Source organism: Ammospiza nelsoni, chromosome 4 (assembly GCF_027579445.1).
Source record: "Ammospiza nelsoni isolate bAmmNel1 chromosome 4, bAmmNel1.pri, whole genome shotgun sequence".
NCBI classification, from domain to species: domain Eukaryota; kingdom Metazoa; phylum Chordata; class Aves; order Passeriformes; family Passerellidae; genus Ammospiza; species Ammospiza nelsoni.
This window is the reverse complement of record NC_080636.1, coordinates 23401160-23473248: the sequence shown is the minus strand read 5'-3', so window position 1 is coordinate 23473248 and position 72089 is coordinate 23401160. Positions and strand designations below refer to the sequence as shown.

General features: G+C 40.2%; 2 protein-coding genes across 2 annotated transcripts; both read right to left on the bottom strand.

Moving 5' to 3' along the window:
- Positions 1 to 11936: 11936 nt before the first annotated feature.
- On the bottom strand, positions 11937 to 26353 carry RHOH (ras homolog family member H). The gene is made up of 2 exons (XM_059470872.1): positions 26268 to 26353; positions 11937 to 13392 (listed from the first exon to the last, which is right to left on the bottom strand). The coding sequence occupies exon 2, from the start codon at positions 13171 to 13173 to the stop codon at positions 12598 to 12600; it is 576 nt and encodes a 191-aa protein (XP_059326855.1). The 5' UTR covers positions 13174 to 13392; positions 26268 to 26353; the 3' UTR covers positions 11937 to 12597.
- Positions 26354 to 35955: 9602 nt separating this feature from the next.
- On the bottom strand, positions 35956 to 71645 carry N4BP2 (NEDD4 binding protein 2). Its single transcript, XM_059470175.1, has 19 exons — positions 71569 to 71645; positions 67286 to 67400; positions 66824 to 66996; positions 63881 to 64220; positions 60842 to 62078; positions 59883 to 60007; positions 58633 to 58721; positions 57042 to 57118; positions 55533 to 55688; positions 51911 to 54225; positions 50430 to 50515; positions 49694 to 49736; positions 48473 to 48708; positions 46920 to 47038; positions 45464 to 45602; positions 45175 to 45360; positions 42747 to 42915; positions 40833 to 40956; positions 35956 to 40064 (listed from the first exon to the last, which is right to left on the bottom strand). The coding sequence occupies exons 4-19, from the start codon at positions 64095 to 64097 to the stop codon at positions 40019 to 40021; spliced, it is 5364 nt and encodes a 1787-aa protein (XP_059326158.1). The 5' UTR covers positions 64098 to 64220; positions 66824 to 66996; positions 67286 to 67400; positions 71569 to 71645; the 3' UTR covers positions 35956 to 40018.
- Positions 71646 to 72089: the final 444 nt, after the last annotated feature.

The following is a 72089-nucleotide window of genomic DNA, read 5'->3' as shown; positions in this document are numbered from 1 at the left end:
TTTCCCTAGGGATCAGACTAAGCACAAAAATAAGGTGATCACTCTACTCACCTTAATTCCTAGGAAAACAAAGCTGATGTGATTGCTTTCTGCTTGTTTTCTTTTCAATAACCTGTTCATTCATTGGCAAATTTCAATTAAATTCAGTGGAGAAGCAAAAACCTCAGAGATTCTCGGGTATTAAAAATGTCATGGAAATGTGAAAAAGCTGTCATCTGAGTTGGACTCATCCACTTTTGAGACACAGATCCCTGGGAAACACAGCTTCACCCATTCTGCTGTGACATGGAGGCACCACAGCAGCAGTAGCTGTGCCAGGGCTCACCAGACCCATGTCAGAAAAGGCAGGGAGGGTCCCAGAGCTGTGCTTGGTCTGTGGCACTGTCTGGAGACAAGGGTGGAATGAATCTCCCCACCTTCAGATGTCACAGTATGGACACCTAAGGCTGAGCAAGTTGTTTAGACTCCTTTTACAGTTGAGACTGAGCAACACATTTTTCTGGGGCATGGTTCACCTTACCAATGTCTGGAACAGACAGAGGGAATCACATGTCAGAAGCACCTATTTATGTCTGCTCTGCTTCTGGGTTTGCTTTCTGGGAGAGTGGGTGGGAGGCAGGGCAGACTCCTGCCCACGCTGCTGCACATCTGCAAGCGGCTGGCGCTGATGGAGCCCATGAGAACACTTCTGCAAGCAGAGGACAGAGCACAGCCCATGACCACACTGCCAGCAGCTGCTGATTGCTAACCCCACATTTCTTCAATTCTGCCAATGCTTCTTTCCTGACAATACCTCTGCAGTGTTACAGGGATGGACATGTGGGTCTGAAGCACCTTGAAATGCCACCTGTTGGGCCAGCAGCTCTGCTCTAAGCTGTGCTCAGAGTGACGCTGTGCCAAAAGCAAACCCTGCAAAAACCCATTGGTATGTACAGCTCATATTCCAGGGGACTCTGTGCCACCAGAAGCCACCTAACAACTGCAGGACTTCATAGGAGAATGCCAGTCCCCCAGCACGTGCTCTGAAGGCTTTCTGTGTCCCTTTATCTTAGGCACTAGGTGATTTTTACTCCTATCACTCAACTGGAAAATGAGACCTTTGCATGCTTGTCAGGTCTCAGCAACCCCATACCTCCATTTCCAGAAGTTTTGCATCTTACTTCTAAGACGAGGTTACTTCTAAGGTGAGGGTGTATCTTGGAAACCTTTCCTTTAGCAACACAAGGCTACCAAGCCTTGGGTTTCCCTACCAGATCTATAATGTTTGTATTAAATATGCAGGCTCCAAAGCAGACATATTAAATATGCAGACTCCAAGGAAAATATCAGCAATTTCACTGCCACAAACACAACTGCACCCTGACTGCTACCACTTGGTGTCACTGGCTGTCATAGTTCTTGTGCCATTCCACACTCCAGGGCATTCACAGATGTTGTTTTGTCCTCTCTCCACAGCCCCCTGACCCAGCACCACCACTGAAACAGCCATCTCACCTGCTTCTAAGCTCAGACTTCCTCCTGTGGGCACAGGTCCAAGCCCTGGCCCTGGGCAGAGCTGCACAGGCCAAGGGGAACCTTCCCCGTGCCAGTCCCCAGAGCCAAGGACACATGGAGCCAAGGACACATGCCCTGAGGCCTGGACAAGGTCTGGGAGAAGAGCAGGTGGGGAGGTGAACACAGGGCCATGCATGGGTGTCTCAGCCTGCTGCAGGGCAGGTACAAAAAAAAATTTGCTTTTTTAAGCGTGCATATTAAACTTTTCTTTAACTCTGCCTGAGAGTGCTGGGTTGGGGGTGGCCCTAGATGTCCTTCTGCACTCTCCTGCATGGCAGACTGACCTTACTGAAGAGTCCTTCAAATAGGCCACCAAATGCAGGTCATTCCTCATGTTGTCTTTTTTTTCCCAAGGAATTCCTAGTTGAGATATCACATTGGCTTTCTCTTAGTAGGAACATCAGAATAAATTGTTCAAATGAATTCTTGTGCTGCAAACCACATAATGAACAGTTTTGAAAATAGGAGTGCAGGGCTGACAAAAAGATCCCTTCAGCAACATGGTCTCTTCTCAGCTTTCTTCAGTTCTCAGCAACTTTTTTCACTTCTTACACCCTCAGCTATTTCCTTTTGCTACTCTCTAGCTCCTACCGTTCTGCTTACAGCAGCCCACCTCTCTCCTCTCTCTCCCCTTCCTAGCTTCTTTGAAGACCTTCTTGAGAGCAAACCACATCCTTACAGTCTTCTCATTGTTAGAGCCTCCAGCCCTGCTGTTGTTATGGTTCTTCATTACTTTTTGATAAAGTGGTCTCAGTACAGCTATGAACTTAAGTGCTTTCCAGATGTTCTCATCTGCAGGTGTGCAGACTATCCCAGTAAGCTTATTTTACATATGTTTGAACTATGTTCTCCTCAGCAATGCCATATACAACTCAAAATTGTAAAATTATTCCTTGCAATAAGTTCAAGCTGTCCATGAATTTGAAACTCAGTGCAGGTTTGTGGTCCAATAAAAACAGTTTGCTAAACAAACTGCTGCTTGGACACAGCAAGTATCAAACTGCTGGACACTTCAGTGAAAGAAAAAGGATTATTCCTGTTTGTGCCATTTACTCTGGGCTTAATTTTGTGGCCATTGATGCTAAATCTGTGAATTCTTGGATCATCCAGGGATTATTCAGACTTGAGCTCCCTAAAGCACAGGTACATGACTGAATTCTCATTACACCACCAGCAGCATTTGTTCTTTTCTACAAAGGGCATGGAGAAGTGATCACAAAATCCAGCTTGTGTCAGCTTTTGCAGACTGCATCATCTCTATCCTTTAGCTTGATGGTATTTTTCATTCTGTGACCCTCACCCTCTTTGCACAGTAGAAATGTCGGAGTTTATATTTGTCTTAAGAGAGTTGCCTTGCTGTGTCCAAGCTGCACCTCTGACAGAATTAATCGGTTTTGCAATTTGATCAATATTTGCTACATGAAGAGGGAGCTTTCTCAGTGATCTGGAGCACACTGGAGGCACAAGATGCAGGCCTGACTCTCAGTGATTCACCCAGGCATTCAGCCTGTGAAGGGAAAAGGTTTTTGCAAAGGTTGTACTGCACATATTGGAAGATCATCAGTGGAGGCCTCTGGACTGAAACAGATGGGAATCTCCTGTGCTAAACAGGCCAGACAGGGAGCAAGAAGAAAGCCATATTGCTCTTTTGACATCGTGTTGCCAACGGGTTCAAGGGTGGTGGTCACCATATCAGCAGAATGTGGCTCAATCCTCTACATCTTGTCCCAGACAACCATGAGTAATTGAATGCAGAGGAATTCACAAGGGAGTTTTGCTCTCCAAGCATTTAACGTGGTCAGTGAGGCCATGGTACTACAGGCTGGCTCCCCAGGCCACGCTCTGTTCCTCACAGAGAAGCAGAAAATAGGACTGACTGCATTGTCCAGCACAATGGGTGTTTTACACCTCCAGCTGGTGTGATGAGGCCCATGACAACTGGACTTGCACATCTCCTGCCTCTTAGTTGAGTACAAATACATCTGGCACCAGCCTTGTGCCCTGATCCTCCATCCACGGAGAAAAATGGAGTCCCTGCACTACCCTCCAAAAGTGACAATCCTATCTACCTAGCTGATGTTTTAAAGCTTGATGTTTTTTACCAGATCCCTTCATTTACATTGCCAGTGAATAAAAAGTACTGACAGAAAACCTTTTTTTTTTTTGTAGACTTGAGTCTGACCCTGCTAGTCTCTGATTCTGCCTCCTGTTTTCCCTCTGTCCTGCACAATATCTGTGAGGTCAAGGATGAGCAGATTTCTGTCCACCACAGTCACTGCCTGATCCAGCTGTGGCTCCTTCACTCACATCCTAGTGGGAGCACCAAATCATAAAATGCTTGCAGGGATGCAAAGTTCCTCACAGCTGCTTGCTGTCATGTAAAACTCTGCACACACTGGAGGCACACAATGAACTTGTCATTATTTTACTTAAATTCTTTTTTGTACCTCTTATTGTGATTGCTGTATTATTCTGGCAAGCTTTTCTTGAAAATTTTGGTGCTCCACCACACGTAGTGTCTTTCAGCCCAGTCCCAAAGCCCATTGCACCCTGTTAAATGCAGGTCTGAGTGGGACCTGTTACTGAGGTGAGCCCATCTCTCAGTGCCATATCAACAGAGGTACAAGCTGCCTGCCTCAGGGACCAGTGGCTTTAGCTCAGGCACCTCTGCCTGCGTGGGCTATAGGTGTCCCTCAAAGGGCTGTATCCCACACCCCTCCACCTCAGCCAAGCCAAGACAGGGAATGGGATGTGTCAGACTCAGTCTTGCTGTCAGACATGGTCCTGCCACAGCCCCTGGGATGTCCACAGGGCCTTGGGGACCCATTGCTGCCACCCTGGATATTGACACAGCTCCTGTCTTTTGTTTTGGTCATAGCTTGGGTTTCTCAGGCTGCTGCATATGGGAGACCTTTCCAGCAAAATGTCTGATTCCTCACCTCTTTCCCCTTGGGCTCCAGAGAAAGTGTGGTTCATTTCCCTGTAACCTGTGTCTGCCAGGGAACACCAGCACAGGCTCATGCTTCAGAATCTCACTGTCCATAGTTCCCACCAGAAAATCACAGCATCACCTCCACAGAGCACTAACAGGTTTGGGACCCCCTGGTCCATTCAAAGACTTTTATTTCCTTATTTTCTTATGCACCTGCAAGTCCTCAGAGGCCCTGTATAACTTTTTTCCACAGCCCAGGGATTTTTTCAGGGGTTACTTTAGCACTGCAGTTGCTTTCATACCTCAGCACTGTACAGAAATGAATGTAATTTCCATCCACATTCATGCTGACTTGGCCCATCTCCTGCTGCAGCTTTGTTCACTGCTCTTGTGAAGAGCACCTCTGAGCTGCCAGGCTTTTGCTTTCTCCTCTTCCCATGCCAGGCATCCTCTCTTGGTGCTTGCAGACTCCAATTTTATGATGTAAATACATGATTCACTGCTGCTTCTATATTTCACTCATCGTGCCTGGCACTCCCATAGCTTCTCATGTTTTTCATGATACACACAGCTCAGCAGACTGATTTTGAGAAGTTAAAGGCAGGTTTTTTTCACCCTGCCTTAGCTTTCAGTTTTCCCATTGTTTTGATTCTTCTATCATAGGCACCACACCAGATTACTACCCTGCACACATCTAAGATTCTATGCTTGGTGAATGCCCTGTTAATTCTGGATTTTTCAATAGCATCCCTGAGTGATTTGTCCCAGATCCCAATCAGGTCTTAGTCTTTTAACCCAGTTAACCAACACCTTCTGGCTTGGATCTTTCTTAAACTCACTTGTGTATTTGCTATTTGTATATTTGCTGTTTGTATAGCAAATGCTATACATATGCTATTTGTGCTCTTAGCTCAAAGCCATATCCCTCATGTATTTAATAAACAATGTAGTGGTATTCCTCCAGTCTCTTCTGCACAGTTTCCCAAAGACTCAACTCCACCAGCATTGGCTGTCACCTACTGCAGAGATCAGCTGCACCAGAACTAGCTATTCTTTGCAGGGTGTGGTTGGGAAGATGCATTTTTTTGCCAGGCAAGACTCATGGGTTTTCTTTCATCTGTAAACTAAAAGTTAAATTGTGACCTAATTGTGTAGTGGGAGCCAGAAGCACATGTCAGCTTTGAAAGAGGGAAATATGTCCGGTAAGGATGCCTCATTTTCTTTAAATGTCTCTGGATATTCATGGAAAAATTAAAGAGATATATCCCTGCACAATAGGGAGACAAAAACTTGAGAATGCTCTAAATCAAGGGCACTGCATTGGTTTTCTTGGCAGCCAGATGGAAAGTTGTGGAAGATGTGGAGCAGAGTGAGATGCTCCTCCCCTCTAGTTAATCTCCTCAAATTGTGTCTCGTACCTCATTGTGAGCCTGAGACTCTAAATTAGTACCCTTGACTGCTCCCTCTGCAGAAAATAAACCTTTACCATCACAAAGGGCTGTAAGAATGTTCATGATGCACACACTGAGAGCACTCCAGCCCAAACCCTAGTCATTACAGGGAATGTAAGAGCATGCTCCAAAAAGAGGGATAGGAATAACCATAGAGGGACATTCTCTCTACCTTCCCAGCATTCAGCACAACTCTCTCAGGAAGAATTTGATTTCTAAACATGTCATTGATGAACGAGATGTTAGCTCAACCCATACTGATGTTCTGTAAAATCAAAAAGGGAATTATGTTAATTACAAACTGTTAAAGTAGTAAAGCAATTAATTTTTGTTGTATCTTGTCTCTTCTCTTTCTGTCCCTTATGCTTACCCACTCCCTGTGGCTTCAGTGAGTTGAAATTCTGGAAAGTCCTAGTCCCAATATGTGTGCTACAGATCCATTCTGAGCAAACTCTGCAGGTCAAGCCTGTGAGAAGGAACAACTGACAGGCCTGACAAATGCAAAAGTACCCACAAGCAGCAAGATCTTTCATGACCAAATGAAAGTGCTTTAAAAAAGGTCACTGGCCTGTGCCCATCTCATGTGGAGGGCCACTAGTGCCATGGCTTGCCTGGTGTCACCCAGCTGCAGGAGTGGGGCCAGAGACATCCAGTGGGTCTGTGTAGTAGCATTTCATGCTTGCAGTTCATCTCCTGCCATCCACCAGACAGCCACGGGGAGCAGGCTCAGGCAAAATGAACTCATTTGGGTCAAGCTGATCCTAAACTGGTCAGTCATGCCACCAGTCAGTTTGGAGTTGTGTAGCTAAAAGTTAATTGTGCAGGCTTACACAGGTCTGGCCCAGAGCCTGGTTAAATTTTAAAGCTCCCCACCTGATCTGGTTGAGCTTGGGCCAAGCTCTGCACAATGGGGGAGGGACTGAACAGCAAAGATCACTGTCTAAGCCAATGCCCTAATTATGAGCCAAGGCTGCAGCTCTGGTTTAGTTGATCAATAATTCTATGATGGATCAGATACCAACACTAATTCCATATACAAGAGAATAATTTAAAATACCTGTATACACTTCAATGCCCAAGACACATAAGAAGTTCTAAATTAGTCTCTTGTGGAATCGTGTGACCTTTAACGCTTCCTCAGACACATGCTGTGTAGAACACTGCATCACTGGCCTTTAAGTGTCAGATCTGGTGTCACGGTGACAGATAAATGAAAGTGATAAGGCAATAGCCAGAAAGACACTTAACATTTCATATATTTTAAAAATGGAGCTTTCTAAGAAAGAGAAAAATCAGCAGTGCTTATGTATTAGAAGAGGTTTGGCATATAAGACACCTCTCTCTCCAGCTGCTTCTACTTAATTCATCGGCTAAGCTGAGAAGTATCAGCGTTGGATCTCTCCCCTTTCACCCTGAGAGTGGCTGTGCAGCTTTGGCCACCACTGCCCTGACTGTAGCTAGCAGACACAGCCACATCCTGAGCAGCTGACACTTGCAAGGGATCTTGCTTTTCAAAGCAAAGACATCTCTTTTGAAAGTCTCACCGTTCTGTGGTAACTGAACAGCAATAGAGCATTTTGGGAAGACAGCCAAGGGAGTGAAGGGAGACACCCAGGTCTTGGCATGAGAGTTGTCGCAGCTCAGCTTGTGTCCTCTGAGGCACAGTCCCACAGTCCAGAGCTGCTGGGTGCCAGTGGGAGCCAGTGCCCACTGGAGACTTCTCAGAAACACTGCAGATGCGGCGAGTGAGCGCCTCACACCAAGTGAAGACACCAATCGTCGTTTCCTTCCTCTTTTCCAGAGACAGAAACAACCACAGCACCACACTGAGCCCGTGCCCTGCTGCTCCGCCCTCTATGAATCATACCAGGCTGAGAGGAGCAACGACAGAAATGCCCCTGCCAGCCTTGCGTAGAGTGGTTGTGAAAGACCTGAGACAGACATGTCACTCATTCACTTCATAACCAGAAAGGCAGAAATAGCTATTCTTTTGCTTGCTAATAACTCACAGCTCATGCAAGGCTGGAGGCCAGCTTCCCACTCTCAGGAAGGGATGTGCCACAGGGTTTAATGCTTTGAGACATCAGTGCTTTGAGACATCTCAGTGCTTTGAGACATCCCCCCTCCTCCCACTTCCAAAATGCAGCAGCTGGAGTCCAGCTACCAGTACAACAGCGGCTGCAGAAGCCAGGCCTTGGCAGTGACTTGGATACTGACACTGATTTTAGAAATGGCACACAAAATAAATGCGTTACTGCAGGCCACCTGTAAGTGACAGAAGTCTGACTGAGGCAGGGCCAGCTCTGTTTGCAGAGTAGGGCAGTCACCTATGGTGCAGGTAAGAGGAGTCCTAAGGAGCATCTCCTCTGTCCTGCTGAATATACAGGGCAGCTTCATCATGATGCCCTTCTGCCTCCCAAGTGACAGGGACCCTGCTGACACACCGAGGCTGCAGTGTCACATCACAGTGAGCAAGAGGCCCAGGCCAGTGGAAAGGCCACCACAGCTGTAGGTAAACAGCTATATAATAAAAATGCCTAGATACACACAAAAGTTGTTTTCCCCCTGAATTTTGTTTTCAAATAACTGGCTGCTCAGAGCACAAGGTGAAGGGCACACAGGTCTGCCATGCAAGGTACATGCTGATAGCTGGTCAGCTCTTACCATTGTGAAGGAAATCTCTGAGAGCTAAAATACATTTCCTCATACTCAAGGACATAAATTCGTTGTTGTCATTTCAGAGCAAGGGAGTTTGGCTAATCCAGTTGTGGTCATATCTGGCTTGTTTAAGAAGCTGAACTGACTTGTAATTAAGTTAAGGTAGTTAACTTGCTCACAAAGGCAAGAGCAGACAAGCATTCTGATGTTCTGAAATGAAGCTTTTTATTCCTTTTATATTAACCTGAGCTGTGTGCAACCAAAGCACTAAGAGAAAGTGCTAAAAAGACATGGATTGCCCTATTTATTGGAAATTATTCTAATGGCTGCATTCACTCAAATGCTATAGTAGTACAGGAAAGGCTGAGATGTAAAGAGTGCTGATATTTCTTTTTCCTTCATGTCCGATCCCTCTGGTGATTTCTTTTATAATGGTGCCATATACAGAGTCCCTTAAACACATTTTCTTTATTAACACAAGTATCAGCTAGTTTGTGTTCACACACTTTAGTAAACATAGAGTTCCCACAAAAATTTGCAAACTGTTAATTGCAAATATCAGGCAAAACAGTATCAATTCTATCTACCAAGCTTGAATAATTTTCTCCATGAAAAATCAGGGGAGGGGGCAAAAGTGATGATTTGAAACATATTTTTACTGTTTACTGGTAGAAAATATTTGTATTGTGTGCTGCATATCAAGTAAGTTTAAAAGCCTGGGAATTCTGTATTCAAAATAATTATTTTTTAAATAAAACTGTTAACCTGTTTTAATAACAAGCAAAAAGAAGATTGGCAACTGAACAACAAATGGAAAGGGATCTGTTTGAGAAGACAGAAGGAGAATATTTGGGCAATGTCCCTTCTCTCAGCTGAAAGCTTGACCCAACCAAGGCAGGGCTGAACATTTTTTTCTGTTTTTCTGTTTTTCAAAGCAAAAGGAATTGAAAATCCACATGTGTCATTTTAATGTATTTTAAATACCAGAGCCAGATTTTAACCTCTAAACAGTACCCAGACCCTGTTACCCAAGTAAACACAAGCAAAACCACCCTCGAAGGGTTTCACAGGAGACCTCAGCAGTCCCTCGTTGTTCCCACCACAGAGAACAGGGCTGCACTTGTGCAAGCAGCAAACCCCAATATACCACTGGGCCAAATCTTCAGCTGAGTTCTGCTGTGTCCAGATTTCAACCTCTGTTTGGGGCTGCCACACTTTTTGAGTACATGGGTTCTATAGCTCTGGGAAAACTGCATTACAGGCACTAAAATATATGTGCCTCACAGTTTGCTCCCAGTGAAAAGTGCCTTTTGGCTTTGAGAGTCTGAAAATAACCAGGCTGTGAAAATTTGAACTGGTTTTTTTCACAGAGCATGAAACCAAAATCCCCATTACTTTATACTCTTTCCAAATTTATTTTAAAAATCAGCTGACTTTCAGTGGCCTCACACTTTGCACTGGGTCTAGAATGCACAGTCAAGAGTATATCAAGCCATCCCTACATTTCCTGTGTACCCTGTATTGTCAGTTCAGACATCTCAAAGAAGCCTATCCACCTGGCTTCACTGAATTGCAACAGACATCAATTTCTTAATTTTGTAACACACCATAACAAGTTTTGTGAAGCTAATACAGATGAGATTTTCAGTTACATCTTTGTCTGGTTTAGTCTTTGATAACAATTCTGTGGAGCCTTTTGGTGCCTGAATGTGGCACTTTGTGGTAGATACCACAACACAGCATTCTCACCTGGTGATTACTGCTCTTCAGCACAAAAAAACTGCACGAAGTGTTGTAAACAGACTTTAACCCACCGAGGAAAAAAAGAAGACAACTGAATAGAGCATTCTGGAAAAAATATGTCTTAAAAATAGTTGAAACCAGGTATTCAATCCATTATTGGAGTAGGGAACATAACAAAAATGTCCCCAGTTGTAACAGATTTGAAAATTCATAACACGACATTTTTCCTGCAATCTTTAATGTTCAAACCGTAACAATGGCTACTTTTAAATTAGAGTTACAAAACATAAGACTTCCAGTGGAGAGGTGTTGTAAGAGTCAACACGTAGAAGAATATTTCTCCCAAAAGCTAAAAGATTTTTAACTGAGGACCGCAAATACTTGGCAACTTGAGTATCTCTACACAAGTACAATGCCATTCAGATTCTTTTACAAATATGTCAGTTTTAGTGTTTCAGTAACAAATCAACACTTGAGAAGAAGAGAAGTAGGAAAGAGAAGAATTTAGGGAAGATGGGTGGTGACAGAAGTCGGTGTCTTGTGTGCTCAGATGCAGAAGTTTGTAAAGATTTAAGGCTGATATAAAAACCTCAGATAAGACCAGGATATTTTTATGATCAGAAGCCTCCCTCACAATCAGGTTGATGAGTGGTAAATATTCAACAGTCCAGAAGCTGGTGGGACAATCACAACTCTGGGTGTTCTGTGTCCCACTGGTAATCAAGGTGCCCACTGGGTAAATACTCGCTCACCTACATCACAGGTGAGATAATCCTACCTTTTATGGCACCATGCTATAACCTCCTCAAAGGTTAGTTCCTAGCTAGCTGAAGGACAGGAAAAGGGACAAAGAAAATCTTGCTGCAGTAAGAAATTCTCTTGGGATGAGACGGATCTGCAAGACCTGAGAGGGGGTGCAGGACCGAGGGGACAGATAACATGAGGAGGAGGGGACCACCACAATTCACAAGGAATGTACAGCATTGTGGCTTGAGCCCACTTCATCTTCTAGCAGAGTTCTCTTACACACCTGAAGTTTCCATTTCCTTAGCCTGCCTTTCTGTGTAGGAGGGTAACTTGTCCCCACTACGTCCATCAGGATTTGGCTCCTAGACTCAACAGGTTCCCCAGGATGTGAAGCCTGGTTCAGTCTTACTTGGATACAACCTAGGCAATTATACTTAGCATGCAAACTCAAAAAATTGTCATTTAGCCATTCTAAAGTCAACCTTGCTTTGTACTCAATCTTTTACTAATGTTGGTGACTGGTTCCAGTAAAACGACTGCTTTGTTTTGTATTTTTAGTACAAAGTGTACTAAAAATATATGAGAATTTAAGTGCTCATGAAAAAATATCTTCCATCTCTGGAGACTGAAATCTTTTGTCTCCAGAATTACAGCAGGGACAACAGAGGTGATGGCAGCCCAGATTCATCCCTGCCAGCCCAGCCATATGTCTAAGCCAACCCTGTCTGCAAGCCCTGGTTGTAAGACAGTGAAGTCTAGGAAGAATCAGATTAGTTTCCCACCTTTGACCACATTGTTGAGGAACAATATTAAGGTAACAAATCTCACAAAACTGCAGGAGACAGCTGTCAAATGTCACTAAGTTTTGATTATTCCTATGCTGGACATACTGATGACCGTTATGCAATGACTCAAGCAAGTCTAAGGCTTGCCTGCAGGCCATTTATTACATGGACAGGACAGTTCATTTCTGTGGTTAGCTAAAGGGAAAACCAACAAAATATTAAAACAAACTTTTGTAATTTTCAACAATATATCCAAGAGTCGTCTAAATAAAATACACATTGGTCAGGTTTTATATACTACATTCTTAAGTAAAAAAAAATCCACAAGGACAGAGGTAGGGGCTGATCCAGGCACAATTTTGTCATTAAATAAATGCAGATGCAGACAAACCAACAACTGAGGAACATTGACAGAAACAAAACCAAAATAAGAAATAACAGTACTGCTGTTATCTGCAGATCTGCAGGCTAGGCCTGCAGCAGTTCAGGCTTGCCAAGTCCAAACACAGGCCTGTGAATAAGGGTATGCACCTTTCATTTTTCAAGATAGCACACGTGTTTTGGAGGGAAGAGGCTCAGATAAAGAGCACACCTGTTTCATAAATAGGCACCTGCACTGTGGTCCTTCCAGGAGCCCTCGTTTGATTCACCTCCCATTCCCTCTGCTGCAGCGTCTTTGTGAGAAAACAGAAAGAACAAACGTGAGCAAAACCACTGCTGACAGTCCTCAAAAGATCTTGCACTCATTAATGGAGAAGAGCTTCCGCCTGTTCTGCCTTTTGGCTTGGTTGACCGCTGTCCTCACAGCATACTCAAACACCTGCTGCACTCCCCTGTTGCTGAGGGCAGAGCACTCCAAGTAGCCCTTGGCTCGCACATCCTGGGCGAGCCGCTTTCCGTCCATAGGGCTGATGCAGGAGGAGCTGTAGGGACCCACGTCCCGCTGGTCAGTCTGAGTGGCCACCACCAAAACGGGGATGCGGGGCAAATGGCTGCGGATCTCACTGATCCATTTGTTCCTCAGGTTCAGAAAGGAATTGTGGTTTGCCACCGAGTAGCACATTAATACCACATCTGCCTGTTGGTAGGAGAGGGGGCGAATGCCTTTAAAGGCATCACTGCCTGATGTGTCCCAAAGACCTAAGCTGATCTGTACGCCATCCATGAAGACATCTACTCCAGTATTTTCATATACAGTGGGTCTGTAGTCATCTGGAAAAGTCTCAGAGGTGAAACGTACCAGGAGAGATGTTTTCCCAACAGCAGAGTCTCCCACCAGAACACACTTGACTGAATCCAGCATTTTATTAATGTCCAAGGCCAAGAGTGCAGTCTCTGTGCAGCAGGAGCGGGATGGAGAGATGCAGTGATCTTAGAAGCCTTCTATATAATTTCCATTTAGTGAGAAACCATCCAAATCTCTTTACTTCTTATGACTCGATTCTGCCACTTGAGACTAAAATTTCATTTTCTCCCACATGACTCTGTTGGTTTTAAATCTTCAATGAGTCAAATGACGTTTCTGGAAAGTAAAAATAAAATGTAACATTTATAACCCACAGAGAACAAATCATTCCTCATCAAGATGAAGATGCCTGGACACATCTTTGGACAGGCATGGCAAGTATCCCTCACTGAGGATGATGACCTTTTCTATTTTCTCCCAGCCAGCTGTGTGTGCAACAGCCATTCACATAAATAACCTTCTTGCTGCTCCACAGGGGCTAACAGTCTTAGCACTATTACCATTTTCCACTGACACAAGCTATTTTTTCCTTCCAATTGTCTAGAGACTAATAAAGTTAATTTAACTTTTATATAACTGCTACTAATACGCTGTGAGACATTCCCTGTCTCTGACTTTCACCAAGACAGAATCCTGAATCCCAAAATGATCAGTTCAGATTCCCTTGAAAATGTAGTCATGCTCTCTAGAGGTAGTCAGGAGAAAAAAAAAAGCTCTTTGCAAACCAATTTTACTATTTAAACAATCCCATATGAAACAGTAACACAGAACCATTTGTGACAATGAGGAAGCAAAGACTTCAGGAGTGAATCTCAATTCACATGAACCTGAACAATTTTTAAAAGCAAAGAAAGATTCACAGCAATAGAAAAAACCAAAAACAGGGTAAATTTTTTCTTACAAATTGCTTTCAACAATCAAGAAACAGAAGCAAAAGAAAGCCCCACTACAAATGCTTGCCCCAGTAAAAATTTCATTTGAAGGGAATTTAACTGTCCTGGCATTTACTCCCTTGTAAAACTGAACTAAGAGTACTCTTCAGAGTATGTAATTGCTTTTGAGCTCCTGCCAGCATTCAGTCAAATTTTCCTATTTTGAAAGCATTTGTTTCTTCCTCACTGTGTGCAAGATTCACTGCTCACACAGGGTGACACGCAAGATGCTCTGAAAATCACTAACAGCAAAACTGAAGACAAATTAATTCTGATGAACAAGAGTAATTAAAAAGAAAGTATCACTGCATAATTTCAAAATGTCATGTGTTTTTTACATAAATAATATATTTCTCTTTCCTTCATATATGTAGTGACACATCCCAGCTGAAGGCTATTTGCACAGATATAAATGATGGCCACAAAGGGCATATACTGTATTTTACTGTAATGCTCTCCACTTTCAGTACCCTAACACACCACCCCTCTCCCTTTATTTCTAGAACACTCCAAGCTTTGGCTTACTCCACAAAGGGGGAAACACAAAGGGAAAGTGCTAAATGAGCTTAAAGAGAACATTTTACAGGTACCGACAACTGCTGCTGCCCTGCTTTCGTTTTGCGCAGAGGCCATGCCCTACCTCCTGTGGCGCTGCGGGCACACCTGCATCTCTCCCAGCTCACGGCCCGGCTGCCGGCAGATGTGTGCCCGCAGCTCGCTGCTTTATAGAGGCGGCCCCAGGCCCGCGGGCTGTCCCTGTGCGCGCTCGGGTTACCGTATCTACAGGAGCCATTGCAACACTCGGCGCTTCCTGGCCTGCCGGCGACACCGCGGCTCAGACTGCCGCTCGCTTCTAGGAACTGGGATGGAGGCTGAGGCTGCTTCACGGCATTCCTGGCTGCCGGGAAACAGGCTGCACTGAGAATTTAAGTATTAGTGGCAGCAGATGAAAATTTGCTTGTAAAGATTCATTACATCTAACTCCACACTCTTGCCTTCTCTGTTCTCCAAACAAGCTCTCAAGGGAACTAAACGAGACCTTTACAAAACACATCTATGAAAAATTCAAAAAGCATATGTAGGATAAACATTCAAATTGCTTATATGAATAATAATCTCTCTTTCAGAGTATTCTATTTCAAAATTGGGTCACCAGTATTGTTTGAAAACACCTCACTTTCACCACAAGACAGTAATGTCCTATTCAGACAAAGATGCATACCCTCAGGAGAAAGTTTCCATGTACCAAGTATCCTTTCCAGAACAAACATTTCTTTGGTTCGAGGAGTAGTCAGTGCCTTCAGATGCATTATTTTGCACATTGGAATGTGGGGGAAATAAGGATGTCCAAAGCATGACTTTTGCAATTTCATAAATGCCAAAACAGAGAAAGACAGATAAAAGGATTGTTCTGGCACTCAACTTGTGGATTACCAGGTCAAATTATGCTGGTTATTTTGAAAATATAAAAATTATTAAAGATTGAAAGAGATATTAAGGACTAGTGAATATGGCTAGTTGACAGACAATACAAGATGCTGAAATATCCCACTGTGACAGTGCAGAATTGTTTTCAAAGCAAATGATATTGTTCTACATTCCATCCAGTAAATAACAAAAAACCCTGGTATATAACAAGGTCCATATTGTGATCCTGTGGACAAATTGCCTTCAATGGCCCTGGTCTTGCATTTGTTAACAACAATTCATGTGCTTCTATATATAATTGGGACTACATATGTGCATATTGAAGCATTATCTGTAATTAGGCACCTAGTTGATCCTTGTTGCAGCCTCAGGGTAAGAGCAGCATTACTGTATTAAAATAATTACACAAGTTCACCTCACTGGATGGAAAATGCTTGATTAAGCATCAACAAAAAGCAGTGTCCTTTAAAGAGCAATACTTCAAAGTGTCCTTTAAAGACAGTACTGGACACTTCTGTGCCTCAGTATACAACCAGTTTTATAAATATTTGCAAAAGTTTTTGTCCCTTTCTCTCATATTCTGTCTTGGTCCGACAGCACAGTGTGCTACAACCATTACAAGATTGCAGAAAAACTGATTCCAAATCAGAGATGGAGTCTAAGCTGTGGAGGCTTTTTTTTTCATCCAACAATTTGATTTTCAAAAATTTACCAACTTTATTAAGATCATTTTGTATATGGAATTCAATATATAAACCTCTATCTTCTTTTATGCTTTTTTGGTTTATGCTTTCATCACTCATAACAACAGAAGATATTATTTGAATAGTAAGGTAAGACCTGTTATAAAATCACTGGGTATAAGAATGCATGTCTTATTCTTGTGTGGTCATGCTGAGTAGTGATCTTCAGTAAACTTCAGGTTTTGTTCCCTCTGTCTTTGGAATACAGGCACTCGTGCGTGGTTACAGAGATCTCGGACTTCACTGGTGGTGTGAGCACAAGAAGCCCTACAACAGTTGCCCTTGGGCAGTGTCTGAGCTGCACCTCAGCAATCTCACGCAGGTAAAATGCCTCACACTTGCTCATGGCTGAATACCATACGGAGAAGGTGAGTGGGGTTGCCAGCCTGCAATGGGATGGGATGAAAAGCAGAGCACAGCAGCACCGAGCTCTTTGTAGGTAGAGGATTCAAGTGAATATACATCCCATGAAAAACTAATCTGGTATTTGTTGAAAGAGCTCTAGCAACAAAGAAAAAAAGGACTAATACATCAAAAGGGGTAAGTTTATCAGCTGGACCAAATGGAATTTTCATTTATGAGAAGAATATCTCTGGTATCTACTATAAGATCATTGTGAGTATGACTTGCCATGGCTAAACATCTCCAGGGGATGGACAGCATCTTATGATAGGGGAAAATAAAAAGTCAGGTACTCCAATTTCAAAACCTCTCTTAGATCCTGATAGTGCACACTCAGGTAGGCTGGAATTTCAATGGAATTAGCTCATACATAAACAAACCATGCAAGCAAACAACCAACTTTTTGGATCAGTCACAAAGTGCTTTGGAGAGTTAAAGCAGTTAACATGCTAACTATTATTGCCATTATCCACTCCCTACCTCAGTTACATCTCAGCAGAGGTCCTGTTTATGTCAGGATAACAGCAGATTAATTTTTCAGTTTGAGCACTGTCTATGCTAGTTCTTGAAGAGACTTGACATGGCAAGGAAATTAAAATATTTAGACTAATAGAAGAGGTTGAAACCACAGGAGAGACTTCCATCAGCTGTGCAATACTTGAATGTACATACTGTCTTTGCCTACCTACTCTACTCTTTTAAATCCCACCTCACACAGAGGTGGGGTCTGCAAAACAGTGCCTACAGTTCTTCTCCAATGTGCTGACTGTAACCACTGCTCCTTGCAATTGCACCACAGATATGTAAGAACTCTCCTCACATCCCTTAGCTAAATGCTCTCAAGGAGAGGAAGGAGGCACAAAGACTACCCTCACTGACCAGAAGAGTGTCCAGCTTTACATCTTAACCTCCATGGGCACAGTGGGCACTCTAGGGCATGGACAGGGCCTGAGAAAACTCCTGCAAGCAGAAGGAGGAGGAGGAAGGCTGGCAGGAATCAACACAGGGCAGAGACGCTGCTGCCTGGTTAGTGACAGCACCCAGAAGATGCAGCCCCTTGTGACACAGAAACTGTGGCTGTTGTGACTCCAGTTTGGACACTCTGCTAGATCACCAGGTTGTCAAGGTCACACTGCCTGCTTTTCTGCTCTGTGGATGAGGTGTACTTGCTCCATTCAGATACAATCCTCCAGATTGCTTCCACAGCACAGGTCTTCTGAAAACTAATCCATCAGCTGCAGTCTGTCTGGAGACTGCAAGTAAACACATCCTTGCTGCACTGTCATGCATTCACAGCTGATTCTCTGACATCTACATTAGCTGCCTCCTGTTTTCTTAATTCCTTTCAAGACAATTTTGATCTCTAGCCCTGTCTTGCCAATCAGCCTCCATCTACCTCAGAGAGTGTCAGCATGTAAGTCCATAGTGGCATTCAGAGGCGGCACCACTGGCTCACAGCCTGTACCTTTGCAAGGTGCTGCATCTTTTCCCCAAACTACTCCACCAAAAAATCTCCATTGAACTCATTCACTTCCTAAGGTGGCTACCACAGGGGTCATCACTATTCTTTGGCCCAAGAGTAAGGTGGCAGGTCACTCACTAGCAGAATAATTCAGCTGTTATTTGCAATACTGACAGATTAACTGCCAGATTATCTTTCAAGGTGCTTTTATATTTTATATTTTAAAGAATTGAAAGGATAGTTAGAAGCTTGGGTGAGAGCTTTTATACAGATATTTTATCCTTAAGTACAATAATTTCTTCAATGCCTTTCTAAAGTTAGAAAAGCAAGCAACATGCAATGACACCATATTTTCAAAGCCAGGATGTCCTGTCATCTCAAAAACAATCTCCTTCCAGAATTAAAAAAATTGTGGACTTAAAAGCTTGGAAATTTTTCTTTCACTCTCTTGTTCACAAAAGTGAAATCTGTTCCTGTTTTCAAATTTCAGTACTTTATTTGTTAAAAAAAAAAAAAAAAACAAAACTGAATTTTGGGTTTAATTTCTAATTTATGAAATTTTGAGAAACTAGAGAACCACTTTTTTAGAAACCTTTGCAAAAAATCACTTCTGGATCAAGTCAACACCTGAAAATACCTCTGTTTCTTTCTCTGGCAGTTTTAACCACTGCAAATGAAGAGAAAGATTTATGATCAAATATTCAGTAATCTTGTCAACTTTATTATTAGCAAGGGAACTCAAGTTATCAGATTTAAAGCAAATTCCCTCATATGGAGAATGTGAAGTCTTGATATAAAACAACAATGAACACAGACCGGTGTTATTTACAAGATTAAATGAGACATGAAGTCCTAGTAAAGGGATGAAAGTTTTTGTGTAACAAAATACATGTATTGAAACACATGCTTACACATTGCACATACATATAAAACCACTTAATGAGCTATCTTATATTTCATAAAATTTAATTTCTTTAGTAATAGTACCTATAATAATACATAAGCAATAGATAATAACATATCTAAAGATCTATTCAATTCACTATAGTTGCTGAGAAAAAGAATTTAACTCTCATCCTAATTATAGAATTAAACAAAGGAAATATTTCTTTTATCTTTAAGAACCCTGTTTCTGTGGCTAATCACACCTTGATTCAGCAATTTACAGATTACACAGGAACACAAACTATTAGAACCACTCCAAAAATTAACAAAAAGCCTGTAAGACTCATGTATTCATCCGAGATCCTAAATCTCTGAATAGAACTCAATGAGATCTGACAATGCTAAGTACCCACTTAAAGATTCAAGCCATTAGTTTGAAGTAATTTTTCTCCATGTTTATGGCATGGTAAATGACAAACTATGTGGCATTCATGGTATTATGGGTCATTTTCAAAAGGGATCCATTTTCAGTATAGATGTTCTCTACAAGCTGAAATTGGGGTCAATCAAGTGTAGGAAAATAATCCCTTCAGAGAGGACCAGCTCATAATCCATTCTCAGCCTGATCCAATACCCTCAAAGTCACCAGAAATGGAGCGGCATGTCATGCCTCAAGTTAGGTCAGCCTAGCCTTCTCCTTCTGCAGGATACTTGATATATGTCACCTCTCTTTCCTACCCTCCTCTGTGTTAATTTTTCTCCTCTGTGCTTAAACAGAGAAGAAATTTTTGAGTTTCACTACAGATGCAGCTGTACATGGAGCAGCTGGTGAGCAAATGTCACACACGTGTACGTTCGAGCACAGAAGTTCATCAGCCATCTGTCTGTCTGCTGTCCCTCACAGTCTCTGTTTCTGTACACACACACACACACACATAAATATATAAATATATTTTAAAAATTAGATAGAAAGATAGATAGATAGATAGATAGATAGATAGATAGATAGATAGATAGATATAGATATAGATACATATATATATTCACACTGACACAGAACCGCTCCTGGATCCAGATGGGGATACAGACACACTTGCAGATGAACACTGATAAAGTGCTATGTGCTAACCCCAGTGCTATCACACATTTCATAGATATGTGATTTTAAAGAATTGAAAGGATACATAGAAGCTTGGATAAGAGCTTTTATGAATACTTTTTCTACCTAAATGACTTACAGGTCAAAAGCAAATTTTCAGCAGCTCTAACTGCATTGTAGCCAAACTGAAGCCTTGATAATATAAAACACATTATATTTAAGTAATTGACCTTAATTAGACTACTGTGTGTGTAGAATTATTGACATGTAGAAATGTTTGGGCCTCAAACCACTTCAAATTTTTTATGCCACATCCTCTTTCAACACAGTTAAATTTCTTGAAGTTTGAGACAAATAAAAAAAGCATATTTTTGATTTGTCAACATATTTTGATAACATATTTTTGTAGGATTTTTAAAATAGATTTAACTCTTAAAAATCTCCCCAAATTTTTACGGCTGTTGAAGTACTCTTTCATTTAAAACCTTCAACAATTATTATGTTTTCTTTCCAGTGAGCCTGACCCTACCCCTATTTCTGCTTGTTCTTTATTTTTATCATCTGCAGACACAGGTATCCATTTCTCTTTCATATACAACTAACATTTCTTACTTTTAAATATTCATTCATAATTTCTCAGAGAATGATGGATTATTTGCAAGACTGGATGCATAGAAATGTATATGCACATATATAGATACACAAAAATATTGAAAATAAATCTATGCATATTTAAAATCTAAGTATTTCAGTGATGAATCAATACAGTCATGTACAAAAAATCAAATCTATATGTGCATGGACATGTGCATGTCCCTATACATATATATATGGACACTTTGATATTAATTCATTGCAAAAGACATTGCTACAGATTGCTGTAGGAAACGTGTTGTGGGCAAGATAACTTAACATCATTTAAAAAGCTATATACATATTTTGCATCAAATGGATGCATTATTGAAATGGTCATGGTCCACATAGAGGTACATATGTATTTGTATGCACATTTACCTCCACGCACAATCTCCATGAGCAGAGATGGGGATTTGCAATAATCTAGGTATCTAATTGATAGAATTTTACATATAAATTTACACAGTCACCCATTGTAAACTGTTATATTTCTGCTGTGTATGCAGGCATTACATTTATTAGACACACCTTTACAATATGTTGTTAAGGAGATGCATGGATTTATATTAAATCCTGCAGATGTGTGACATGGTAAATTCTTAAAACAAACTGGCATCTCCATATTCACACCTGCATTTGCAGTCAAAAGGGCTTCCCCTCTTTCAAGCCTGTGCCAAGCCCAGTGCAGTGGAGAAGGCTGACTTCTGTGTGTTTTGGCTCTAACCTGTGGTATGACCGCGCCCCTCTCCCTTGTTTGCACACTACTTGATCTTCTTGACTGGCTCCCTTAAATGCTACAAAGTAATCAACAGTAACACTATAGCTACAAGCTAATACATGAATGCTACAAGTGACATAACATGCTCCTCAATGTTAAAACATCTTTAAAAATTGCCCTTCCATTTCTCCATTTTCCTCAAAGGATCCCTCGCAAGATCGCCAACTTTACTTTCAGAAGTCTCTTCAGGTTTAACTTTGCTCTGATTTTATAAAATATCTATCGTAAAATAAGGAGATTCTCAAGCCTAGATCTTCTCCCCCTAATGTCAGCGGGAGAAGAAGGAGGTTCTCCATGTTCATTAAGTTATGTGTTTGCACAAGTTTGATTTCAGTGGGAGACAAAGATGGAGAAGGGAAATGTTAGAACAGATTTAGCCAGTGTTCCATGGAAGATTATTTTTGTATATTTTGTGAGAAGAATAAAGTGTTAGATGTACAGGTGTTTTGAGTAGTAATAATGTTGATCAAACAATACACAATAAGGACCTCTTGCTAAAACATAATGATTTGTTTTTAATTCAGGAAGAACTCATATTTACTGCATGTCACCATTCCTTTTGCTGTGATGAACATCAAACTTCGGACGTTCGTGAGCAAAGCTAGCAAAATAAGCAACAATAATTTGGTTTGGTATTTATTTTATAAAACAGAAACTCCCTGATAATTTTAACTTTTCCCCTTAGGATTGCCAGCAACAAAAACCTTTTTCTTGCCTCTGTATACATCAGAGTGTTTAAAATCATAGTCCAGATTTCACATAGCGGGGAAACTGCCATCTTTAATATCGTTCTTAAATTTTGTGTGTGCACACATGTACATAAAAATGTTAAAAATGTGAAGACATTGCTTTGAAATAATTTCAAATACTTTTCAAGTATTAGGTGTGATATAAAACATACAATTATCATAACTTGTCCTGCATTTGTTGATTTATGATTTTTATCTTTTTGATTTTTTCAACACATTTTTTAAAAGGAGTTGTCTTCCACAATCTATGCCATGACTTAGTATTCATGCACTATATCCAGCACACAGATAAAATAAGAAATAATACATATCCATTATACAAGCAGGACCTTTTTTTTTTTTCTTACCATGCAGCCTCTCTAGAATTCCTTAATTTAAGCAGATAAAATTAGATTTAAAAATGGGCATGCACACTTGCCTTCTCAAACTGCCTACCTTCCATGCATAGTTATGATTAAAGCCCAATTTCAAAGGAACAAGCTTTCTTTTATTTTTAAATTTTTTTTTCTGGAATTAGCACAAGTTATACCTGATAGCTCAGATTTTATATTGATTTATATCTTACACCAACCATATGCCAGAGTAGAGTATATATTTTAGTGTCTGTTTTCCTTTACTTTCCTCCGATTCCATTACAATCTTGTTCTCTTGCCACCTTTACATAAAACATATGATACTGCAGACAGTAGCAGGTCATACGGAATAGGTTAAGAGGAGAAAAGGCTCTACAACCAAATGTAATACATAAATCCTTCTCACTCATTCTTCAGCATAAATCCTTCTCACTCATTCACTCATTCTGAGTATTTTGAGAAGCCATTTCACATATTTATAGCTGACATCCACTTGGCTTTCAGTTGGTTTAAAGATCATGCAAATCCCCATGCTACGGTAAATCTTATTGCAGAGTTCTTCAGTGGGAAGCATAGAAAGTTTTCCTTGATTTTCTTGATTTTTACATATTTTGAATGAAAATGATCACACATATGAAATGAGAGATATTTTAGGAGAGAGATGTTTGAACATTATGAGAACATTTCCCATGCTTTATTTTTGAATCCTGATGGACTTGATTCAAACTCTGAGATACTTTACCCAACAGCTTTTCATCCAGAATTAAACCTCCACTGAAAGAGATGGGAATTTAAAAACTCACATTTAAATCGATGGAAAACAAAGAAATTACATGAAGGGGTTTTACGACAGCTGTTTCATAATATATTTTTATCGTGAGAAAAACAAAAGCTCACAGATGATCTAATTATCTAATTATCTAATTGTATAGATAATTAATAGATAAGTTAATTAATAGATATTTGGGTACATCAGTAGCTCAATAACTTCAAAGTCCAAAGTCTTTACTGATTTTTAAGCACAGTCTTTTGATGTAAATAAAAGAGGCAAGCTGAAGACTGTGTGTCCACTGGCATGCCTATCAATGAAAGGAAAGAACAGTTTTCTTGCACGTTTGAAATATTTAATATTCTTTCAATAACCATGGCACAGGAAACAACTAAAAGAGACCCCCAGCTACACAGGGGTCTTAGTCTCATGCTTTTATATTAGGAGAGACAGTTATACCTGTATTTTGACATAAATCAGTCTAACCTTCAAAAGCAACACACTGTCACTCATGAGGAGAAGTGGTATCACCAGATGGTACAACAACCTCAAGCTGGCAAGTGTCAGTTACTGGTACTCACGCTTGTGTGTGAGAAGCAGCATCATGCACAGTATGTAACCACAGCCCACTGTGCCAGCTTCTGCCAGGAGCGGTGTTTGCTCCCTTTCCAGCACATGCTGGGTCTTTCCTACATGACAGGTCACTATGGCTCCCCGTAGAGAAATCCCCAAGCCATAGCAGAATCCTCGTGTGGTTTCCAGCAGGTTCATATGTTTTGTCAGGTAAAGAGAAGCATGCCGAGTTCAGCCCCACCCTCATCCCTTAGCAATTTACACTTCTCCTTGGCTTCTGTAACCAAAGAGCAAATGTAATAGCTCGTGCAAAAGCAACACAGCGCTGACACAGCAGCAGGAACTGGGCAGGGGGGAGCGATAAAGGGTCTGTGATAAACACAGGGCACGGCCACAAGCCAGGCTGGGCACAAGCCTCTCGCACACCCGCTCTGCAGGACGTGCATGTGCGCACAAAGTGCTCAGACCATGCTGCCCCATCCTCCAGCCACCCTGTCAGCAGTGACAGACTGGGACTGCTGGGACTATCATTCCCTGCCACTTTGCTCATTCAGACCTGATACACCAAGGTTTGTAGCCATGACTTCCAGTACTCACACTCTGCATTACAGAGGTTTTGCAGGCTCCAAAACCTCCCCTTCCACTGTACACTGATCCATCTGGTGGATTGGAACGGTTCTCCAGTTCTTCACTGACGTAAAAATTGAAGGGCAACTAAATCCTGCTAAGCAAATAGGAAACTCTACTTGGTTTTGTGGAGAAGAGCTAATGGTACGCTACAGCCCACAAATTTTGTTGTTACATTGCTTTGTTGTGTTTGTGTGATCCTGCCCAGCATCTTAAGGCTATAATGCTTTAATAGTGGGCTTGAGACAGCTGCAGCCAACTTCCTTTCTTAATTGTTGTGCTGGGGTTATCTCAAAATATTTTTCAGCTGTAAGTTGTGTCATAGCATGGAAACATTTGAAAACTGTAGATTTAATAAAACCACACACCACTAGCCAAAAATATGAGAACTTAATTTGGGAATGATGTAGAGTTGTGTGGTTTGATGTCTCAAATGTTACACCAAGACTTTGAAAAAGGCAAGTTTTACAGTAACTTATTTTATCTCTTTTCAAACAATACTATAGAAAAATCTCCAATTTTTCATTTTATGGTCAATGTCAATCAAATTAATCACTTGAATGGTGCATTCAGTGATATTTCCCTAAGAAATATTCTACTGTTTCTACTGAAAACTATAGAATCACAGCACCAAAATTTCACAAAGAAAATGGGGGGTTAAGAGGTAATTTTCACAGAAAATCTTTTACATTAAAGTGCCTAACTCACCTGCTATTATACATCTAGAACTGCACAGTGAAAGCAAGAGGAGGAACAGCAGAATTTCATCTCCCTGGCCTGGTGTTCTCCTGGCTGGTTATCAGAAAGCATCACCCAGAAAAGCTCCTCAGGAGCTTCCGCTGGTACAGACCCATTGCTCTACAAAACAGGCCAGCCCATGACTGCCACCACGTTGGCTGCTCACTTCCTGTGCTCTGGGTGTGCTGCAGATCACCCCCTCACTTCTCTCAGGATTTATATGGCTTGCCCCTTACTGTACAAGAAATTACTTCCTAACATCACTGGCACTAGCAGTTGTTACCAGCAATGTGACTTTAGCACCAGTCTCTCCATTTGGAGGTCTGATGCTCTTCTGCCAGGAGATTATTTCCCACTGCTTTGGCACAGTAAAATTACCTTAAAATGGGATTAAATTACAGTAATTTACAGCCATGTTGCTCTGCTGATGGCCTGTGAATCTTGCTATACATGAAAATCAAATCCATTTTTACATTTAATTCTTTACTCTGGAATTTAGTAAGTACAGATTACTTATAAAAACACCGATTCTCTATAACTACAAACCTACAGATTTTCCTGGCTTGCAGCACCCAATCTGGGGAATGTAAAACTTGGTATTATGCCTCACTAAGACCTATTCTCTAACTTCAGCAGGAAGCAAGTGCACATGTGGCTTTTTGACCCTGCAGTTACTGCCCAAATCTCAAACAGTATTCACGTGAAGTCTGTACCCACTTTCTCTGGTAGAACTGACTCCATTTGTATTACAGATCTTCAGACTATATCAGAAAAACTATATCAAATCCCATTCTAAAGTCAAGTAAGTATACACATATGGTTCTTCCTACTGGAAAACCACAAACACTGACACAAATGGTGGGGTTGAAAATGTGGAATATGAAGCAGCACAATCCCACCTTATGCCAACAGCAACAGACACCAAAATTTGCTGACATATATGACTGTTAATAACTAAGTTATCTCATTTACCCTACCTTTTCCTTCTGCAAGTATTTTATTCAGGATAAATCCCACGTTAAAGCTGGCTTCTGCCAGATGCCACAGTTCAACTCCTGCCCATCCAAAGGTGGAAACACAGGTGAAATGAGAAGTTATAAAATCTTAAATCCACATTCAGATTTTTTGCATGGACTTGTGTCAGAGAGATGGTTCCAGCCTCAACGTGCTTTATCCTCATTCACCTTTCAGATTAACTGCATCTCATTGGCAATGTGACAAGACCATTCCATCACACTAGAGCATCAGAAGATGCAGGGTCTGTGAGGAGAATCTGGAAATGGGTGTGCACAGATGTGCACACATGCATATACACACATACTGCTCTGTAAGGGGACTCCACACCCTAAACATGCCACAGCTGGATCAGAAAGCAGAGAAGAAGCCACGGGAGTGACCTGAACACAGAGTTACAGATGTGGCCATTTAGATGGAAATCCTCCATCTCAGAAGGTGGCACAGGCATTTGTTAAACCCAGCAGGGCCAGGCAGCTGCTGGAGCCAGAGCCAACCACAGATAAGCTGTCAAATTAAAAATACTTTGAATCTCACTCCACTCCTAAGAACATGTTTTTCAAATTCTCACAATAAAATCTTCACCTAAATTTGTTTGGGAACATTTAAGATGAAACAGAACAGTTTCCTCAGAAGCATGATGTACTTCACAAATGGGGAAGAAGACCATCATTTGAAATGTTGCAGATTTATACATAATTTGTATAATACATAGTCTATCACTCCTACATTCATAGTTCATACAACAGAAAGGAGTGTCAGAATCAGATCTACCATCTTGAGAGTAACTCCCATTTTTTCTTTTTTCCTATATCAGTTAACATGGAAGAAATTTTTCACACCCCTTTTTCTACTTTATATAAGGCCTTTTTACGCTGAGGTGGAAAAAAACTCTGGAACAAATAAAATACAGAAAATGCAAGATGTAGGCCAGTGTGTTATTGTATATCTCAACACCAAGCGTTTAACAGATGGTATTTAGCAGAAAAGTAAAACTGACTATGTGAACCAATTTCACAAACTTATTAATAAAAGTAATTAACAAAAGTAAACCAAAATATATTTAATTTGATTCAGAATATCAATTCACATTAAGACTCTTAGGAAAAAAAAATTGCAATGAACTCACCAGAGGCAGGAAGCTGAAAGAGGCTGTTGAAAATGAACGTTAAAGAAGTCAACTATCCTAGACGAGATAAGGGAAGAAAAAAAGAAGAGTGGTGTTCTGTGTTCCTGGCTTTTTCAGATAGACTTCTTTTTTAGCAAATTAGAACAATTATATAATTGAGAAGACAAAAAATCCAAAAGCTCTAAAGGTAACCAGAGACACCTGCGCTTACAGGCCAATGTAGTCCTAGCAACTGGGTGTAGTTCATCTGGAGGCAGCAGTCACAGCAGAGCCAGATGCAGAGTGACGAGAAGGAGTGGAGAGGTTTAGCGTAAGTCAGCTTTCTGGGGAGAGCTTCACAGCTCTGCCTCTGTGGGTTTGTTGTGGGTTGCTATATCTTTCTGTCTTTGGTGACTACAGGAGCAGATGTAAAAACCTTGTAGATGGGGGAGGGAGGCAAACCCTCCAGGCTGCAGAAAGCTTTCTCTTTGTACTCTGCTGCTCCTGCAGCTGCCTCCTCCCTGCTACAGGGGTTAATGTCACAGCCCAGCCCAGCAGCTCAGTACGTGTGAGGAGAAAAGGAGCAGTTCAACAACTGCCCAGCATGGCTACGAGCTATTCACACAGCAGTAGCAGAATGACATTCAGGATTTTTCTGCTACCTGGAATATGGCCCTCCCTGGAATATGGCCCTGCCTTTACAGAGGAGAGTGTGCACGTTTAACTAACTGACTTTGTGCAAAAACCCAAGGCACTTTGGGCTGATTCAACATTGGTGTGCATGGTTCTGTTGTAATTCAGTGAGGATGCCTCTGAAGTTCTGGTCAGGATTGATCAGTAGTATCATTTTACCAGCCTATATGTCCTCTCTTCTACCAGCAAAAGGAGGCTGAGCAGGTGAAGGCACCACAGACATTGAGACTCCCACCTTTCCCAGCACAGACAAATTGAGCTGGGCAGAGCCGCACCACTTCCAGCTACTGCCACAACTACCACAACACTGAAAGCAAAACTGTGGTGGTAGTTTCAGGATTTCAGGTGTCTATTGTCTACACTTTAGAATCCATCAGCACAAGAGGTTCTCCACTTTGTCTGATCAGGCAATAAGACTGCAGGGAGAGCACTCCTGTGCCATTCTCCTGAAGCAGCCCAAGCGCACTGGCACAGCAGGAGAGCTGCCCCTGAGCTGGAGGCGAAGGGCCCGGATGACCAGTGCAGTGGAACATCTGGTCCTCAGGCAGGGGCACAAGCACTGGCTTCCCAAGCAGCCTTGAAATCCAGAGGCACAGAAGTGGAAAGCAAGTCCTTTTCAGCAAGTATTTTGGGCTCAGTGAAATTATCTCTAACCATGAAACAGTAGCAACAGACTGCCTGATCAAGATCTAATGCCATGCATTTTATGTTCATTGCAGGATGGAAACTTTCTGAAGACAGCTAATGAATTGGTCCACATTAACATTATGACAGTACCATGCATTCCAAGATACAGTCATACTGCTTCCAAGAAAGATTAAAAACCAACAGAATAATTTACAAGATAAAGCAAAAAGGAAACAAAAAGACAATTTATGTGTACATGAAAGGCAGTTTGTGCCAAAAAATAAAAAGCCTATGTAAACATGCTTAGGCTGGAGAATCAATTTGTCTCTTTTCCCTACAAAATGAAATTAATTCAGTCGATTATCAACAGTGATAAAGTTAAGGAAGGCTCACAGAAGGCACTTTGGGAATCCTATCTTCTTAAAATCTTCAATCTTCCTTTTAGTTTGAGACAAGATTTTGAATAAGGGGCTTCAGCGCTTCACCAGTTTATGTGAGAACTTGTGTTTCCTCATTTTCACATTAAACATCTATTCATCTGGTTTTTAACTAGGTTTGGGTTTCCCAACAGCAGCCTAAGCAATCAGGCAGTAAGTTTCCATTGCAACTGTGATAAAGCAAATCAGACACCCAAATATTCTGAAATGTTTCCATCAGAAATATTCAGAACTGTCAGAAGTAGAGAAATAAATACTATTTGCAAATTATACTGATATAAATGTCTTTGGTGATCATCACCAATTTTAGGTCTGCTACAGAGAGCAGATACTTAAAAACGCAACTACTCTTCTCTATTTCATGCTGAGATTAATCCAGATGTGAAGCCATCTGGCTAAGTAGTTTGCATTTTGGAAATAGTGCATCCATCTGTAAAATACTTCATAAACAACTTTTGAACTGAGTGAACTCAGCAAAAAACCAAAACTGTAGAGTAAGAGATGCATTCTAACATGTCTTGATTTCCATCCATTTCCCTCCACTACATTTCCTGAATTATCTGGACCCAGTAACTTCCCAAAAATAGTTGAATTTTATTTATTTGAGATCTTCCTCAGTAACACACATGCTTCATGCATTTGATCCATTATTTAACTTCTAAGAGACCTGGAACTCCAACAAAAGAGCCTCAGCTCCATGCACATGTAGGTAATTACAAAGTTAGATGTAAAATTGACACCTGACCTGTTCCTCTTGATCCTTGGTTGTTTGTTGGATTGGCTTTTGGGAGTTTTTTTCTTTCTTACTGCAGTTTTTGGCTCCTTTCCACCTCCTCATGCTGTGCAATGAAGGGGAACATCTGGCTGTGAGAGAATAGCAAATACATTAAAAAATACATTGCTTCCCTTTTTCAAAAACTCATTATGAGTCATTATCTGTGACTTTCAGAAACAAACAACTTGTTGCAGAAAATATTTATGGGGGTGGAGCAAAGGCTTGTAATTTATTTTTGCATTGAGAAGTAGGGTGACAGCAAAAATAAAGTCTCAAACCACAAATAACTAAGGGTTTATAAGAAATTATGTAAAATAACATTACCCAGGGTCTTGACATGGGTCAATCTACAAGAAAAGTCACATTTCTTCTTAATCCACTGCTTTTTGTCCCTCTTGGAGAAAAAAGGAAGGTGCTGGTGTTAGGAAGGGGGTTGAGATTAAGGAAGGATGCTGTTCCTGTCCCCCCTGCCTGATTTCCTTTTAGTTCTCAGATTCACTCAGCTCAGATTTTGGTCTGCATTGGATAATGTGGTAAGTGCAATGCTCAGGAAGTAAACCATGACACTCTTTAACCCTACAAGCCTTTCTTCTGTCCCAGATGATCACTGCAACAGACATATAAACAAAACACAAGAAGAAATACACCTATTTTGTGAAAAAAGAGCCTAATTCTTTTTTGGTATCATTTTCAAAGGGAGGCAGGAAAAATCTATGTGGTCAAGATGCCAGCTGTGTGTTGGGAAAACCGGGATGTGCCCATTTGTTTTCCTGAATTCCTGGGCAGTATAGGGGAAATCAGGTAGGTCGCCCAGACACATTTCAGCCTGGAGGTGAAGTCATTCCCTTCCCAGGAACAGATACCTCAGCACAAGGGAGGCTTCCTCACAACATGGCAGAGAGCATTGCTGAGGGAGCCTCTGAAGCAGAGCAGGCACAGTGACTTCTGCATCACGCATTGCGAGAGCACTCAATCTGAAAGAGGAAATGAAAACGCAGTCTCACAAGCACTTCCTATGCGGATTTTGGTAAAAGTCTCACACGTTATTTACTACACCTTCATGAGCTTGGGCTTTGGCTCCTCAGGAACCTAACATTGTGGGTTACATACCCCTCAGCTTTGTTAGTGAGGGGGCACAAACTGAAGCCTGATAAAGCAGAACCCAAAATCTAGCATAAGGCAGGCTCCTGACACATTGTGTGGGCAGAACCAGAGGCTTCAGAAGGTGAGTCAAAGCCCTCCAGAGAAGTCTAAATGAAGGAACATGCTTGAAATGCCACCCCCTCCCTGTGGACTCTCTTGACTCCTTCCTGAGTTCTAAAGTTCAACTTTCAATTCAGCTCCTGAGCCCCTTCCCATGCCATTGCCTCTTCCTCTTCAGTGACAGGCTTGCCCTATGCTTCAGGGGCCACAGAGCAGCCTTCCAGCTACTCCTGCTCTGCAGGATTTGGCCCTGAGCTTCCCAGTTTCTGGGTGCAGTGCTGAGATGGGTTCAAGGCACAAAGCAACTCAGACCTGGTCATGCCTGAGCAGCACAGACCTCTCAGGACCAAAACAGAAAACCATGAGTTGTGCAAACAGAAAACCCTGAGCTGATCAAACTTGGGTTTGGCACTTGGGTGCGGTCATCTCTATTCATCCAGCCTCTTTTCAAGACTGATGCAGCTCCATGCATTAACCCCATATACTTCTGAGGGAAGGCAGGCAGAGATTTCCCCACTTTCTGAGACCACAGCCTTCTGTTATCTCAACTACAGAACTATTCTTTATTACTTTCATGTTTCCCCACTGTGTAGAGGTTACTAATTAGTTATTTCTCTGGGATAGTTCTCTTGAGATCAGGTTGACAGCAACATGGGCTGTGACAAAACTGACATTTACATACTGAATGTTTTCTTGGAATACACAGAATCTGGTGTCCTAAATTCCTCCTGTGACGTCAGCGTGGAACTGGTGGGCAATATACGGGAAGATCACTTCCTCCAGAGTGACATGAAAACCTACATCCCCTTTCTTGAAAGTGAAGCGCGCTTAGGAACTGCACTGAGAGTTACTTAACTCCCCCGTCTCTCATTCTGAGAAAGCCTAGCATAAAAGCAGTCACATAATATAATCACAGAATGTTTAAGGGTTGGAATGGACTTTAAAGGTCATCCAGTCCCAGCCTCCCAGGCCATGGACAGGGACACCTCCCATTAGACCAGCTTGCCCCAGGCCTTATCCAACCTGACTTTGAACAATGCCAGTCTTGAGGTGTCCAACAGCCTCCCTGGCAACCTGTTCCAGTGTCTAATAACTAATTCAATCTTCTTCCCCCATATCAGGTACTATTTCCAAAATACTCATCTGCCCTATTGAAGGAACAAGATTCTTTCTGTGTTTGCCTAGCTGTGTTTTTTTTTGTTTGGTTTTTGTTGGGTTTTTTTGTTTTTTTGTTTTTTTTTTTTTTGTTTGTTTGTTTTTTTGTTTTGTTCTTTGTTGGGTTTTTTTTTTTTTTTGGCACTCTGGGAGGGCATTTGCCACCTCATGGGGCAGACATGGGGCTTAGAGCACACCTCTCTGACTGGCAGAAGCTGCTCCTGTCCCCCCTGCCTCATTTCCTTTTTGTTCTCAGATTTGCTCAGCTCTGATTTTGGTCTGCCTCAGAGGGTATGGTGTGTGCAATGCTCTGGAAGTAAATCTTGATACCAGCTGTATTTAACCCTACAAGCCTTTCTCTTGTTCTAGATGATTTTTATAAAAAAAATAATTATGTGCTGCTTATGTCCAGCACCAGAGATATAAACAACACACTAAATGTGTGCTTGTTTTAAAAGAGCCTAATTTTAAAATTCTTTTCTTAAATTTTCGAAGGGAGAACGTGCAGAACATGCAAACCCACGTCTGTTTCTCTAAACTCTCTGACTTTTGCCATTTCTCTCTCCCGGGGGGACATTCACACTTCCTTCCCCCACCTGGATCTAATGTAAAACTAACGCCAGTGGCTTTGCTGTAAGCATGGAGGAGGCCCCGGTTGCTTCCTCTGTGAAACCACCGCTCACCTGGGGCTGTCCTGAGGCCCAGGCCCCAGAGCCGCCGAGGCGCTCCTGGCGCGGCTGCCCGGCCCAGCATAGGCTGGCTCCTCCTTTGGCTCCGCCCGGGAGCCGCCGGGCTGCGCCGGTCACAGCAGGGAGGTGGCGGAGGGAGCCTCTTCCCTCAGCAGCCCCGCTGCAGCCGTCCCGGGGCTCCCCCTTCCCTACTCCCGCAGCCCGGGCAGCGGCGGCTCCGGGCGGCTCCCGGCTCAGGGCCCGGCACCCACGGAGAGAGCAGACACCCTGATCCCTGCTCCACAGTGCCTGCTCCAGCCCCAGCCCCGCACCCGCGGCCTGGCCATGCCCCGCTGGTGCTGCTGACTACATTCGGCTTGTCAGGAAAGAAAACAAACCAGGCCTCTTGCCCCGCTATGGGAGAGGCCACCGGGGCTCCCCTTGGGAAACAGCAGTATGAAGGCAGCAGCTGGTTTTGTTTTGAATGTGCTTTTCCCACTTGCTCCTGCTTCGAAAGAGACGGGGATAGTTACACTGCTCAGTCTCAGGCTCTCTGCCTCACCAGCTAGTTTCTCCTTTCTAGTCCATAGACATGGAGATGTTACCCCAAAAGAAGACTCCGAACAGAAGCCTGACATAGGTGCCCTGACCTGCTCCCAAAGGGAAGCCCCCCTGCCTGCCAGAGTGCATCATCCCTCCAAGGATCTTCTGCTGTCTACAGCATATTAAAGTAGCTACTTTACATGGCTACCCTGATAAATGCTCAAACCTGTCTATATGGCACTGCAAGACAGTAAAAGGAGATAATCTGGAAAGGCAAGAAGGGCACACAGGTGAAGAAGCCTACTTTTACTCTGATTTTGAGACCAGAATCCAAGGCAATGCCTTGTGAGTTAGCTGACATGGAGCAAACACTGTTATAGAGAGCTCGCACACACCAGCTTCACAGGGCTGCCATTTCTTCATTTACAGACCAACCTGATGAAATCTATGGCTCTGGCAGAGGATTTCCACTGCTTGCTCTCCTGGCCAGTGTGTATGAGTAGCCACAGATGTCTATTAAGGAGAGTGCTGTTTCTCAAGATAATACAAAAGTAACACTGATCCATGCAGTTGCTTACAAATTAGTGGCAACTAATGAGAAACCACTGCTAGCCCAGCCAGGCCCCACGATGCAAAGTCAAGCAACATGACGGGGGACCTTCCCTATCATGGTATTCAAGAAGACTGTGCCACCAGTAATATCCACAGCGGCACAGAACTTCACCAAACAGAACAATGCCTTTATGTTGGTTTCCAAACAGACTGATCTGTCCAAGCATCCAACCTGCAAAACTAACCCAGGGCAGCTGATGGAGAAACCCTGACACTACCATCTTCAAACCTGTGCGCAAAAATGAACTTGTCTTGCCCATCTCTAGCCCAGAGCAGCAAGTGTATTTTGAAAACCAACTCTACCCCACCCATCTATAAAGAAGAAAAAAATTCACCAAAATAATAGTCCAAATACAGTATCTCCCTCTGAGGAAGCAATGAACAGCACGTGATGTGTAATAACATCCTTTAGCACCTGTCATACAGAGAAACAACTCTGCTCTGGTAGGGGCACAGTAAGAAGTGCGGCCACCATCACTCTATGCCATTGGCAAGGGCACCACCTATTGTCAGGCTACCTGACACATTCCACCAGCAGACACATTTAATTATGCTTTAATAATTTGAGCTCACAAACTGTTTGTCTCTAGCAATATTTTTATTTTACCACAGTACAGTTTTCAGTCCTAAAGTTCAAATCATTTCCCTAAGTAAGAACAGACTACAATACCCTATTACTCTTATTTAAATAGGGAGACAGACTCTCAGAAGTGCACAGGGTTTCTTTGGAAGAACAAGCTCCCATCTGGAAGCAGTGAGGTGCTCAAGACTATCCCAGCACACAGGAAGAAAAGGGCATGAACTAAAACAGAAACTGGTGAGTCAGGATGGAATGCAAGGTTAGGAGTTAAGCTGCTTCAAGACAGAAGGCAAGTCCAGGAGCAGTACCTCTACTTTAAAACATCAATTTGAGACTAATGCCCAAGCTGGACCTTCAGCCACACTGCCAGAGCAGGGAGTCCTGTAAGTAAAGAGCACAGAACCAGTGAGACGTTTACCAATGCTGTGGTCTAAGAACCGCGGCTCAGGATCAGCCACGTCACATTTAAACCAGCATCTGCCAAGCTTCCACATCTTCCCAAAACCTGTTTTCCCTGCTCTCTTGAACAGCTTATGAGTTGAGTTAGTGCTTTGCTGTGGAAATGCACAAGCCTGACTTGTTTCTGCAGTCAACCAAGCTGCAAGGCAATAAAGCCATAGGAATGATTCTGCAGGAGTCATCTGGGGTCACAGCAAGTTTCCTCAAACTGAGCTAATAAAACAGGTTAGACTCCAGTCAGCACTTTGGTGTCATGCCACACTTCCAGGACAATACCTGCACCTGACCAGAACGGGGCAGGCATGGGAAAAGCCAGGCTTGCTAGCTCTGTATCTACCACGGTACAGCACTGGGCTCTCTCAGGATCCACTCTCACTGCCTCTGATCCACGGGCTCCTGCTAAATGAGGCCTCTGCAGAACACTTCCCTCCGCCAAAGCCCCACTGCTGCAGTGGTCAGAACACTCCCCCCCTTGGTGTACACTGCTGCTGTCACTCTCCCATGAGTAAGCCAGCCTGGAATAGCATCTCTTCAGCTACTTCAGGTCAAAAAAAAATCTGAAACCATGACCCTCGTTCTCAGTAATTTGAGCATTCAGCTCGCACTCACAGCACTGAAATCCAGGCCACAAATCTGTTCCTTTTTATGCCTGCAGATGGTTGCTTCATCTCCCTACAGATGGTATCCTGAAGCCAAGCAAGTGGCTTTCATGCAGAACTCCAAGACTACTATTTGAAAAAATTTGATACAAGCTGCAACATAGTTTTCCAAGGAAAGACAGAAGGCTATACTTGTGACAAAAATCCTTTATTAAACTATATTCTGTAAATTCCATTTCATATTAGAAATTTTAAATGCAAATTACAAAACTATTTCAGTAAAAAACAAAATTATAGTTAACAGCAAAAGTACAACTTTATACAAATAAAAAAAATCATTTTTTGTTTTAATTTAAAAATAGAAATTTGTATCTTCCAATGTACTGGTCCTAACAGCTTTTACAACTGGTAGCTGCAATACTAGGTGTTTTCACATGTGTATTCACATCTACTCATTTAATCCTCTGCAAAGGTTATTTAGCTGAAATAGCATGAATAGTTGGGCTTTGGTTGGGTTTTGAGGGGGGATGTACCACATGATATTAAAAGCAAAAGCCAAAATCATTAAGTATTGTCAAGGTATCCTGAAATATTTTTGCCATACTACTTTCACAATCAACTGAAATGGTTTTCAACAGTCACATTACTTCAGACAACTTTCTTCATTGCACCTCTGGCCTTTTTTTTTTCACTTTAGGATCACTCATCAATGTTAGCACAAGTATTAATTTTGTATATTAAAAAATGGCAATTTTCCTAAATTAAAACTTGGCATAACTATTAAAATGTTTTGTAAAAGAAGACACAAAAAGTCACATATTAAAGGCTACCATTCATCACCATCACATGCTGTTGAAGAACAGAAAGTGCTACAGAAACAGTTGTACATTATTTCAGAGTGCTGGTGGCAATACTGCTATTTTAATTGTAAGATGATACAGAATTTACACGATACCTCTGGTTTCTCATGGATTCTCACTGCAAGAGACATCAGAATGGTTGGAACTTCTAAAATATAACCTACTTTGAAATACCATTTTGAAATAACTATATTTCAAAGAATTCATCCCAGAATACATTATAAAATAATTCAGAGAAATACAAGAACGTCAGTGTTGTTTTTCTGGAATATTAGCAAGTAGCTGAAGGCATGGAGATCCTTACTGATAAAACTCTACTTACTTTTACTCCGTGCACTCATCTTCAGACCTATTCTGTATCCAGCTCAGCACAGCTTTTAAGCAAGTGCTTGAGATCCCTCAGAGGATCATTACATTTTCTCTGAGTCAGAACTGCAATGCCTCATTTTGAGCAGCTGAAGCTGATAGAGGCAAGATTGGTTTTGCCAGTGTTATGATTTTAAGCCATCATCTCCATCAAAGTTCAGCTGGTAATCAAACAACACATGTAGGTGAATGACCAATTTACCCCAGGCAGGGCATTCAGAGAATGTTCATGAACCTCAACCTGCACCCCAATGAAAGCCAGTGAAGAGAGGAAGAGAGAAGAGTATTCAAAACTGCTCTTGAGCTGTGTATTTCTCTGCTGATTTTGACAGACTGAAGAAAAATTCTCCTAGCACTGGGTAGAGCTGATTTTACCCTGAACATTTATTTATCCAAATAGGACTAAAGGATGAAAAAACAGTCTGAAAGGACACTGAAGCTCACCAGGAACAGTACCTTTCTTGAAAGTCTTAGCCCACTCCCAGAGACTGTTTATGCACTTTTAATTCTTTAATCTCTTTTGTCCCCTTAAGCTTGCACTTTTTGCGTGCAGTGGTAATTTTGAAAGAGGCTTAGGAAGTGGCAATTTCAAAAATATTCCTGAGCATGTTGGTCAGAGCATGTTCTGGGGAAGTGAGAGTCAACTGCAATCATTATCATCCACTTGCTAAGCCAGAAGAAGGCAAAAAGCTGTGCTTCTCATCTCCAGGGTAAAGTTGTCAACTAGATTATGATGAACAGATGGGCAAGACGAAAACTTTTTCTGCTTGTCTTTTGAACTAAAATCTAAGCTGTCTTTGTCCATGTCAGGAATGGTGTAAATATGCTGAGTGAATCAGGCTGCCTCCCAAAACAACCAGAAGTGTTGGCACTTCCTTGTTTACAGGCACATCTCTGTAGGGCTTGGGCACCCAAGCAGCTCAACACACAGCAGCCACCCAGGCCAACCAACAGGGACTGTACTGCAAAGAGCTGTCCCAGAGAGCTGCAACTCCATTTGGTATAAACAGCAGCACTAAGGAAAACCTGTTCAGGAACAGAAGGAAGTCCCTTGGTCCAAAACAAAGATTCTGGCTCTGCTGAGATAATTCTAGCATTTGCAACTCTGTACAGCTGATAGTCTGAACTGTTGTCATGAGGCCAAGTGCCGAAACAGCATCTCAATCCATTTTAGGCACTGTCACAGAGGATGGAGTGTGGACTTCACACAGGACATCATGCAGTGGCAGAAAAAGCTCTCTTAGTGCTGTAAGGGGACCACAGATCTTTTGTATTTCACTCACTGATTTCCAGAGCAAGGCAGAGAGAAGGAAACACAGAAAGGACATAATTCAGATGATCTAAGTACCCACAAAAAATATAAAACTTATTATGGCAGTCTATTATAGAAAGAATCTCTTTGATTAAGTATTACTCAAGCTATTCTTCCACCTGAAATCACCAGGAAAAGATAACTGTATCTCTTGAAGCACAACAAACTCATTTTTAAGTCTACCATGCATCATAGTCACTGTGTATATATTAGAGTAAATACAGACATATTCAGGAAACATCATGTCTTTCAGCCTGTCAGCAACTTACACAGACACGTTTTCAAGTGAAACCTATTTCTGTGGACAGCTTTTCTCACAGAAGTTCTTTGTTTATTAGTCCTCATGTATGCAAACTGAAGAATTTGCACACACATATGGATTCATATACAAACTCTATGTGCATGTAGTTCCTCGATAAAATTTACTGCAAAGTGGTTAAAAATTTAAAAATTCCTCACATTAATCCTTAATCTATTAATATTATTCCTAATACACAACTGACACCTGTTCTGAAAAAGCCGTACAACAAAAATTCATATGCCCTTCAGGAGGCAAAGATAAATCACTAAAAATAGTGATGTATTCTACAAGATACTTCTATTAAAAAAGTGTTCTGATTGTGTACTGGAAATACGTGCAAAAGTAGAGACGTTTATATTTCATTTCTGAAGGGTTTTGCTTGGGGTCTTTTTATGTTGTTTTGGTTTTTACACAGGTATTTCTAGATGCTGATGCAATGCCATCAAAATCAGAGTAACTTCTGTACTCCCAGATTTTCCAGTTAGGCAATTACTTCTGCAATATTAGTATTCACTTTGATGTTAAAAATATATTTAAAATGTCTCATTATCATATTTTCTAAAAGGACATCACCAAACAATACACAGAGAATGAAGACATCATTATTAGACACTTGTAAAGTAAAACAATACTGCATTTGCTGAATTTAAAAAGCTACAAAGAAAGAAACAATTTTAATCCAGTAGGTGGATCTCCAAAAGAGACTGAATAACAGCATTGTGGTTTTCCTTTAAGAGATCACACTAAATCTGCCAAGTTACCAAACACACAGCTGGCCTTATATGCAACCTCCTTCAGGATTTGGAGAAGTTTTGAGGGAAGTCAGGATAACAGAACTGGTGAACTCAACATAACCACTAAAAAGACACAAGATTTTTAAAGAAACCTGGAAATACTCAGCACTCAGATGTAACTGGATTTGAAATACCAGTAGTTGCTCAGTTTCTGCCTCTCCTTTGCTATTCTGAAGGGTTTAGCAAAAGTTCTGAATTACAAAATAACTTTGTATAAGATAATATGTTTTAGAAGTACAGAAGCCACAGCAATCAAGACGTGCAAGGGTCAAAAGGCAGATTAGGTATGCTAAGAAGATAGTTATATTAAAAATTGTATCTTAACTTCTGTTAAAAACATCATATATTTCTCAGCAAAATTCTTAAATCTGCATTTCTGAGACTTCAAAACCTTTTAAGTATCTTCCTTTTGCAGGTTCAAAAAAAGTTCTACTCCACAGAAAAAAATTATTGGAAACATACTGACAAATCCACTTGCTGTAAATTGAGATCAGTTTAATAAAATATCATCCTTTAAAACGGACTGAAAAATACCAGTGCAGCTGTTCAAAACATGGGGTTTTTTCTGTTACCCGGCAGTCATCTGACACCTCAGTTTCTATATTCCTCTTTCCACAACTCCTCAATTCAGCATGACTTTCAGGCAGCCTGGTTTTATTTCTGTGAACCTATGAAACAAGAAAAAAAGAAGCTTCAACATGTAAACTATATGCAATGCATCACCTTCAATTCTCATCAAACATATGGAAAGTGCTAAGGTCCTCAGTCAAGTATATTGTGCATGTGAGAGTCAGGAAATCAGCATTATGTGATCAGCAGATGTGACACTGAAGAAGGATTTTTCAGTGTCTGGAGATATGAAGACCTTGAAAAAGCAGAAACTAAGATTAAGATCCGAGCAAAGAAAAAGCTGCTGAATATTCTTGGTTATTAATTCTGCTCTTCTATTCCTGTTCCCCTTTCATTTCCTCTTCTTTTGAAATGGATTTTCATCCTTCTATTTTGTAGAAGCCAAGAAAGAAATGGGAAGTCATTGCTGGTTTTGAGTCTCACCTTCCTACACTGCTCTATATAAAAATCAGCCAACACATTGGTGCGAGCCCAGACTTACTAAATTGCTATCCCTCATAAACTGAACACAAATGCAAGTATTGCAACAAATAAAAAGCAGGATTAACAGTTTTTCACAGTAAAACTAGCAATCTTGAGTGGAAATATGGAATTAAACTATCTCAGAGGAAAGGAATTAACATTTAACAGCTACTACACAACTGCATCAGATTTGTGAAACAACTGAGTTAATTTAATCTGAAACAGCAGACGTGCCCTAATCTGTGCAGTAGTTTAACAGCATTCTAAAACTAAACTTCAATTTTCAGTTATTTAAATGTGGTTCAAGAAAAAAAAAATTATCAGTAACAAAAATCTAAACTCACCTGAAGTTGTGGCTTGTGAGGTATCGGATAGCTGCTGGTCTGATGCGAGCAACTCCTCCCTGACTATGGCTTCCTCTTCCCGTGATAACACTGAGATATGGTTTGCCACCACTCTGCTGGTACTCTGCAACAGCAGGAATTGCAACACTTCAAGTTCTCCTCAGCAGAGACTTGGCATGCAGTACAAGCCTTCCATGCATTCCTCTGGAAACTCTCACTACTCATTTGGAGCTTTGTTTTCCCATGATGATATGCATATTTTAGATACAAATAGCCATTTTCCCCCATTTTGAAAAAGTCAAACTTGAAATCTAGACTGCTTGCAAAATGCATAATGTAATGATCACAAAATCCCTCCAATTTCATAGAAGCTTTACTGTCATCTAATATTCAACTGGAATTTACATTCTGTGATATAAATTTAAATTACAAAATTAAAAGAGGCGAGTGTCATTCACTGAATTTTTAAGTGGTGCTCCTTCATGTTTTATCTTAAATTAATGTGAATAAAGAAATAACATTTTATTGAATAAAGAAATTAAGAAGAAAGAAAATATAAATCCAGCTTTTGACACTTATGCCACATTATTTGGACTATCTTCTGCTGTGTTGGAGCATGGAATTCAACAGATCAACACATTCCATGAGTTTTATTAGGGCCCTTAGCCATGATAATGAAAGAAATTGCTCTCTTCCCAGAGATAACAGCAACCTAAATTGATGAAGAGTTTGAAAAAGAGGAAAAAAAATTAAACTGGATTCTCACAACTAGATTTGCCAGTTTGGAATTACCAGTTCACATTACGTGTTTTTTCAACTACTCTCCCCCACACAGTAACTTTATTTAGGTTTTATATTTATTTACTGTTAATTGTGGCAGCAAAAGAAAGTTCCCAGTATTGTTCCTTTTCCCATGTACATACAGTGAAATTAACTACTTTTTTTTTTCAGCTTTAGGTAAATAGACTGAACAGAGAGCCCCTACTATCAATTTCAGCATTGCTGATTTAAGTACAGTTCTGGAAATTTAGTTCGAAAAAGCACTAGGTTACAGTTTAAATTGCACAAATGTCATTGCAGGAATTGACCAGATAATGGAATTTAATTATCTCTGGTGCACATTGAAAGACAAGGGTTATCTAAAGCCTCACTGAACACTTTTATTTATACTCTGAGGAGCAACTCCTTCAAAAAATCCTGTTTGTGTGGCAGTATCTTGTGTAAGAAATATTTATTACAGAAGCATTCCCAATGTGCTTAAATTTAGAGGGTAAATGGTAATGCAGAAAAGTGATCTTTTTACAGCATGGACACTCATGAAGTACTTGAACTCTCCACTATGAGAAAAAATGAGCTCTCAAGCAAAACTGCATAAAATGACATTTCTGGAAGCAGCAGCATTCTGATCTCAAGCATTGCTGCCAACAAACTGATAACAGAAGTTTCTGAAAGGTAGCTCAGATCTCACACTTTCATGTAGAAGTTGAAGACCATATCATCACTGTTGTTACAATTCCAACACAGTAATTTTTCTTTTAAGATTATAAAAGCAACATAGTTGTGACAAAGCAATGCAATGGGAATACATATGGTTGCATCATCATCTCAGTAAAAAATGTCATGAAGGACAGACCAAGTATTCAATAATAGTAATCAAAAGGGATAAAACACAAGGAAGAAGATTTACCAAGAAGCAGGGGGAGGGGGGCGAGACAGGAACAACAAAAATCATTGTCATGTTAAAGAAAAACAATTCCACTGGGGTACTTTGAAAACAAGACAACACAAAGCCTAGTTGTTTTTAACATGTATGTTATTAAAGCACATTCATTCCCTCTAATATTGCCATGCATCATGATTTCTTCTCATCATGAGAATAATTTTTAGGGGTAAGAATTATTACCTAAACCCTACCTTCCCTTTTCTCCTGGAGTACTCTGGACAATTGATTCACGGCTTCATCCACATGGAGACCATGCAAATCCAACACATTCATAGGCAGCAAGGAAGTATTTACTCTCTCAAAGATTTGCACAGCAGCAGCATGGTTAGCTTCTTTCATCTTCTGCTCATGAAGGCGACCCTTTATTCATAAGCACAATGACTATTACACACCAAGAAATAATTTTAGCTCCACACTGCTCAGTGGTTTCAAAATGACAGCACTGGCAGGGTGCTTTTAGTTCAAGTTTGAACTAATAAAATTTATAATTCTAGCAGAACTTCTGCAAGAGGCTCAGTGAGACCTACTCACAGGAAGATTTCATTAAATCTGTTTGTGAGAAACTACTCAAAGCTGGCACAAAGAAGACATTATAACAAAAGCCTTAAAAGGAGGGAAAGAAAGGCAGAAAAGGCACAAAATCATAAGGTCTGTACGTAAGCTAACAAGTTACACTCCATAATGAGTTGCAAATTTATTTTCCTAACAATAGATTTTTTATTTCCTGCAAGTATTTTGCTAAAATTATGATGAAAGTATCAGAGAAACTGCCGAACAGATTAGGAAAAGCTGCTGACTGTTGTATTTGAGGTTAATTCTTCCGAACGCATTCCCGAAATTTCAGACAAGCCAAGGGTAAATAATAACAATAATAATAGTAACAGTAACAACAACTATAATAATATCATCATCTATCATCTCTCCCAATACTTTTTGACATATTTTATGACTGACAAGGTCAGTAAGTCTCTTCTGGAATGAGGGCAAGGACCAGTACAGTTAGTCACCTTACTACAGAGTGAACAAGTACCAACTCCTTCCCATGAACCTTGCAATGGTAGTATCTGAGAGATCAAAGCATCAAATTATGTCCTTGAAGATCTGTAGGCACAGTCTAAAAAGGAATGGAAGGAACTCCAGGTATTGCACTGATAAAGGCTCAAGAGAACAAAAGTGAAAATCTGTCTTACACTTTCTTAAAATGGATCACTCGAAGTGTGTTAGTGTCAGACCCAAGACAGCAGCTCTGTAACCCACTTGCAAAGGATTCCCAAGACAAAGGCCACCAGGAATAAAGTATTTTTTATTAATAAAGGTAGACTAGTTTGCCTTTTTATTACCTAAAGGAAAGTATATAATAAATAAATTTCAATAGATTTACAATAGATTGTATTTGTTCTTATGGATAAGAACCAAAGTAAGGACCTGAAATTACACTTCTATTTAAAATCCTGAACATCTTTGTCTCAAAACTACAAGAATATATTAAACAGGATAAAACACATAAAAACCATAAAAAGTTTATTATAAAAATTGATAATCTGTACTTCCTACATGCACAGTAACAATCTAAACATTTAGTTACACCACTTGCATGAAAGCTTTTTGAATAAGCAAATTCAAGTGATTTATTATTACATTTTTGTTCTGTCATAATACAATTCCAAGTTTAGAATTAAATGCTTCTATACTGTGAATTCTTACTGAATTTTTATATACTATTAGATCGGGGGAAACTACAACCTTTGAAGATACTTGTAACACATTTTTTAAGCATGATGTCAAGGGACATGCTTAGTGCCTGTGAAGGCACTAAGAAGCCAATGTAGAGGAACTTTGATTACAAGATGAGATTAGACTTAAAAGCAAGAGTAGGATCAACAGCACTGATCAGCAGTACTCAAACTGGTGCATACTAAGAAATGTGCCTGAATCAAGACCAAAGAGCTAGTGCTCCAAGGTCAGAGCATGAAAGACTGATCAGCAGCAGATCTACAGTCCATAACCAGATGTATCATGAAAAGCATGACATACACACCTCATTTATCCCAACCCAAGACAGACTGTAGCCATAAAGATAGTCAGAATGAAGAAGTGAAGACAGCAGGCAGCAATCTTGCCCAAGATATAGGGAGGATGAAGCAAACAAGATTCAGTGGCAAAAGATGACATCTTAACACCTGACTCCTATAAAGTACAGAAGATGTGTCTAAGAACAGTTCAGCACCAACATATACAGAGGATTCAAAAACATTATGTTTGTTGCAGTCCATGTCACACTCCAGTGAACCTAGCCAGATCACTTGGACACAAATCTTGGTGTTTACAAGGACATGATGGGATGTGAAAGAGATCTAAGACAAAGGAGCATGTGTGACTAAGCACTAGATATCACCTTTCATGAGGTCTCACACTAGATTTGGTTACATTAGCTTCCTGGGCCAGTATCATTACTAGTGGAAGCAAATTTACTTGTGATTGTCAATATAATACACAGGGAACAGGGAACAGTGACCAAATCCATCACCTCTAGCAGGCATGATGTTTTCCTTATCACTTCCAACTCAGGGTTTAAACACCTCCCTAAGTTCAGACAAAAAGCACAATATTTTTGTTTACCTGATGTGCATAAAATGCTGCCACAGGCTTCATACCCATGCGATAGGCCTCTCCAGCCTTTTTCAAACATTCCTGTCTCTTTTGCTGGTGACAAAAAGCTTCTGCTCTTAAATCATCATACTGTGGATACTCAAAGTCTTGAAACATTTCACATAAAGGATCATCCTCTTCCTTACTTTTTTTTGCCTGTAGGAATTCATATTGTTGAAGTTACAGGTGCATTGTAGGGTGTTTCCATTAGCATCGTTTTGGCTATGTTTATAACTATGGTTAAAAAAAATATAAATACCTTCTTCTCACGGTTCTTTGCAGCATTGTAGGAAGAAACAATTTCATTTTGCTGAGCAGTTTCTTGAGCTATAACTGTTTGTACAGGATCTGCCTCCAGAACACAGTTCAGAAACTGTTCAGTTTGTTCTAAAGAGTAGCTGTAAAGGATAAATAAAGTCCGTAACTTTACAAATATATATTAGTAGCTGCTATAGTTATCTAAATTCATTATAACAAACATTGATATTGTTACAGAACTAGATTACAATGAAAATAAACAGAGGAATGGAATATTCCAGCTCATTAAAGAAAGGCTTGCAAACTCCTTGTAGGGAATTACTGGCATCAACACACATGCAGTCTTGGTCGATTGAAACATAACTGAGGGGCACTTGAACATTAAAAGGAAAATTACATAACTGAAATAAATTGCATCCTACCTTAATAAAAAAGATATTAATAAATGCTGCTCTTTGGGCTGAGTAAGATAGTTCATCTTAAATCTTCTCTGGTAAAGGTTAGATAGTTCAAACTAATTTAAAACTAGCTCAGTTTTCTGAAACCCTAATGAGGGTAAATCCTTGTATTTTTAGTCAAACTTTGTTATCAAATTTAATTAAGTAAGACATCAGTTGCCAACAGCTTTCTAATAAGCTGTTTTTCTTCTTTATTCTTGCTCTTTAGTAAGCTAACAAGAACAGACTGATCAAAAGTAAAGACAGATTTTGGGAAAGGCAACACTATGAGGACAATTTTGAACGTGAAAAATAAGATGGTGAAATGTTTGAATTATAAAAGTGGATGAAGGATATATTTTAAACAGGAAAGATTTTTATAACAACCTGGACAAGCAGCATGACTGACAAGTAGGTATGCAAACCCATATGTAGAGACAGACATTCAAATGGCCAAGGATGAAAAAAGATGTTTCTCTTGAAAAAAAAAGAAACTTGGATTTAAGAAGGTAGAAACTTCACAGACACTTGGATTTAAGAAGGTAGACATATATCCCAGAAACATAATGCAGAAGAGAGAGAGAATGTCAGCAGGAAGGCATAGAGAGATGGTTCATTCCCTCAGAGCAGCTGCAGTAACCAGGAAAGTACTCATAGGTAACACCAGGTGATGATTGTGTTTTCCTCTTGGGCAGATGCCATTTCCTGCAATCCTACTATTACCACACCCACTCATTTCTCCCACTAGATTTAAACCCCAGCTCTCAAGAAAATAAGCAGTTCCACTGACAGTCAGACAGTGGTCAACAGCAAGAGACACTCTTCTCCCAGTGAAAGAAACTGTCTATTCTGCCCTAAAAAGAAATGTGTCTAAACTGAGTTTTATACCCTTTTTGCCTTTATTTAGAGTAACAAAAAGCACTACTTTGCAAAAAACCATTCTTTAGTAGCATCTTAACTCTCAATATTTATGACTGTAACTGAGTACCACTTTTACAAAGAAGTAATAGGATTTCTTACTTGTTGTCCCTGAAGACATCCATTAAGAAATTCTGATTAATAGTTGGAAACATCTCAAAAAGTTGCTTCTCCTTTAGTTTAGCAGCACAGTCTTTTCTGGCTGTAGAAGGAACACGATTCTACCCAGAAAACAAAAGAAATATATTAAAAGTTCTTCATTAGGAAAAAAATACAGTAAAGGTGGAGCCAATCCAACTTTGCCATTATTTGTTACCATTTTAGAAGTATCTACTCAGTTGGTATGCACTCACAGCAATGACAATGTGCCATACCAGCCTGCCACACTGATCAGCATAAAGTAAGGACAGGTGAGTTGTATCATACACCACTGCAGCACTCTGCAGTCTTTTGAAGTAATGCAGCTGGAGGTCCCCCATAATTTGGACAAAGTAAAATGAGGATTTTTAGGAGGGATTTAGGTTTTGGAATTTATTCCCTGCCAGTCCATTCAGTCCAGTGCTAAGCTTGTGCAAAGTCCTCCTCTTTATACTGAGGGCCTGGGGTTGAAACAATACCTCATTATTAAGCAGCATAAACAATTTTGGTTTGATGTATCAGAAGCTGTGTCTATAATAAATATTCTTAGTTGTCATCTGAGAAGGTGACATAATTATAATCTAGAATCAATTGGAATGATCATTCCAATATTCAGATTTTTTTTAAAAAGAAAAGAAGTGATCAAGATAAAGCCAAGCTCCATGAATTCAAACTGAAAGTAAAGCTGTGGACGTGACATTTGTTGTTATCAGTAGTTCACATACATGCAGTTCAAAGAAAGAATCCACAAGCCATTTTCCAAGTACAGGCTAATTCATACAACTTCCTACACCACTTCAGAACTCCTCTACTTTAGGACAGCTGCTTATCAGAGACCATTACAAATAAGAACACCTGTTCTGAACATCAGTGGGGCAGTAGAGGGCAGTATCAGGCACAAGCCAAACAGGCAGGGTACAAGAATTCTGTGTGGAAAACAAAGAACTAGTAAAAATCTATTAAAGAGTTACTTTAGAAGTGGGTACAGAAACTTGTTGCAGATTAACCTCAACTACTTATTTTAATGACCCATCTGTTAGGAATATTGTGGGTTCTCCTAACAAAAAAAAAAAAAACCACCAAACAAACAAACAAAACATTACAGCCAATTCAGTACACTTCTAGACAAGGCATGGAGCCAACTAAGAACTTTTTTTTTTGATACTGCTGTCACAATGCAAAGCATGGAAGATTATACTGATCTTTGGTTTTAGCTGAGCAACCAAAAAATAATTCAACCAAACACAAATGCTAGCTTGGATAGTAAAATGCAGCATGATCTGTGTGAAAACAACCAAAATATTATATTCTAAATGAGACTGTATTTTTCAAACAGAACCATCTACCTCAAGCAAAACTTCTGTATCACAGTTATCAACAATACTAATTGGCATGCATTTTTGTCACAAATTCAAGCTGTAATCAGCAACATAGGGATGAGTCACCGAGTAAGACATACCCTATTTCACTAACAGAAATGAATCTAATCCACGTTTAAAAAATGGTGCTATCCATACCAGGTCCTCTCTCTCCTGCATCGCTATTTCTTCAGAAATTATTTGCCTGAGAGAAACTTTCTGAATCTGAGCATTCCAATGATCCATAAATGGAAAAACATCTGATGTTGCTGGGGTTTTTGTCTGTACATTATTAGATGCGTCTGCAGCCAAGCTCGATTTCTTCTTCTGTATTTTGCTGTCTGCATTCTGAGATAACAGCACTTCTGAGTCATCTGTATCTATCTGCTGAAACACTGTAGGACATTCAAAAACAATAAAAGTAGGGTGACAAAACACTTACTTGGTTATATATACATGCAATGACAAAATAATTAAGACAAGTTTTTCAATCTACACAGTTTGAGTTTTGTTAAAACAAGATTATTAATGCTAAAACAAAAACCAACACATGGCTTTCACCTTCTCCACTTCAATTTTCCAAAGACTGTCTGATCATCTTTATCTATTTTGTGAAATAAAAGAAAACCACCAGACTTCCTCACCAAATTCTCAAGTGCTAAGACGTTTCTTAAAGCTGTAAATCACCTTGCACATACATTAGGTGGGGCTTGTTTGCTTTTATAAAAGAATCACTGACTAGTATGTTTACCTGCCTTTCTTCCACAACTTAAGGACAGATGCTTAACAATCTCGTTTTCTACTTCCACAAGTTAATGGCAACAGCATTGTTTGGTCACTAGTTTGCACCCACATTGCAGTCCAAGTCTGCAGTGGGGTTCTGCCATAGAGGGACATTTCTTCTGGGACCTGAATGAAAACTGGACTGCAAGAGATGTTAACACTTTTTAAACAAGGTATCCATCTTCCTGCTAAAATCACCTCTGATCAGCAACTTGTCATTGTTGTATTCCTGACCTCCCTTCCTCGCCTGCAGAAATCTTACTCTGCTAGTAATTCTCTGACTGCTCCTTTTCTTGCCACAGATAATTCCTACCAAAAGGCTGTCTGCTTCAACCAGAGCTTCTCCAAGTTTTCTGAACAACATAAAATTATAGGCTTTATCTGGAACTAGTGATTCTGCTCTTAATTAACTGCTCTCCCCTCCCCCACACATTGTAAGAAATTGGTAAATGGATCCAAAGGCAATACAATTTAGTCTAATAAATAAAGTCATTATTTTTAATGGATGGAGCATTTGCTACCTTAAGTTTCAAATAATTAAATGCTTTTATAATGAACATTAAGTACTTTTACAATTAAAAGCAATACATGACATACCTTCTGCAGACGACTTAGAAGATTCATCTCTCCTCTGACGCTTCTAAATAAAAATAGTAAAATCGTGAATGTTGTAAGTTATGAATTTTGCAGGAAAACTTTGCAAGTGTGAGCTTCTAATTAAAGCAATTTCAAAATAAGGTCTTGCAATACTTCTCAAAGATTCGGTATTTTAAAAAATATATCTAGGAAAAATAATTCTGAAGTGAAATTTGTAAGCTAAAATTATCTTGCTAAAAACACATCAAACCAGAGAAACATGCCCCACTGCTAAGACTTCATAGGCTTAATTACATAACCCAAATAAAAATTTTGCCAAAAGGCATTCCAAGTTTCACAGAGCTGTAAAGGAACATAAGTTAGAGAACTCATCTCAATTATTGCACGCGGAGATGTTTTGTATAGAGAATAGTTAATCAAAGAATTGTATTTACAGGTCAAAAAACCAATAAGGATTTTTGGCCAGTGGAATTCTTCATCAATTTTGTAGTGAAATTGTGCACTATGATCCTTCTTTTTTAAGAATCTTGTTTTCATGATGAGGCACTCATGACATCCCTTAAAACATTTTTCAATAGCTCCAATGATTATGACATACTGATACACTCCACAGGTTTTACAAACTACTATTATATTTTATCATTGTTCTTACAAAGATAATACCTTTAGACCAAGACAAATGGTCTGACAAAATACAGGCATGCCACAATGCATCATAAGCAAGAAATCTACTGACCAGAATAGATTCTTTCCATTTTTCATGAATCACTTTTGCCAAATTCAGATCAATATGAACCACACAATCCTCAACAGTTAGTGACCCTTGAGGAACAAAGAGAATATATTCATTAAAAGCATTCTATAAAAACTTATGTAAGCAATTAAAGTACAGTATCCTAGACTTATTAATTTTAACTTTGGATATTCTACATAAACTGGTCATGCCTAAAAAAACCATCTAAACAAAAAAGCACATTCCACAGAAATTGTTTTCAGGTGTTCAAAAACTCTGAAAGGCGAGGAAAGAAACAAGTCAACATTAACTGTATGTTGTTGAACTATGACTACCTGGACAGTGGTATTTTTACTTCTCTTTTCAGTTTTTCTAGCAGACCCTTCTTTTACAAAGCCATTGTTAATTGAAAACAGTTTCATCCACAAAACTGTGATTCCCCCTGTTCCATTGCAATCCACATGGCAACTGCTTTTCTGTACAACATACCCACCACAGCCCAACAGCAGTCACATCCCTCCTTTCCAGCACACAAACTCAGAGAGACAAACTCCAAGCATCCCCCCAAACTCTAAAGGAAACAGCAGAAATTATCATGGTATCATAACAAAAGCTCTTTTTCCTAAAAAGGGTATTTCTCACCCTTTCAAAAATAAAAAAGCAAGAAGTATGTATGTGTCAAATAAAAATTTTGAGCATACTTCAGACACAATAAAACACTCTTCTGCTATAAAAAGCAAACTTTTTTTTAAGGAGGTAGGCACGTAAGGCAAAGAGGCCAGTAATCAAACCCACCAATAAATCAGGTATCCAGGGTTTCACATAAAGCAATCTTCAAGATAAGATGAAAGACGGAAAGGAGAAAAAAAGGGGAAAAGTGTGGGGAAAAAAGAGAGAAAAACATCAATCTTATATTCCTCCTATTTTCTTTTTTCCTTTTTCTATTACTCTTTAACTTGTGAGATGCATGTTCAAGCTGCTTATGACTTCCTTAACCATAATCTGCCAGCAGACTGATCTGTTGTCATCTTTTTAAGGACACAGCCAACTTCATCTCCCTTAACCATCCATCTTCTTGTTCCCCAACTTATGTGATGCCTAAAGGTTTTTTTTTCCCTTTCTTCTTTCCTAATCAGCCACAATTTGCATATTCCTTATCATCTAAATATCTCCTCAGAGTTTGAATATAAGCTGAAAGGCCTGTTGCTCAGAATGCAAATAAGCAAATATATTTTTACTTTGAAGTATGTGCATGTACAAAAAGACAAATGCAGAAGGTAGCACTACTGCACTTATATTTTATGCCATGCTTAGTTCAGTTTATTTCTGCATTAACATCAACCGCCAGTATCATGAGGAGTTACAGGAATCTACTCCCTAAAAATCAAGCATGAAGAGAAAAAAGCACAGGCAAAGAAAGAAAGGTTTACTACCCAAGTAATTTTTTTTTTTTTCATAAAAACATGTATATAATTACATCTTACCTGCATCAATGCCAACAGGTCCAAATATCTCTTTCAGCTGGAGTGCCAATTCAGGAGGCAATGTTAGTTCTAGGCAATCTATACTGAAGGCTGCATGTGATGCTGGTATAGGGTTTTGTCTCTTGGCTTTAGTTGCAGCCAAGCTTGGAGTGTCAATTTCTTCTTTACCACATATCTCCCTGCAATTCTCCTGAGTTTCTTTATCCATCTCCAGTTCTTTATTGCTGCTAGGACCAACCAGAGGTGCACGATCCATTTCCAGTAACAAACCAGTCCCTTTGGAATTTTTGGCATTGCTTTCTGAAGGGTTACTGTCACTTTCATTGTTTAATTCAGATTTCAAATTGGTAGAAGTTGTGTTAGGATCATGAGGCAAAGCTGCATCAAGTTGTAAAAGTGATGGCTTATTTACAGTTTCTTCAAGAGGACTCTCACTCCCTCCCTTCTGCTTTCCTAAAACAGACAGCTCCATGACACCTGCTGCTGAGCTGCTTGTGTTAGTTCTAGGGGCTGAATCCACAGAATTTTTCACTTCCACTGAATTTTCCAATGAGGTAGCAGTGAATGAGTCACAAACATCAGCACTTGTCACGGGTGTCTTGGCAGCCCTACTTTCTGCAATGCTGAGTGGTGAGTCCTTGCCTTCTAAAGTCTCAAAGGTATCACCAGCCCCAAGTACTTGTGGGGCTTGTTTGCAGTCTTTGAGATTCTCGTCATAGTTTATACTTGCCTTGAAATCAAGGTCTGTGGCCACTGGCTCAGCTTCGCTTACCTGAAAGCTCTCAGTATCAACAGCTTTACGTAACTTTTCATCAGAGTCTAACAGCACACCTGTGGCCCAGTCTATGTCTTTGTTACATCTTTCATACAGATCTTTCAGAGCTTCAAATGAAACAGACTCAAAGAGCTTACAGAGTATATCTAGTTTTTCAGACTCATCAATATTGATAAGCTCACTTTCCTCCACAAAAGTACTTTTATCATACGTAACTCGATAGGGTATTTTTTCCTGAGAATCTGAGACATTATCTATGTCTTTGGGTTTGAAGCCATCTAACCTCCCATACAGTATTTTTGCTGTCTCGGGAAAAAGCATTTTCTTTTCTAATCTCCACAGGAGAGCAAAGTCCTGTGATTCAGTCTGTGAATAGCTATTTTTTTGCCTATATAAGTCTGTTTCCTGTTTCTCTTCTGCCAGGTTAAGTTTAGACAAATGGTCCTCTTCTCTGGGATGTGGCAAGCTGCTGTTTGTAAAAGTAAGGGCTAATTTGTGATGTTTCCTTGTTCTCTTACTTTGCTGGGATTTTTCCTCACTTACTGTTTCACTACCTACTATTTCCTCTTGGTGTACAGGCAAACTCCTTGAATCTGGTTGCTCTTCAGTGCAAACAGGTGACCCATGAACCACATGCACAGTCTCAAGAGCATTCATATTAGTGTCGTCTTCAGTATTTCTGTCTTCATCACACTGATTTAAATTTGTCTTTCTCATTCTCCTTGACCTTTGCTGTCTCTGTTCTAACGAGGGTGAGACAGGCCAATATTCTAACATTTGCAATTCTGGTGTAACTTTATCTGAACTAACAGAGTAACAGCTACAGGGTAGACTTTCATGCTCGTGTCCTTTCTCAACAGTACATGTCTTAGGCAAGTCCACTTGCTCTTTACCTATCTCAGAATGCTGCTGACTGGGAGTTTCACCTTCCTTATCACTCTTCAGAGGAGATTTTTCTAGTCTTCTAGATCTTTTGACTCTCTGTCCCATTGTTTGTTCCATGGGCCAGTCACCCAGAAAGTTCAGTGGTTCTGGTTTTCCTGATGTGTCAAAAGCCGAACTGCTTGATTCCATTGTGTTACTCGTTTGTGTTGATTTTGGTTCCATACACATTCTGCCCAATTGTTCAACTGCAGTTTGAACTTTGAGACTGTTGTTATCACTGTGTTCCTCAGCTCCACCTGTGTGTAAGTTCATAGTCTCTTCAGCTGGAATCACATCAACCTCATCCATTTCTGCTTCAGTATTTTCTTCTGGTTTTAATCCCTTTTCTTCCTTCTTCTCCAAGGGCAGCTCTCTTTTGATGCAATCTGATAAATTAATTTCCAAGTCATCTTGAACAGTGCTGTCCTCAGAATTGTGTTCCACTGAGATATTTTCCATTTCTTTTTCCTCTTTCTGAAAATGCTCGGGGTCACAACTACTTTCTAATGTTAGAGAAATACTGGGAGAAGTTTTATCAACCTCAGCTAATTCAATAGGCTCCACCTCAGAAGCAAAACATTCTTCTTCCTTTACATCAGAATGTGCCTCTCTTTTTCTGTAAGACAAATTGGAATGAAATATAGACCCATTTCAAACCTTCTTAAAACATTGTCCACATTTTTAACTCCAGTTAGAGATAGCATAGAGAGTTTAACCTAGTTAGACTTCTAGTGGAAGGAAAACAAATTTATAACAAGCTGTAACTCCAACACTCCTCGACAAAAAAGGAGCTAAGCAGAGATGAATTTTCTTTAGTAAGTAGTTTCTTAAGTAACTTTCTTTTGTGCTCTTCTTACTAGAGCACAGGGCTAAGAACACTTTCTCAGGAGTCAATCGCCCCCCCATCCCATTTCCAGCATTCAGTTTTGTATCAAAGCACTTTGCTGCCAGACACTTCCTCATTCAGATCAGCAAGTCTGGTAAATATACTTTTATCTAATGACTGTTGCTCTCTCCTCTTGGCTTAATGCTAAAGACAGTCTAGACATTAACTAGGAGAGAATGTGCCATTTCTTGTCAAATCATTTTTTACAATCAACTACATTCCATTAATTATCATTTCAAATACATCACACATGCAAAATCCAAGTGAAATAATAATTGAAATCAAATCTGATTTCCTGTGTGTGTCCTAGTTTTGGCCAGAACATGGAGGTTATTTTATACCACCTACATCAATGCTGGAGCAGGAATGGGAAGAGGAAGGGGGAGCAAATGAGCAGTGAGTGTGTGGTTTGGGAGTCTCAGTGGGGGCACTGAGCTGGGGATTGCCATTCCTGAGCAGGACACTGTGCACTACAATACACAGCACAATCCAGACTGGCAACTGCAGAACAGTCCTGGATACAGCCAATGGAAACCTAGGCAAGTTTAAATCAAGTATACTGAAGAGCAAGTAAAACCTGTTACCACTGCACAGAGAATACACCTTCCATCACCAAGATATAATCTAATATCAACATACAAACTTGGAAATTGTCATTTGCTCTTATTTGGGACAACATTTTTCTAAAAAACAATTTAGAGATTTTTAGTGCTTTTTATCTATAGCATACATCCAACAACACATTTCTAAGATAACAGCAAGTCAGTCAAGACTGGCTTCTTGAAAAGTAACACTGCTATAATGGGAGGCTTTCAAAAGCACTGGAAAGTTGACTAGATCCCTTGACTACTCATTTCTGACAATCCTGAAATTCTTAAAAATTAAAAAAACTATGCAGGGATTTTTCATGTTACTTAACTGTCTTTTTAAACACATTCACCATTTGACATTATTACCCAGGTTTTGTTGCTAAGAAGCTAAAAGGCTACATTTTTAGTCTTTTATTTGATGCTATAAAGCTAGTGAAAGAATCTAACCTCTGGCTTCCCTCCTGACAAGGATCTTCACTCCAACCAGCAGCTTCTGATTTGTCTGGAACTGAAGAATCCAATATTGATCTCACAGTAAGGCAGCGTTCATAGCGTTCCAACATTCTTTTGATCTTTTCTTTAGATACACCATGAATGTTTCTCCTATGAATTGAAAATAAACAAATATAAAGTCATTTCAAACTTCTGTATTACAATGACAAAGGAGAAAAATGTAATAGATTTACAGCAAGACTAACCAAAGAATTCAGGGAGCCAGATCAAAAGCTGTGAGACAGCAATTCTTTCTGTATCAGTGCACTAAGGCATTGCAAACAGGACACATCAGACAAATTGCTGCTCCACTTTTCCACCCCATCTGGTCTCCCCGTACTGCAGTTAGTTGGATGTTTTGCATAATACCAAAATCTAAAACTGTACTAATAATGCATCTTCCTCAAGTAAGTTTCAGAAAACACACTATATCAGATCCTGACAGTGATGCAGGATACCAAACTGGGTACAGAAGACTTCTGAATTCAGTCTTCTTTCCTTGGTTTTGCTAAACAAAGAACTCGTTGAGCCTTGAAGAAAACGTATTCATCTATTATTCTGGACACCCTTTGGCCAGAAATTTTCACTAACTCTGTTAAGCACCAATTAGCATTGTGTTCTGCTGCAGTGCCACCTAGAACAAGTGAATCTTGTCAAGGATAGTAAAAGACAAATTGAAAATACAGAAGAAAAAGTTTAACTTTTATTTTAAAAAGGAAAATAATCTATCTTACCTCACTTTAAAAGCAGCCAACCTTAAGCTAATCATGCAAATTCAGATGACAACAGATACCATAAAATCAGAAAAGAACTTCTGTTGGAAGGGACCTCTGGAATTCCTATACTTCAGTCTCCTACTCAGAGGAAGTACAGCTAGATCAGGTTGCCCAGAGCTTTTTGGCTGATATTGAATATCCGAAATGACTGAAAGTCTATAAACTCTATGGGCAAACTCTTTCAGTACCTAACCACCTTTAAAGTAAATGTTGGGCTTTTTTTTTAATGTAATCTGGAGTTACAACTTGATCATGTTTAGTTTGTCCTATCCCTGCACAACTCTTTTTAGTCTTCTCTATAATGTTTCAAAAGGTAGCTGAAAACAACACAACTATTCTTCTTCAATTATCTCTGCTTAAGGTTGAATAAACTACTCTTGCTCAGTTCCATATCACCTGTGAATCTGCTAAGAGTGCACTCTGTCCCAGCATCCAAGCCATAAAAAGGACATTAAAGAGCTGCAGTCCCTCCCCAGAGGGACACAGGCCTTCACTTTGCTCACACAACATTTGAACCTGGCATCTAGCCAATTTTCTCATTATATTTTCTTACATTTTATTATTCACTTACATAAGGTTCATGTCTTGCTAATTTCAGCCCTAAGTAATATAAAGTCCTGCTAAAGAAGAGGTAAGCAGCAATCATAGCTCGTACTGTCCAGTATGTTATTTTCCTTTACATTCTTACCTTTCCAGTTCTTTTGGTTTAAACTTCCACCAAGTGTCTGGTTCTCGGAACATTACTTTGTATTTGAACTGCTGAGCCTGAATAAAGAGATATAATATAAAACAGAACATGCCACATCATCCATTTCTTATTTCTATGACAAAGCACACTATATGCATAGCTTGCATACCTATGGAATAAAACCTTTGGAATAAACATTTTTGTTCAGTGTGGCACTTCAGTTTATATAAACTGAGATTTTTTAAAAAACGTTTCTGTATCTCTTGCCATAAAATTAAATGTGCCATGATGTGTCTTCTGAGACAACACTGCAAAACATCATCTCTTTCCAGATACAGCACACACATTTCTACACAGCCTCTCCAAGACAGAGGAAAGTGCACAGCTTACATTCAGAGCTGACCAGATGTGAACCAGCTCCAAAACAAGCAATTGAGTTATATTAGCACAGCTACTGTGGACAGCCTTCCTGCCACATGGGAAACTTGACCAAGCTGCAAGTAAATGGTTTCTATATAGTTCAGTCTCATCATGACAGAAAATGAGCCTACAGTCTAATCAGGAGAAACACTGCAAGTACTGTGCTGTTTCCCCCCATTCCTGTTTTCAGAAAAAATTCTTATCACTGTACCAAACACTGCACTTCTGCAAGAACTCTTGTTGCATCTTGATTTCAGCAAGCAGCAAAATAAAGACATAACTTATAAAAGAACTGCTAATCTGACAGTTGCTAATAAATGCAAGGATAATAAAATAAGCATTTTATTAACAAAAATTATGTGTGTCAAAGTCTCACTGTTCATTAATCTATTAGCACATGCAGCATATGCAAGGTATCTGCTCAAAAGCTGTCAATTATATGTATATTGTATATTTTATATATATATATATATATATATATATATATATATATATATATACTCTCTGCTGTGTTTCTGTAACAGGCAAGGAGAAATCCCAGACCTATATTACAATACTTTTTTGCACTGTATTATTTCAGTTAATCAGAACCAATTTGATAAAATAATGTTGTTCTAACTACCAACACGGTTAATGATCAATAGCAAAATACACTCGCAACTCTAAAAGTGTTGATATCCATTTAAAAACTATTATGTGAAAAGGTGGGATCACTTCAACAACAAATATTAAGTAAATCTGCATAACTACAAGCAAGCTAGCAATATTTGGTAACTCCAGCCTCCAACTGGTATTTGCCTCTATATTTAGGATGGAACTGAGTTTTCAAGTTTTACAAAGCATCAGACATCACTCATTCATTACTGTTGATTTCTAAAGCAGCTTCCAATTTTACTGATCATACAAAAGAGGAACAAAATCCAATTTCTTCAACATGTACTTTTGGCCCCAAGAGCAAAGCACTTGGCTTCGGCTTTTGGTGACTGGGCCAGGTTAATGCTCATACACCACATGACACTGAGCAATGAGTCCATGCAACACTGGCACTTTTACTCCAGACTTCCTTGTGGAATAGAAGCTAGACTGTGAAAGACACTCCCATTTTAAAACATACGTTGTTGCCATGCTAGACAATAATCTCTTTTCACATTGGTCAAATTGCAATACTAACCAAAGCAACATAAGGCTTCATCTCCCATGCTTGTATGTTTGTGTTGTCAATTATTATAGGAGAGATTCGCTTTTCAAACGCTTCTTTGGCTGAAAAATACACATGTACAAAACAAGGTAATACAGTTAATTTCATTACAATAGGGTGAACATATTAATACTCATTCTCTAAGTTTGTTCTATTTTTATGTAGATAATCCATAATGATTAACCACTGTGTAAAGAACTCTTGCCATAGCTTGATCTGTTTCAAGGCCCTTTATTTCAGAAATCCCCCCTCACATGTAAAAACTACTGAGATATGGCATTAGCTTTTGAATTAACATATGTATGATAATCAAGGAATGAAAATGCAGATGTAAAATGCATCAAGATGACTAATCAATCAGTAAATTAAACTAAAAAAACTACATGATCACCTTAAAGTGGACTTCTTTGTTGCATACAAAATTCTTGGCTTTATAACAGTCTTAAGATTAGTCCACTCTGTAAACTGTACAAAATATGAAAAACCAAAAGAATTATTGTAATTTAAGCACACATTAATGAAATGTATAGAATGTATAGAACCACTAACTTTGAGACACAGCACCATGTTTCTGTAGCCATGTTACAATGTGTCTGAACAATCACAGTTCTTGCTGAATCCCACATTTAATATTTAATTTCTCCACTAGTAGACAGCAGAAAAGGGATCATGGTTCAAATTTAGCAAGTAAAAGCTTAAAAAGACTTGTTCTATGGTGAGTTTAGCACAGGTCACTGTCAAAAAAACCCCACCCAATTATGAAATGGGGAAAAATAATTTATTCTGTCTTGCTCTTATAATTTAGTTTAAATTTGACAACAATTTTGTGTACAAGAGAAAAAAAAGATAACCAAGAGGGAGAAGATATCTGTGTATTATTTGTGTATTCATTACATACTGTATATGTATATTATGGATCATCTCAGAAGAAAATAGTTCTGGGAGATGGTGTAGGTAATATCTCTAGAAATGGGACACTACCCAAAATATATACCATTATAAAATCTGAGGACAAAACATACTCTTGACAAAGACAGTGGCATTTTTAATTGCAAAACACACAATAAATAGATGACTTCTGAGTTTGTGCTCATACTCTTTTTCTGCACATATTAAAAAATACTTCTACAACGGGGTAAATGTCACATAACAAGCCAGGCAGATTTTTAAACAGCACACAAGCTCAGAAGTGTGAGCAAGCTAATCCCTTATTTATGTCTCACCTCTTTTCCTGTTCCACTCATGTGCTTCCCCTAAGCAATCAGGATCATAATGGTATTGTCCATGTTTGTAAAAGTAATCATCAGTACTAAGAATGATTCCACCTGGGTTATCCTCAAGCAAATTCCTGTGAAAGATCAAGAAATAAACAGCTTTTTCCCCTTCTTCTCCCAAGCTGCAATGTCTACTACCATACATACTTTTTTTTACACTCTTGCACAAAACTAAAATTATTTGGAACGGAAGCAGCAAATGTAAGTAAGAGGAGGAAAAAAATCAACCTCCAAGCAAATATGATCTATAATAATTTCCCTCCCTTGTTTTTTCCAAAGGCTGAGGATTATCTAGGGGAGAGAGCTGATACAGTTTCCCTACATGTCTCTCATTTCAAAACATCAAGGGAGGTATTTTTCCATCGACATGTAGTGACATACCTTCACACTGACAAATATCCTGTCTTAATTGCATCACATGTTTCAGGTGTCAGTCAAAAGGAGTCTTAGTTCAATCTAGGCTTTCAGAAAGTAAGAGAAGGAATCAAAAATTCCCCCCAAGAAGCTTAACATATACTACTTATACAATAAAAGTTACACAGTGAAAGGGGAATTTCTGCCTGTAAAGAGCTGGCATATTTCTATTAGTGTTATTCGATGAAAACACTCCAAATAAACTGGGGCTGTAAGAATACAGCAGACCTAACACTACAGCAATGATGCTCTGCTGACAAACTCCTTTGCTCAGTGATAGAAGTTAAAGCTCATCATTCCTATTTCAATTTCCACTAGGAAAGGACCTGCAAGCAACTCTGCTTTCAGCAATTATTATTACCTATCATACTGCATGTACTGTGTAGCTTGCAATTAGGGTTTACACATTACTAATTACAACTGTCTCTGCCTATGCCAAATCCTGTACATGATAAAGCAATGTTTTTTAGAAGCTCACAATATAAATGTTCTACCTTGCCAAATATGATTTTCCTGATCCTGGAACACCTCTGAGAAGAACAAGTACTTGACCTATTAGTTGCATCTTTTTTCTCATCATGTGACAAACACGTGGTTGCTGTGCTTGCGGGAAGTTCAATTTTGAGTTTCTATCTTGATTTCCCCATACCTTCAGAGAAGAGCTGCCATCCCAGGCATTTGAAACCACTGGGGAGGAAAGAAAGGGTCCTTTTTCCGAAGTTCTACAGTCAGAAATAGGTCTCCACTGCCCTGGATTGGCAGCCACAGGAATTACAAAACTGTGACTTCCACTGGATGGATAAAACACAGGAGCCATGAGATTCCAGTGTTGTTGAGACTGAGCTGATGGTGTAGGAAAATTTAAGTTATAACCCTGCTGAATTTGCTGAGCATCTGCAAGTTTTTGTGTTTTGAAACTGGATGTTTCAGGAGAGATACACGCCTCTGGAAGAGAAGCACTCTGGTAACTGCTAAAGGCAGTCACTGCATCTTCATGTTGTTCCAGGCACCTTGAATTAGGATCTCCAGAAACAGCTACTCCTAGTTCCATAGGTCTTTGGGAGGACCCACAAGAAGCAGCACTCACACTACTTTGATCCAAAACAGTATTTTGTGTCTGATCAGAATTTTCACACGATATTTCTCCATTTGATAGTTTATATACTTCTGAAGCCACAGCATGTTGAACATTCTGGTGTATTTCCAACATATCAGAATCTTCCAGTATCTCTGCAAAACTGTCTGATGCAGATGGTGAGCTTGTCTGGATGCTCAGCTGACTCACTGGTGGCTGGGAACAGCAGAAGTTTTCTAAAACCTCATTATTTGTCTCTGCTTGCTCTGGAAAAGGTAGGACATTGCAAACCGAATCAGGTTTTTCCCACTCAGGAAATTTGTTAAGACCACCCTGTTCCACAGGGTGCTCATGTGCTATTTGGTCATTTGCAGAATTAGGCAATTCCTCACTCAAGCTGTAACTCTGAAAGGCATTTTCTAGTAGGGAATCCAGTTCTCCAGTCAGCTGCACACCAGGTGACAGTACCTTTTCTATTGCTGCTCCAGAATAACTATGTGCTGCAGTACCTTCCCCCATTCCTTCATTTGCAGTACATCTTTGCTGATTAACAAGAGGTAATGATAATGCTGCTAAATCAAAACTCAAGGTTTTTGAAGATGCTACTCCTTTGGCATGGGTGGAGAGCTCTAGAAGATGATCCATAGCATCTTCTACTGTTGGGTGAAATAAACAGAATAAAGCATGGTCAACTAAACAAACCCAAGCTGATGCACATGCAGTTTTTTGCCTGAGGAAGCATTTATTACAACTAAAGAACCAAAAGACAGTTCAGTAATTCACCTTTAAAGATAGCTTCTGAAATTCCCTTGACTCATTTCTCATTAGAAGTAAAGGCAGAATTCAATACGGACATACTGAAAAATAACAACCTAATAAACTTAAAAATTGCTATGGAAATATGTCTAAAAATTACAAATTTTAACTGGAAAAAATATCAGAGCTGGATGTTTAAATGGATAATTATTTCTAATCTATCTCATGTAGCTGAAATAGTGTAAAATGAACAAAAAACTCTACAAAGGATGAAAGAGCTAGAAGTATGCAAAGTACATTCACTATGGCCCACTTTAAAATGTCCTATCTAATATACCCTGAAAAATCCAGGATCTGCATTAATTCTTTGTAAAGCCACTAAATTGAGTAGAGGGTGCCAGTGATCAACATGAACAAAATGAAAAGCAGGCACAAACATCATCTGAGCCCTAAAGCTAAGCTTGTTTTCCTGAAAGTGCAGCAAAAACTTTAAGCTCATTTAAGTATGACTGTCTGCACTCATTAAGCAAAATCTCTGTCATCCTTCCAGCTTCTGTACTGTATGAAAACTTATTAGCACTCAAATATGGTAACCTTTCCTTTTTAAACTACTGTTTACAGTACAAGGCTATGAATTCTACGTGTTGACTGCATTCTCCAATAAGCTTTTGATAAAACTGCATTATGGTAAAGGTTGAATCTTATTAAGAGTTTGAAGCATGAATCAGTAATTCCATCAAATTCAATTTTTAAATGAACAACAATTATAACAGCACTCTCCCACTTGTTCCTAAATTTTAAACTCTGTACAATTTAGGTAATAAAAACAGTCCTTTTAATCGTTACCTAGTTTTCATACATACAAAAAAATGTCAAAATCTGCTTTCTTTGCACATATTCTTACAATAATCTCAGTTAATCACATCTGATCATATGAATGCAAATTGATTAAAATGCTCCATATGTGGCTGATTCCCCTGCACCTCATGCAGTACTTTTATCATAAGCAAATGACCTTGCATATAGAGGAATTTTAAAACCACAGAAGAATGGGAGGGACTGGGCATAAATATGAAAATAGTCTGCCAGGAGAGTTGGGTATGCAGATCAGCAGAATGTAGGGAAAGAAACCAGTTCTCTGCTTTAGTTCCAGCAAGGGTGCAGAGAACTAAACATGGCAAACAGAATTTATCGTGCAGAAACTAATCCTCAGTGAACACGACAAGATAACAGTGCAAAATAAATGTAAAACAAAAGCTCAGTTCAAGTATTTAAGGAAAAGCAAATGCTGCCAGGACCACATATGGCACACCATCAAAAAATTGTGATCTAGAACATAAAATACCCCTAGTACAGAAACAGCTTAAGCATTTTGTAGAATATGGCACAGAAACTAACTGGCAAAACCAGATTCTCCTCACAATTCCACCAGTGCCTGCTCTGTGTCACAGAACAACCCACTCCAAACAGTACCTCTATTTATGGAGCACACTGCTCCATTTATCAGGCTCACAGAAACACTGTTAAAAGTGGAGAATCTTACATGGTTGTAAAATTTCAAAACATTATTACTCACCTACTTACAAAAAGTTAAAACTCACAAATATGATTGCAACACCCACACTAACTTTTCAGGAGTTGCACCACTTAAGAGCTATCTGCACATGAAACAAAACTGTAATGTCAGCTGTATATTATTTACCTTTGAAGTCACATTCAGACAGAACCATATAAACCACACTAGGATCTAGGTCAGAAAACATCTCTGACATGCTGTTGAGGAGCTCTTCCTTATTGACATAACGCATTGCTTGTGCCACTAAGTGGCTTGGGTCCCCCTGGGATACAGCAACAGCAGCTCTGTCAGAATTGCCATTCCTCTGAGAAGGACTCCCACCAGTTTTCCTCTTCCGTGGCATTTTGTTTTCTAAGATGCAGTGTGCTTTTTGTTCTGGTTTGTTCACACAGGGCTGACAGCACCAAGCTTAAAAATCACAAAAAAAGCTCTCCTAACTGGGATAGACTGAACAGAAGTTACAGACCTGGAATTAAAAAAAAACAGAAAAACTTTAATAAAATACATAATCACATTTCCATGTCTTCTATTTAAGTAGCTAAAAGATTAAAAATATACATAAGCATACAGGAAAGCATTTTCTAGATGTCTGCCTTTTTGCTTTTCAAATGGCTGACAGCTAGAGCAGCCTTATTTTCCAGGTAACTAGACACGCAATCTGCATCTGGAAGAAAGAACAAATAGAATGTAGCTTAAAAGAGAAATGCAGGAAAGTAAAGTTTGCAATGCCAGGTGGCCAGTTCACAAATATTCCTCTGCTACTGAGGAACAGTTAACATTATGGAACATCTACATTCAGTTAACATTCAGAAACTACTCCTCTTATGAAAGTACTGGAAGACGTAACATGTTACCAAATCTTTCAAGTCTTTCTTGACTTGCCCCTATCCATGACATTTTAAGAAAAAACAGGAATTCCTCAGTGTTCAAACACTGGCAGAGAGGTTGTGGAGTCCGCAACCTCACATATTCTCAAAACCTGACCAAACATCCCTGCTTGAACCAGGCTGTTTCAGGGCTTGGGTAATATGCTTCAGGCACTCCTGCTTAATGTGATTGCTGGGTTGAACCAAGTGATATCCAGAAGTGCCTCAGCCTGGATGGAGCTTCTTTTTAATTGTTAAAAACACTTTACAACTCTATAAACCATAAAGCAAGAAGAGGCTTCTGCCCACCCCCACACTTCTGCCATGAAGCCTTTGAACACATCTAGTTACATTACAGCATCTGTAATAACTGCACTTACTGCATTAATCTTGTATAGAAAAGGAAAGCATTTATTAATAGAAATACAAGCACAAAGTACAGCATGGTCTCCCTTTTTTATTTATTTCAGTATCAAAGCTCTGTTGAGTTCTTGTGATGATCATAATAAACTAATTTATATTTTTTACAAATAATTATTCAGAAGCAAACCTTAGTAAGGCTCAGAAATTTGGAATTACAGCAAAGACTCACTATTTACCAATAACAATTACTGAGTAGGCCATAAAATACCTGTTTTTATATAAAACAGGTATTTTGCCAATGATGACCAATTAATTTAACATGTGCAGACAAATCAATGGCAGCACTTCCACTTTCACTCAGTCCTTCCCTCCCTGGATCACTGGCACACAAATGACAAGGCCAAATTAGTGCCAGATTCAAACAGCACTGATCCATTATCCTGCGTCAATCTCTTCCAACAACCAAGAGATTGAACATTTAGCAGAATGTTGACTGCTATGTTCTCAAGTCATAGAAAGTTATGGAAGCAAAACAGACAACTCTAAGATCCCAGGAGTTTCTATTATGTCTATATGGACTTTAGAGAGACAAACCAGACGGATGTCTGAAACAATAACAAGGTCAAGGAAGTCTGAAATGCAGGACAAGGAAAACAATACACAGGAAAAGGAAGAAGCAGACTTCCAAAAATAAAGGAGAAACCACAGAAAATACTAATTGGCCAGACTGAGCTGGGACAACTGCAGCTGGTTTTTTCATCACACTTTTTTTGGTTCACTTCTCTGATTAGCCATCCTTACACCATTCTTCACTGTCATGAAGGAGTATTCAACAATCACAAAAAAGTTACAGCAGGTCTTGTTTTTCAAACTTCTGTATCTAATTGATTCATCTTCTAGCCAGTAGAAAAGGTTGTCCTAATTTAAACAATGGTGCCTGTGGTAAAAAATGTGATTGTTCCTCAGTGAAAGAGGTTCACTGACAAAGGAAAGATCCTGCAAGGGAGAAAGTTATTCATGCACCTTGACATTATTGTGCAGCAATAGACTTTAAGCAGAACACTTTAAGTGTTGCCAGTGTTTAAATCTAGCTCTTTTATAATGATCAATCCTGTAAGAACATGCTGCTGAAAAACATACTCTGACTACAATTTCTATTACACACAACATCTCAAGTATAAGAAAAGCAAACAGGTAGTATTCAAGAGCAGGCAGAACACATGGAATAGAGGAAGAAAAATACTAAACTACTTTTTGAATCAAAAAGATTGCATTAGGAAACCATCAGCAGTAAAGTTTTTCGAGCTCATTACAAGGCCTTGTTTTTTAAGCAAACAGATCAGAGAAGTTTTCTAACCACTATTGAATGTTTACTAAAAGCATTAAGCAGCATGACACACTTCTGGTTTAACTGTGACCAAGTTCAAATGGAAAATAATTTATCAGTATTACTTCTCTTCATTTTTTAAGGAAGAAGTTGTCTAGCCTTGACACAACAGAAGAGTCAAACAATATGAACAAAGCTGCCCAATTTGTATATATTTTTAAATTTCTCTGAATACTTTAAGGTAGTTAACTTCATACATATAAAAGAGGTTGATTTGGTTTTGGCTGGATGGTGCTGGTGACAGCTTTTCAGTCTGGTTTACTTTTGGGGTTTTAGAACAATTTCTTAATTTCAAACTATATAAAATATTTATCATGTAATGTCCACACAAACCTTCTGGCTTTTTAAAAAAAAAAACCAAATAAACACATGCACATATAAACTGACGAGCTGGGGCTGGAAAAAAAATTCCTATTTGCAATACATAAAAAATAGCAATAGCACAGGACTTACATCTTTAGCTTCACTGAGTTGCCCCACGGTGGATCCTTTCTCATCTTTCCAAAACCACCATTGATTGCACATTTAATAAAGATCTGCTGTTAAAAACTATAATGCACTCTTCTGTCAGGAAACCATACTTTCTAATATACAAATCAGATGTCAGCAGAAGTGGCTGCTTCTTCCTGACAAAGGAATAATCAGAATATAATTAAAATTTGTATTTTGCTCACTTTAAGCAGTTTTAACACTGAGCAATGCACTTAATAGGTTTGAGTAGATTAAGCACAGCTAATATCTTAAAATAAATACCCAACACTTCAAGCTGAGTTCAACTATAAGTTTTCTTAAGGATAAGAACATCTACCTGATTTCAGTTTTTAGATGACTTCTTATTTTAAAAAGCTGACTTACATCAGGTAATGAAATAACATAGCAGAAGAATTAGCTAGAAATAAATGTAAGTTTCCTCACTTGCCATTCCACTTGGTCCTTCGCCACAATTCTTAACCATCTTGAAAAGGTTTACATATCCATGCTGGTGAAGACTAGATTCATTCCACCATGTGGGAAATTAGGCAAGTAAAATCTGGCACATCAAAACAAGATTATGTTACTTACACAACTTATTTGTAAAGCCTTACTAATGCTAAAGAACTGCACTTAGGTTCATCAAAGCGTCTGCCAACTCCTAAGCCATTGTGTACATACCAAAGATGTTAGGTCTACTCAAAGTCTGACAATTCCAGTTTACATATTAGCCTAGAGCTTACTCCTCACAAGTCTTGTGCTTCCAAACAAACTTAGAAAAAACCCAATCAGCAATAAAACCACCAAACAAAATGAAATAAAGAATAAACATCAACAACAAAAAACCCAAACACACAAAAAACACCAAAACCAACCTGAACATGTACACCTAAATTAGGTAAAGATTTAGAAACAAGTATTCTGTCACAATCCTAACATGAAAAGTTGATGGCCGAAATACTCTTCACAAGAAATGGAGATACCCATCTCAGATTTTACATCTAACTTCATTCCACTGCTCCACAGAATTAAAAACTGCTATCAAAACACAAAAAGCACTTCACTTAAGCACAAACTAAATGAGAATCCAAATTTACAAAACAAAGGAGATATTGCAGACATAGAAAGTTATTCACCTCAAGAAAGTGGCTTCAGAAAAACCATACCAGGGGGAAAGCTGAAAAGCCATTCAATTATTTTACAGAACACCCTTTCAACAAAGGTGATTTCCACATTTTTTCATTTGCACTTTTGAGGTTTCCTGAGTGGAGAAAAACTATTAAGTATTTAAATGCAAGCACAAGAGGAAAAGCAGCCAATGAAATCAAACTGACAGCAATTCATTTTGTTTTCTAGTATTTACAAAATAAGATGATTTTCTTTTTTGGACAAAAGCCACTCCTCTAAAAACCAGAAGGTAAAAAGGAAAGAAAAAAAACAGGAAATGCCTTCCAGCAGATTTTTCTCAGTGAGTGTAGGAGTAGCAAAGATGGTTTGGGAGCCTTTTGCTGTCTTCCATTTCTGCCAGCAGTCAGCAAGGGAATAAGCCACTTCATTGTTGAATGTGAAAATCTATACCCAGCTAAAGACAGTACTTCTGGAAACACTTCAAGGATCTTTCCTACCCTCTCCTTCTTCCACTCTGTTATTCCTACTGGTTGTTCCAAGGTCCTGTTCCACAGTTTTAACAAAGGTTTGTCATATCCAAACAAAGGTTTGACTCCTTTGTCATATCAAGTTCTGTCAAAGTGCAATACACTGACAAATAGGTCTAATTCCTAACTAACTTACACACACCTGCTTTATGCAATCTGTTCTGCTAGGATTTTTTTCCATTTTTGAGATTTTTAAGTCTGTCCCAGGTCAGACAGATTCTTTTGAAGCTGCTGCAAAAAAATAACTATTCCTTTGAGAACAAAACAAAAGCTTCATCCAACTACACACAAAGTTCAAGAGTACAAAACCAGCACAAACTCATCTGAAGCAGATGCTTATGAAGCAAACACAACCTGCAGGAAGAACAGAGCCATGTTTCCTAGGAAGCATTTCTTCTGAACATGCCATGTCATGAGAAGTCAACCTGCAGTGGAAGTCACCAAGTGTTTCACAGGTGACAGAAGCTGCGGAACCCCACATTGTGCAGTTTCCTTTCAGGACACAAATAGAACTCCCAGAGAGGTACAGTCAAATCTGCTGGATGTACATGATTAAAGCAGTGGTGTAGGAGGAGGAAAGCCATCTGTGAGTGTGTTCTCCACCACCAGGCCTGCTTGAAAGGAACTTCCTTTTGCTTTGTGCTGAAGGTCAAAACTAGGATTTGGGGAAAAAAATGCAAATGGCCTTGGTATTATGAAGAGTGCAGATATGCAGCATGACAAACTAAAAAAACAAACAAAAACAACCAGTTATTCTCCTTGTTTAGGAGGAGAAAGTTGTTGCTTGGGTTTTTTTGGTTTTGAGTTTGTGGAGTTTTTTGTGTGGAAAATAGTAAAGAGTATCTGCAAAATGTCTTTCCACTTCTAGGGACATTTAGAGATATTTGATCCTTTTATAGCTTCCCTTCTATGTCCTTCTCCCATACAGCTCACAGCCCTCTAAAGCATGCTGAAGAAAGGGTTTCCCATGGCAAATTTGGCTTTGAGGGGAGACCGTCCAGGATGCTGAGCTCTTGGGCTACCTGGGCTGTCCCCAGTGCAGAAACCACACAGCCCAGCTGTGTTACTGTGACCTATGCCCGATATCTGAAGTGATGCTACAGGCTCAAACAAAGAAGAATCTTGTGGTAATGTTGATGCTTCTGCAATTCCACACCTGACATCAGTACTACTGCTTAAGATTTTATTCCAACTCCCCACTACAAATCACAGAGAGGTATTTGGAAAGAGGAAGGAGAACTCCAGAAGTCCTGGAGCTGCAACTTGCCCACATCATGCTTCCAGAGACTATTCAAAACTCAGCCTTACTCAGTTCTGACAGGCAATATAACTGACAGCTAATTAATGCCCTACTGGCATTCTTACAGTAGCAGAGCCTCTGTAAGAAAAACTAAGGCAGCAACCTCTTAGAAGTCAAGGATTATTTTTTTAATGGAGTTGTTCTGCATGTAAATTTAGCTCTACAAACATTCCTGAAATAGTAATTTGACTGTGTCAGCCACTTAGCATAGACTACAAAGTACACAGGCAGGAGTAAAAGACAAGAGACTGCACAACACCTGAGACCCAAAATCCCCCAAAGCCCCATATGTAACATTTTTATATTCCCTCTATATCAGTGGCTTCCCCAGATGAAATGCATTAACACTAATACAAAAGAGGAAGAGGATTTTAAAAAAAATGTAAACAAGGCAACAAGAAATAGAGAGCAACTCCATAGCTAAAACAAAACAAAAGCCAAGAGAAAGTAAGAAAAACCCTGTATTTATTGAAAAATAAAATACCGGATTTTAACACGTGCTTTGATGCTGTTAAATTTTCCTCACCAGTTCTTCACACAGTCTACAGGAACCCGAACTGCACACACGTGCTGCAAGCATGTGACACACGCAAGCCCCGTCGCAGCCAGGGTGACTGTGCCGGGAAGAATGAGGGTTAAAACTTTCAACCTTACAAACGCATACCATGCTTAACTTTTTCTGCCTTTCTTTAATTTTCTCCGTTTGTATTTCAGCTTTTGGCTCTCAAATCACAACTAGAGACGGGTTATCTAAAACTTTCACTGTTTTTGGAGTTCTAAAGAAGTTACTCTCAACTTTTCACTGTAAGGTTCTCCTACAGGACTAAGATGCAGACTAAACTTTGTCAATGCATTGTATAAAACAGCGTATAAGGCTCTCTTAACAGTTACACTGTCCTCAGTCTTCCAGTAACATGAGTTAAGAGAAGTACTGGTAAATACGGTGGGGTTTTTTTCTTGCTTTTGAAGCCAGGCTCCTCCAAAGTCCCAGTGACCTTATGGTACTTGACCAGCAAAACCGCAAATCCTGTCCAAAGCACGGAGGGATATTATGCTACAAAGGTCACAAACAATCTCACGATAAAGACATTTCAGCGGTTCTCGACCGTAAGAACGAACAAGCCCTTAGAGTACTCAGAATCCTTTGATTTCATTTTGAACGGGGTGAATTTATCTTCGCGACACGAAGTTCACCGGCACCCCGCACTGCTCGCTGCGGGGCGGGCGGCCGAAGCCTTCACACCGGCTCGCCGGCCCCGACCCTTCCTTCAGCGGCCCCAGCTGCCGGCAGAGCAGCACTCGGGATTATGCAGAAGGCCGCGCAATCCGGTGACGGGCGGAGGAGGGCAGGCCGCCGGCACCGCGGCGCTCACCACAGCGGCGGGGAGCGCCGAGGCCGCACGAAGGCCCCGGGGAGAGCAGGCCCGAGCGGCGGCCCCAGCCCGGCGGCGGAAGGGCCGCCCGCGACCACACTGCCGCTGCCACGGCCGCTTCTCGCCGGCGACGACCCGCGCCCACAGAGCGGCCGCGGGCGGGCGGTCGGTCAAGCTGCGCCGCCCCCGCCCCGCTGCCTCCCCTCCCACCCGCAGGCAACTCCTCTGCCGTAACGCCGGGGACGGGTCCCCCGGGCCCGCCGCCATACGGGACGCGTCGCGGGGGCCGCCCGCTTCCCGCCCCCGGGAGACCGCGGCGAACAGCTCCGCGCCCTATCGGGAGCGGAGGGAGGGCGAAGCTCCTCCCCGGTCCCGCCGCCAGACCCCGCCGGCCGTTACCTCGCTCGGCTCAGCTCAACTCGGCTCAGCTCGCTCGCTGCCGCCGGCGGCGGGCGCGGGGCTGCGGCCGCGGGAAGGGGAGGCTCGGGCGGGGCGTGCGCCGCGGGGACACAGCGCCGCTCCCCGGCCGCCCGGGGAAGCGCAGCCCGGGAGGAGGTGCCGCGCCGCCCCCGCCCCTTCCCCTGCCCGCCCGGGCCCGCGGTGCCGCCCCGGCCGGCTGAGGGCTGAGGGCCGCTCCGCGCCGCAAGCCGGCTGGGAAACCTGCGTGAGAGGGACCGCAGAGCTGCGCGGTGAGAGCCGCGCTGCTGGGTACGGTGCTACGTGGCTGAGTTCAGCAACGGCGGGGGATCGCCGGCAGCTAGCGCGGTGACATCTCTCAGCCGTGTAGTGACAGGTTTCACAGTTGTAACAAAAAGCGTGAGTGTTTCGTTTCTGCTGCTGCTGCCCAGTTTTACTAAAATTTTTAACGCTGAGGATATCTCCCACAGTCTGGAATGACGCCGTGGGTCTGCAGGCTCATA

What these genes read in the sequence shown, in the direction of transcription:
- RHOH (XM_059470872.1), bottom strand. Translation starts at nt 13,173, where the DNA reads ATGCTGGATTCAGTCAAGTGTGTTCTGGTGGGAGACTCTGCTGTTGGG.
- N4BP2 (XM_059470175.1), bottom strand. Translation starts at nt 64,097, where the DNA reads ATGCCACGGAAGAGGAAAACTGGTGGGAGTCCTTCTCAGAGGAATGGC. An exon ending in TGAAGCCTTATGTTGCTTTG is followed by an intron (nt 57,119 to 58,632) that starts GTTAGTATTGCA and finishes CTCTTTATTCAG; the next exon opens with GCTCAGCAGTTCAAATACAA. An exon ending in ACCTGTTGGCATTGATGCAG is followed by an intron (nt 50,516 to 51,910) that starts GTAAGATGTAAT and finishes TTGTTCCTCAAG; the next exon opens with GGTCACTAACTGTTGAGGAT.